Source organism: Triticum urartu, chromosome 6A, assembly GCF_056163025.1.
Source record: "Triticum urartu cultivar PI428250 chromosome 6A, HENAU_Tu73, whole genome shotgun sequence".
NCBI classification, from domain to species: Eukaryota; Viridiplantae; Streptophyta; class Magnoliopsida; order Poales; family Poaceae; genus Triticum; species Triticum urartu.
Window position 1 is genome coordinate 416,538,912 of NC_141878.1, and position 71,707 is coordinate 416,610,618.

The window sequence follows — 71,707 nt, forward strand, 5'->3', positions numbered from 1 at the left end:
CGTTACCGGCAAGTCTCTTTACTCGTTCCGTAATACATCATCTCACAACTAACATATTAGTTGTAATGCTTGCAAGGCTTATGTGATGTGCATTACCGAGAGGGCCCAGAGATACCTCTCCGACAATCAGAGTGACAAATCCTAATCTCGAAATACGCCAACCCAACATGTACCTTTGGAGACACCTGTAATGCTCCTTTATAATCACCTAGTTACGTTGCGACGTTTGGTAGCACACAAAGTGTTCCTCTGGCAAACGGGAGTTGCATAATCTCATAGTCATAGGAACATGTATAAGTCATGAAGAAAGCAATAGCAACATACTAAACGATCGGGTGCTAAGCTAATGGAATGGGTCATGTCAATCAGATCATTCAACTAATAATGTGATCCCATTAATCAAATAACAACTCCTTTGTCTATGGTTAGGAAACATAACCATCTTTGACTAACGAGCTAGTCAAGTAGAGGCATACTAGTGACACTTTTTTTGTCTATGTATTCACACATGTATTATGTTTCCGGTTAATACAATTCTAGCATGAATAATAAACATTTATCATGAAATAAGGAAATAAATAATAACTTTATTATTGCCTCTAGGGCATATTTCCTTCATCAATCTCCTCTTGAAGCTTGTCCTTGCCTTTTTGCTTGTGGTCTTATGGTGGAAGATCATCTTGAGCTTGTGTTCCTTTGAAATAAGTAGGATCATACTTCTCTTGTTGAGGAACAAACTTCGTCTTGGGTATTGATCTTCTTCCCACTCAACTCCATTGGCATTGAACTTTCATTCAAAACCAACACCTTGATTCTTCCGGTGTCTTCCTTGCTTGTGTACAATTTCCTCAAATTGCTTACTTCCGGCAAGGCTCTTGTAAACACCTTTCTCTATAATTCCCTTCAATAAGCTATTTTCTTGCTCAAGTGTAACTTGGCTAAGAGAATCATTAGTGGAATCAAGAGAGATACTAGAAGCAACAACATTGGATTTAGCATGATTGTTGTTACTACTAGATGAAGAATCTTTCTTGTTCTTGTTCCTAGATTTAACTTGTGGCATGTAAGTAGACAAGAGTAAATGCTTGGCAATGTAAGAAGAACTTTTCTTGCGAAGATCATCATTGATTGCCTTTAAAAACTCATGTTCTTGCTCAAGGTTGAGCTTTTCAAAGCATAGTTTATCATGAGTCTTTAAAAGTTCTCGATGATCTTCCAAGGTAGTTTCATGAGCTAACTTAAGAGTGTTTAGTTCTTTAGTTAGACACTCAATCTCCTTCTTTAATAACTAGAGTTGTCAACAAGTAAATCATCATCTCCTAGCAAATCATCTTCATCACTATTGAAATCAACATACTCGGGGTGTGTTGCCTTTGGACCTTTAGCCATGAAGCATCTCCCAATTCCTTCATTTGGTGAGTCAAATATGTCGTAGGAGTTGGTTGTCACAAGTGCTAGTCTGGCAACACCTTCATCTTGAGTATATTCAGAGTTGGAGTGATAACTTCTTTCAGAGTGATTGTCGAAGTCGGAACCGGATACCCATTCACCAACATGAGCTTGATGTCTTCTTTTTGTGTAGCTCCTTGGTGACTTGTCCTTTCTTTCTGAGACCTTGCTTCTCTGAGAGGGTCTTCGTTCATAACGATCATCTCTACTCCTTCTCTCTCTTGATGGTGATTCTTCTCTTCTACTCCTTCTTTTGGGAGAATCTTCTCTTCTTTTGTAGGGGGGTGTGCATTCATTGGAGTAGTGTCCGGGTCTTGCACAATTGTACCAATTACACCCACGACTAGAAGATCTTTTGTCACTGTAGGACCTTGACTTGGAACTTCTTTCCTTGCTTCTACTCTTGTAGAACTTGTTGAAGTTCTTCACCATTAGACTCAATTCTTCATTGAAGGTTTGCTTCTCACTTGATGATGTGGGAGCATCACACGAGGCTTTGTAAGCACCACTTGACTTGTTGTGAAGCTCTTCCTTATCCTTGAGTGACATCTCATGAGCAACAATTCTTCCAATAACTTCCGTTGGCTTGAGATCTTTGTAATTGGGCATCATTTGGATCAATGTGCACACAGTATCATATTTTCCATCCAAGGCTCTTAGGATCTTCTTGATGATGAATCTATCGGTCATCTCTTCACTTCCTAAGCCAGCAATCTCATTTGTGATGAGAGCAAGCCTAGAGTACATTTCAGCGACGCCTTCACCATCCTTCATTTTGAACTTTTCAAGCTGACTTTGAAGCACATCCAATTTGGATTCCTTGACAGATTCGGTACCTTCGTGCATATCAATCAAAGTATCCCAAATTTCCTTTGCATTCTCAAGACGGCTGATTTTGTTGAATTCTTCGGGGCATAATCCGTTGAAGAGAATATCACAAGCTTGAGCATTGTATTGTAGCATCTTCAACTCTTCCGTGGTAGCTTCACGGTTTGGTTCTCTCCCATCGAAGAATTCACCTTGTAAGCCAATGCACACAATAGCCCAAACGGCGGGGTTATGTCCAAGAATATGCATTTTCATCTTATGCTTCCAACTAGCAAAATTTGTACCATCAAAGTAAGGACCTCTACGGTGGTAATTTCTCTCGCTAGACGCCATACTCTCCTAGGTTGTGAAACCAAAGCTATGACCACCAAAAGCTATGGAAATCAAAGCAAATGGAGACCAAAGCTCTGATACCACTTGTAGGATCGAAAGTATGTCTAGAGGGGGGTGATTAGACTACTTGACCAAATAAAAATCTAGCATTTTCCCAATTTTAGTTCTAGGAAGATTTTAGCAACTTTGCACAAGTCAAGCAATCAACCTACACATGCAATTCTAAGAGTATAGCAACGAAAAGTAAAACAATTGCATATGAAGGTAAAGGGAGGAGTTTGGAGTGTGCAAACGCAATTGGAGACATGGAGATTTTTGGCGTGGTTCAGATAGGTGGTGCTATCGTACATCCACGTTGATGGAGACTTGAACCCATGAAGGGTAACGGTTGCGCGAGTCCACGGAGGGCTCCACCCACGAAGGGTCCACGAAGAAGCAACCTTGTCTATCCCACCATGGACGTCGCCCACGAAGGACTTGCCTCACTCGGGTAGATCTTCATGAAGTAGGCGATCTCCTTGCCCTTACAAACTCCTTGGTTCAACTCCACAATCTTGACGGAGGCTCCCAAGTGACACCTAGCCAATCTAGGAGACACCACTCTCCAAGAGGTAACAAATGGTGTGTTGATGATGAACTCCTTGCTCTTGTGCTTCAAATGATAGTCTCCCCAACACTCAACTCTCTCTCACAGGATTTGGATTTGGTGGAAAGATGATTTGAGTGGAAAGCAACTTGGGGAAGGCTAGAGATCAAGATTTATGTGGTTGGAGTGGAATATCTTGACCTCAACACAAGTGTAGGTGGTTCTCTCTCAGAAAATGTATGTTGGAAGTATAGACATGTTCTGATGGCTCTCTCCACGAATGAAGAGTGGGTGGAGGGGTATAAATAGCCTCCACACAAAATCTAATTGTTACACACAAATCACCAAACTCGGTGGGACCGAATCATGAAACTCGGTCGGACCGATTTAGTTCAAAATGTGAACGTTAGGATTTTCGGTGGGACTGACATGTCAACTCGGTGGGACCGATTTTGTTAGGGTTAGGGCATAACGTAATCACGGTGAGACCGATTTTGGTAATGGACTAACAGAGAGTTGGTCAGGCAAACTCGGTGGGACCGATTCGCTCATCTCGGTTGGACCAAAACGTTACAAAAGGGAAACAGAGAGTTTGCATTGCAATCTCGGTGGGACCGATCGCTCATCTCGGTTTGACCGAAACGTTACGAAGGAAAATAGAGAGATTACAGTCCCATCTCGGTGAGACCGAGATCCCTATCGGTGAGACCGAAAAGACTAGGGTTTCTGGCAGTGGCTATGTCAACTGAACTCTGTAGCGCCGGATAGAAAGTTTCGTTGGGGCCGAGTTTGACTTTTGGTTTGGGACATATGTGGATGTGAGAAAGTAGTTGAGGACTTTAGAGCATATCACTAAGCACTTTGAGCAAGAAAGCCATTAGGCAACACCTCGTCCCCTCTTAATAGTATTGGCTTTTCCTATGGACTCAATGTGATCTTGGACCACTTAAAATGAAAAGATGTAGAGTCCTGAGCTTTGAGCTTGAGCCAATTCTTTGTCCTTAGAATTTTGAGGGATCCACTTTTCTCATCCATGCCATGCCAATCATTGAGCTTTCCTGAAATGTTTATCTTTAAGTAGCATTAGCTCAATGAGTTATATGTTGTTAGGAATTACCAAAACCACCCAGGGATAGTTGCACTTTCACCCTACTATGTCACTGGGTGAGGACACCACAAGATTGAACCCAAAACTAAGCACCTCTCTCATTGCAAGAAAAACCAATCTAGTTGGCCAAACTAAACCGATAGTTCGAAGAGAAATATAAAGATATCTTAATCATGCATAAAAGAGTTCAAAGAAGACTCAAATAATATTCATAGATAATCTGATCATACACAATTCATCGGATCTCAACAAAAACACCACAAACGAGTATTACATTGGATAGAACTCTAAGAACATCAAGGAGAACATTGTATTGAAGATCAAAGAGAGAGAGAGAAGAAGCCATCTAGCTACTAGCTATGGACCCGTAGGTCTGTGGTAAACTACTCACGCTTCATCGGAAGGGCAACAAGGTTGATGTAGCAGTCCTCCGTGATGGAATCCCCCTCCGGCAGGGTGCCGGAAAAGGCCCCAAGATGGGATCTCACGGGAACAGAGGCTTGCGGCGGCGAAAAGTAATTTGGTGGACGCTTCTGATGTTTGGGGAATATTTGAGAATATATAGAAGTGGTTTTAGGGTTGGAGGACTCCCGAGGGGCCCACAAGCCCTCAGGGCTCCCCCCTAGGGCGCGCCACTGATGCTTGTGGCCTCCTCGGGACTCTTCTGGCCCTCTCTCCAAGTTACGTGGATGTCTTCTGGTCCAGGAAAAATCATCGTAAATTTTTATTCCGTTTGGACTCCGTTTGATATTCCTTTTCTGTAGAAGTCAAAAACAAGGAAAAACATAAACTAACACCAGGATCTAGGTTAATAGGTTAGTCCCAAAAATAATATAAAATAGCATATTAATGCATATAAAACATCCAAAATAGAATATATATATATATATAATAGCATGGAACAATAAAAAATTATAGATACGTTGGAGACGTATCAGGAGCAAGTGTGCAGCGGGCTGCTCCATGAGAGGCATCGCGGAATTGGGGGTGCAGGGGGGTGACACCAGTGGCGTCCTTGCTGACGTCAGCGTCGGAGAGGATGAGGTAGGGGAGGAAGGGAGGTGGTGGGTGGAGGGTTTGGTATATCTGAGAAGGGGGCAAAAGAGGTGTCACAGACTTGGGGACGAACTGCGTCGGCATCCTGCCGGGGGAGATGAGGTACGGGGTAAGATCCATGTTCAAGAATTCATCCGATTAACCAGTTAACTTGACGATTAATCCCTACTCATAGGGTCACCGAGTAGCCGATAAACCGAAAAATCGTCCGATTAATTGATTAGATGGCCGATTAACTTGCCGATTAGCCGATTAATCCCCTACTCGCTAGCCAACCGAGCAGCTACCAGTTAATGATTTCCTCAACAATGGGTAAGATACAATGGGGAGGAGAGGGATGGAGAGTTGGAGGTGGAGGTGGGGCTCCTACGACAGAGAGGAGTCAGGAGAGGAGAGATGTTGGGAGCGGCAGGCATCGACATGGCCTGAGTGACAGTGGCCACCTGCTGGTCTTCGGTTCCATTGTTTTCTCCCCTTTTCGAGAAGGATTGAATGCCTTGGTTGTTTCGGTTGGATGAGGTGGGGAACTAGGGATGGATGGACCGGGACTCCCATGTGTCGGATAAAGATCTGATGGTCAAAAACGATGGATGGCAAGCACACCATCATCACCAACTCGATTTTTTATAGGAGTAGAGATCTTGCTTTGTCTACATTATGTCATCATCTCCAAGCATTACTCTGTTTGTTTTGAACTTAATACCTTAAGATACATGCTAGATAGCAGTTGAGGGGTGGAGTAATAGTAGTAGGAGTCAATTGGTTTGACGGTCTACTTATCACGGACATAATTCATATGTATTGATCATGCCATGAAGAATCATCGTAACTATGTGCTATTCTATCAATTTTCCAATAGTAATTTGTTTACCCACCATTGTTATGCTCATGAGAGAGATGCCTCTAGTGGACCTATGGCCCTTGGGTCCATTTTCCATATTTACTAAAACCCTAAATTTGCTCGTTGTTTTGACTTTGTTTATATTCTATTTTATTTTATATATCTACCTCTATCAGATTTAATCCTTCCAATTGGAGAGAACAAGGGGATTGACAACCCTCTTGCCTGTGTTGGGTGCAAGCATTTGCTTTGCGTGTGTGCATGTATCGTTTATCCTATTTGTGTGGTGTCTCCTATTGATTCGATAAACCTTGGTTCTTAACTAAGGAAAAATATTTTTTGCTACTACACTACTTCACCCTTTCTCTTCAGGGAATCCCAACGCCTAACACAAGTAGCACACGACTACCAACATTGTCATAATAAAACTCTAAGTCCAAATCCCTCTCATCCTCGATGATCATGTTTGTGTAAAATTACACAAGCAGCCATGACGTTTGTGAGGGATTTCTTATCCCATAATCGAGTGAAATATCAAACAATGGCAAACTGAGATTGCAACACACCAAATGCCCTCTCAATATCCTTTCGGCAAGCTTCTTGTGCTTCGGAAAATCTTTTGTGTTTCTTGGGTTTGGGGTCATTGATGATCTCCACAAATGTTGACATTGAAGGATAAGTATCGTCGGCCAGTACCCAATTAAAAAACAGTATAACAGAGCCACCTACGAGCCCTCTCAAGGATTTGAGCTCCTCGGCCGTCGAATCACATGTACGGACGTATGTGATCATTTGGGCGTTACTTCCTGCCTCAAATCCCGCTGCATGACTGGACAGCCGTATCTGGGCTGCTGCTCCGTGGGTTGACCTGGGTTTCCTTACATTTACTGGGCCGACTATTCGACAAACGCGTTAAGTGGGCTGTGTATGCGATGTCCGCCTCGTGCCTTTTCTTCTCTCTACGTCTGCTGGGAAAGGCAGAGAGCTGCCGTTATATTGTGCGAGCTTTTCGTTTCCTTTTCTTGCCGGTAGTGGTGATGGTGGACTAATGTTTCATGCGTGCCCTTCTCCTTTTCGTGTTGAGGCTGCCTCAGCCGGCTGTCTTCTGTATCCCCCTCCCGCCGCCCCTATTTTTTCTCACCGTCCCTGGAGTCTGGACCATGCGGCTCTAGGAGGTGAACCTACAGAATGATCGGGGCCGCATCGCTCTCCATCCGCGCGCTCTCCCCGGCAACAAGAAAACCGATCTCCTATCATGTAAGTGTTTCAGTTCTGTCATTTTTTTCGTTGCCTCGCATTGTCGTTCGTGCCATTAGGTCAATCTCAGTTGGCTACAGTCGATCAATTAGTTCCTTTGCTATCGGTCTATTGTATTCAAAATTCAGTAGCTTCTGAGAGCTGTGTGCTCATGTGCAAATGTGCAATTAGTTTGGGAATGCTACTCATCCAGGGGAAAAGTATCTAGTGCTCCCAGTTTTGGGGTACTCCCGGTGCTTCAAATGTCCGAAAAATATTTTAAAAATGTTCAAAAAATTCTGAAAAAAATGCAGCACATCGACGAAACATCGATGTCTCTTGTCACAAAATTTCAAATCAAAAATTGAAACATTGCTCGAGATACGGAAATGACAAAATTTTGTACATAATATAAGTTGGGCTTTAGTTTTGGCCCATTATCACATTGATGTCATATTTGTCATTTTTGTATCTCGAGCAATGTTTCGGTTTTTTATTTGAAATTTCGTGACAAGAGACATCGATGTTCCGTCGATGTGCTACATTTTTTCAGAATTTTTTGAACATTTTAAAAATGTTTTTCGTATCGGAGCACAGGAAGCACCCTAGGTCTGGGAACACTAGATACTTTCCCACTCATCCAGTGAGCTGTATCAACGTACGTCCTTAGTGTTCCTCTGATTTGTGATAAAACTACCAAACATAGATTGTTTTGCTAGGTACCTCCTTGCTTGAAGAGATTTTGTTTTTCCCTTGCTCGGTCTACTCCACTGCATACTACTGATCGTTCCTTTTTCTGTTGATTGTCCGAGGAAACTTCAGGAAAGTTGCTGCATGATATATTTGCTTTATGATTTTGGGGGTGTGCCACTTCAAGATTAAGAGATATTCAAGCCGGGTTGGTATTGTGTCCCTATTCACCTCGGTTGTTCATAGAGCCTTTCTTTTTGGTTTTTTCCATTATGTTGTTTTTAGTATGCGGTGTGCTATGCATCCATTATGTGTGTGTGTGTGACAGGTTTTGCAATTGACAAATCAAATGCGTAAGCATGCATGCCGAATGGGAAGGAATCTCTTTCGCAAAAGAAGCTATTCAAATAAGGTGTGAACAACTTTCTTTTGTTGTATCCCTGCTTGTCTACGCTTAAATACAAAGTACTTTCACAGGTCGAAATGTTGGAAACCTGTTGATGGCCGTTCCTTGTGAAATACGTATGACTTTTAGGAGTACTTTATTTTCTAGAAAAGAGAGCTATGTTTTTCAAGTACTCTCGCCGGTCCAAAAATAAATAGAGGATTAATTTACCAGTGTATGAATAAAGTTGTGGCCAAATAGGCTTATATTATATTGTGTCCTCTATATATTTACACGGACTCCAAACATTCTATAGTCAAAATGTTGAACGGGCGCGGCAACGCGCGCTATTATGATCTAGTTGTATAGTCATGACCATTGATGGTATAGTTACAAGTCGGAGCTTCGCCACTAGCTAGCTGAGAAAATAGATGAGATCTGCCGCAGGACATTGATATCATTAAGGGACCCTGACAAACCAAAGAAACAATGCCAAATCCATAAATCACGTGAAGCCACGACTTCAAGCACAATGGTGTTTACGTTTGTGGCCGATGTATTGCCCAAGCCATCAGGCAGTTCTTCCACCTTCAATGCATGCAATCAATACTACCTAGCATGCTCGGTCATTCCCTTTCTTTGTTCATCGCCATGAGCTTCTTTATGTCTTCCTCGTTTGGAGCTCATAAGCCAAAAAAACCGGGTCATTGTCTTCGAAAAGACCTGAATGCATTTGATGGGGGTATCTTCTCCAATGCGAAGATATTCATCTGCGTAGTCGGCGGAAACACCATATGTAATCACCCTCATCACCGTCGATATTTTTTGATATGCACTAAACCCAACCAAAATGGCGTCGTTCCTACGCCGAGTGAAAAAATGGCAATTTTGCTCACAAGCTTCAACGATGCGTACGAAAAGGGAGCTACGCATCCGATATAGCCTACGGAATAGGTGAGCCGGATATGTCGACACCTTCGTGAAGTAGTCCTTCATGGGCATCTTGTCACCGAGAACTCGATCATGGGGAATGCATGGTCGGTCAACCATGGATCCGCAGCGCTTTCTCTTCGGTCCCTTCTCAAATTTGTCCACGAGATGCAACAACAGTAGGTTGTCGACATCGTCGTCCAGGATCATCTCTGTATGTCCGAATCATCATCCGATGACGACGATGAACTCTGATCCATCTAAAAAAATACCCGGCCATGAATTTCTCCCGGTCAAAATTATTCAAAATAGTCAGCGAGCATTGAACATATCTTCCCCCGAAGCAAAGCCGACCGCCCCTTTCTTCTTTCCCCTTCGGCTGAAGCAAAGCCGCTCGAAACCCCTTCCTCTGGCATGCGCGACTGTCCCTCCAGCGACTTCGGGGCTCACCGGTGCCGGAAACAACCAGATCCACTGGCTACAGGGCCGCACGCAAAGCTCCGGGGCGGATCCGTGGCGTCGGCGATGGCCACTCGCTCGCAGACACAAATGGGCACCCCCGACCTCCAAATTTGGTGGAATAGATGCGGCGCGGGGCAGCAGAGCTAATGGACGATGCAAGGCAGCCAGGGGCACCAAGAACCGGCGGGAAGTGGAGCCGAAACGAAAACGAGCGAAAATGACCTTCACACAAGGAAAAGGTGGATCCGGCAAAAAAATGTGACAAATCCCGTATATATGGCGGAAACGACCCAGAGTTTGCAGGATCCTGTAAATTTTTTTAAAGATGTCCCATTATACAGAATTTATTAGGGTGGCAAAGTCATCCATATCTGGTAAACCGACGATTATTATGCGGGCAGTGCTACGCGTCGATCGACGGATAATGAAAAAATATCCGCCGCCTCGCTGACCATTGGATGGACACCCTAATAGCCGTATGATGTGTCCATGTGAGCAACCATCACTTTGCAACAAGAGTGATGTTGCGGTATTTCTGCAACCGAGTTCTTGTTGCAAGAAATTCCCGCAACAGAGGTCTTGTTGCAGAAAAATCCTGCAACAAAGCTCTTGTTGCAGAAATTTATCGCAACAAAGACCTTGTTGCAGAAAAATAATTTAAGTTTTTTATGAAACAGTGCTCTTCAATATGTCCTTTGCTGCAAAAACAAAACCGCCTCCAAAGCCTCGTCGCCTTCGAACACTCCGCCATAGGAGCTTGCACACCATGGCGATTGACTTCGCGGGCGTTACTGCAGCCCACAAGAGCTTGGGCGGCCAGGCGTTGCTGCAGGAATTTGGGCGGCTAGATCCGGCGAGGAGATCGGCGGCGGCCGACATTCATGGTGGAGGCAGCCGACCGCGGCGGCGCTCGTGCTAGACCATACTGTAACGGCATCGATTCCCATGTCGACAACATAGATTCTCATGGCTGGCTGCCTCCTTATCCGTTCGTGGGAGAGAGATCCAAAAGGAAAGGAAGAAAATCAATCGTTGTAGAGATAGTGTTAAATGGGCCTGACGCAGGACACGCGTCGCACGTATGAGATGATGGATGCTCGCGAGTGATCCGCCGGCTGAAGGTTAGAGTTTCCCTTATTATGCTGGATGGAACTATATATAGTCAGAAAAAAAGCAGAACCTTCGAGAGCTTTCGCTTGAAAAAAGCGACGCTTCGAGAGCGTTCCTGATCGTTCCCCCCTCGGCTTCACCTTCTTCCGGTTCCACAAGGCAATCCCCCCGAGTGCCGTTTCAATCACCGCAACCGCGCACGATCAGAATTCTCGCGCCTGAGGCGGACACCGTGATCCAGCCTTCCAGCCCTTTCGTGTCCGGCGGCCTCTCCACTCCAGTCCCCAGATTATGTGGACGCAGTCCATCTCGCCCGCCTCCGTGTCCGCGCAGTTCCCCTACCCTGCTACCGCCGCGGCGGCGGCCCCGTCGTACTTCCCCGTGCCCTTCCACCTCCAGACTTCGCAGTACCCCACCTGGCCGACGGTGGCCCCCGCGCAGCCGGCGCCGGCGTACAACGCCGTCTACCCCATGCCCCAAGTCCAGCAGGTAATAACTCCCCATTCGCGTGATTTGTTCCAGAGCTCCTCCTTGTAATTTGCTCCATGGACGGATTCTCCCTGTAATTTGTTGGCATAGTGAGCTAAGGTGGTCGGAGATCCGGTGGTGGGAGAGGATCTGGACGCCGCTGTGCGGCTTCTGAGGCTTGGGTCGCCTTTTAGGTTCGAAAACGCATCCAAAGCTGAACTAGTATTTCTTACTTCATTGCTAGCCAAGAAAAGAAATAGGGCGCTGTACAAAATAGCGCCGCCCCTGAAAATATGCTATTAGCGTGCTATAAGTTTTTCTTTGACACTATGTTAGTGTCAAAAAACGTCTTATATTAAGTCATGGAGGGAGTATGGTTTAAGCTATGCAAAGACAAGGATGCGAAGTGATGAGTTATTTCCAACCGAGCATTAGGAGGTTATATGTTATTAACATTAGAGGGTTCTTTCGTAGATAGGTTAGTGAAAATGATCTTTATGTTATTGAACTGGTAGTAAGTACCAAGTCTCCTATTGAGTACTAATAAGTAGCCAATTATGATATTATTATACAGGCACAACAACTGTTCCAGAGAGACTCGCAGATAATCAGCCCTGAGGCTCTCGCCACTGTGAAGGCTGCTATTGCAGATAATGACAAAGACAAGAAAGTTGAAGCAAACAAAAAGGCAGTCCCTCGAAAGGCAGCTGGGCAATGCTGGGAGGATCCGACGTTAGCTGACTGGCCTGAAAGTAAGCTCTCAGTCGTATTTTATAGGGCATTTTACCAAATGTTGCACTTCTATGATCTATATTAGAATGTAAAACATGGTAATGCAATATTTTTGTCACTTGTCTCTCTTAGCAATGAAGCTAACAAACAGCCAAAGCACCTTCCCTCTCCCGGACAAGATTAATGTTCTATGTGCTGTTCTTCTTCTAAGATAAATTGTTGTTTCATTTTTTTGTTAAAGGCAGGTTAAAGAGTTGATGCTTTCACATTGGATCTAGGTGGGCTTGCTGATGATATAGTAAACATTTTGCAATTATCTCTATCCTTACATAAATTGTTCTATTGTGCGTTAAAGGCTAAATTGATCTCTTGTGGATACATTTGCAATTTGCTATTTACATGGACAATTGTGGAAAATGTGATATAAATATTTTGAATTAACCTTTATACATATTTTGAACAATTCTCTGTGATTATTTGTTATGGTTATTTGAGAAGGCTAAAAAAACAAAGAGCCAGCTTCCTTGCTCTTATTGCACCCATCTGTTTGTAATCTGTATAAGCTAACATAGTTAAAATATTTAAATATATCTCAGCTCTGGCAGATTGACCGGCATTTGTTTATGATTTTTCAATGAGCATAAAATCAAGCATGATAATTCACTTTAATCATGGTTGGTATTTGGCAAGACAAAAAATTTCTGTTCGGATGAAATTATATCAAATTATCAGTTTCTTAGAGCGTCTTCATCCCTAACACCCACAATCTAGCCACTATGGTAGATAGATCACCTTTTTATCTCAGTTAACGCCTCTAAGCCTCGCTGACCATATCTCTTAGGATCACCTCTAGTGTCAAGGGCTATAAATTTTAATACTGTATTTGATTTGAAGTTGACATACTTTAAACAAATTAAAGTTAATTACCTTATTATTGGTGGTTGTGATGTTTTCAAATGCAACTTAGGATTTGTATTTGCTGTGTCAGTGCAGGTGTCTCGTCTTCTGCTTGTACTGATTATTAGTAGTTGTGTCATTTGATTGCTTTCCATTGTATGAGTATTTCTGTGCCTTTCATATTTGCAATTCTCACTTCCCTCCCGTGGACAGATGACTTCCGTTTGTTTTGTGGTGATCTTGGAAATGAAGTGAATGATGATGTTCTGACCAAGACTTTTTCAAAATATCCATCCTTCAACATGGCTAAGGTGAGTCTTGCCTCTTCTACCTATGACATCTATTCTATCTCTTTATTTGTAGTGATCTGATTATGAACACATGATGCATCAGGTTATACGGGATAAGTCTACCGGTAAAACTAAAGGCTACGGGTTCGTTAGTTTTGCCAATGCATCGGATCTTGCAGCAGCACTGAAAGACATGAACGGTAAATATGTTGTATTAGGTAGCCTTTTATTTACTAAATTTGTCCTTGTACTGCAGTCAAACTTATGTACTGCTAACCAGGTAAATATGTTGGAAATCGACCAATCAAGCTACGGAAGAGCACATGGAAGAGTAGAATAGACTACGAAGCTTTGCTGAAGCCGAAGGTTAGTTCCCATGACTGTCTTTGTGAGGCCTACTCTACTACTCATATGCTGGTGCTCATTTAACTGATCTGTGCCAAATGCCTGCAGACTCGGCCACAGAAGAAGCTCAAAGTGCAACCAAGAAGTGTTTTACACAAGTGAAGCAAATAATTCTCCTTGTTCGTCATCACAGTATCCACAATGATGTGCAATGCGCATATTCAACAGTTGATGTAAGCCTTTAGCTTTGCACGTGTCAGTGCATTCCAGTTTATGATTGTAATGTAGGTGTAAATATCCAAATGACTAGTGTCTTTGTGGACATCAACTATGTATTTTGATGAATGATTGATTGCAAATGCTATGGATTGTTCTTCTCGCTAGAGAATAATTTGTTTGGGAAACCATTTTTTGCCACAGCTGCTAACAAATGACCTCCAAAAGCGAGGCGGTGTAGATTTTCTTTTTGGAAAACTTTTGATCTATTCATTTTGAATCATGATAGTATAACAAGTACTAAAAATAATGAAAATTACATTTAGATCCAAAGATCACCGACGACTATAAGCAGTGAACCCCGTCATCTTCTGACGAGTGTTGTAGTAGATAGACACCCGGATAGTTATCATGCTAAGCCAGTAGAGGACCAATGTACCAGAACAACAACTGCCGATAACGACAACAACTGCCGATAACGAGAACAACGACGAAAACACATAGATGGGGAGGATCCAGCCTCAAGACATGAACTAGGCAAAACCCTTGGAGGACCACCGCACACGAACGCCGATCGTATCCGAGTAGATCCATCAAAGATATCAACCGAGCTAATTCTGCAAGATCCATCGAAGACAGTTCCACACACCCTCTGATGATTTTAGACCACCATTGAAACAGGTTAGGCGAGGAAAACCTTATTTTATCTTCACACGCCCTCCGACGATGCACCATTGGAATGGGGGCTAGGCAGAGAGAACCTTATTTCACAAACCCTAACAAAAGCAAAGGAAACATCTAAAAACATACCCCTCCCGCAGCAAGGGTCTACCACGCCCCCATGGCCCGACACAAGGTGGACCGCCGGCATCTTTTTTGAAGGAGGCGGCGGCACAAGGTCCATAATTAATTCGGTTGCCCTAATGTGCTCAAAACAGGCTAGGGCCCTCTTTGATTCGCAGGATTTTCAAATCGTAGGAATAGGAAAAGTATAGGGTTGGAGTGGCATGCACACATGAATCCTACATAATTAGCATGGAGTGTTTGATGGCACAGGAAAAGTAAAGGAATTATAAAAAGAGGTTGTCAGCCAAGTTCTTAAGGATTTCCTATGAAATGTAGTACAAAAGATTCCATAGGAAAAATTCCTATGGGATCCAATCCTATGAATCAAAGGACCAACATAGGAAAAGTTCTTAAGGATTTCAATCCTCCAAAAATCCTATAGAATTCCTTTGAATCAAAGGAGCCCTAGAATTTTCATGTTTACTAATTCACACTGCTTTAAAAGTTGCATAAAAAACATACTCTTAATTTGTATCTTAGTCTCACCACTTGTACAACAGTTTATAAGCGTAATGACAAGACCACCACATATCTGCATCCTCTGCATTCTCCTCAGTTACATCAACAGGTAAAATGGTTGACTTGGCTGACAACCAAGTGACTTCACAAGTTAATTTTGATACCATGCATCCATTCATTTCATTCTGTATGTAAGTAGCTATGGGTCATGAACACCCACACATTTTGACAGACTTATTATTCGTCTATAATTTTCTGAAGATCAGTATGCCACAATAAAATTTGAGAAAATAGCAAGACTTGATATTCTGTGATGATTATCGATGTGTATTGCATCAAGAAGCCTTCATGTCATCGAGTCCAACACTGGCCTGCAAGAAGTGTAGACGTGGTGGAAGATTGTCATTAAAGGCAAACAATATAGATAATAATACCGTCTTCAGATGAATGAAGGCCATACCAGGAAGTCATGATTCTCCTTAAGAAAGGGATAAAAGGTGGTGCAGAATTTCTCAATGTCTGCTTTGATGTCACCCGTTCCACTAATTACCTCCATAAATTTATCTTTGTTAGGAGCAAGCTTCATAGCCACCTGCAATGTCCTCATACGAGTGATTCATCAAAGAAAAAACACAAAGGGAAGGCAAGGTAACCAATATGTATAGACATGATAATAAATAACAGCCATGTTGCCCCAGTTTCGTCAGGAAATCTAACAATAGGATAGCAGAAGTACCATTTCAACAGACTAGTCAATAGGCAAACTAGTCAAGTATTCATGTCGCATTTTTCTAACACAAAAAACTTCTGAGAAAACTCCAACAAAGCAAAGCTCTTCTTAAGTTAATAATGGAAGTGATGTATTGTTCTCTATGATCACTAAGCCAGCTAAATACCTGTGTGCTTTGTGATACAAATAAAAATGTATGACCGATCATGTTAAGCCAAAGCTATCAGCTGACTACGTCTGTTTGCTAATCCGAGTTCCGCCTACGCTTACCCTGAACTATCGTGACAGACCTACATAACCACCATCAGTACCATTTCAATAGACTAGTCAATTGGCTTCACAATTCGCCTAGTCATGCTTCTTTGTGACATGCCATGCATTAGAGATTTTTAGGAGGTAGTTAAGTTGGTTTGATAAGGGGCTTCATTGTGTTTCAGTTTTTAAATGGAATCTGTAATAATGTTGGAAACAGATGTTGGAGGCCTCAATGAACAGACACCGATTCCCATATAATAGTATTAAAGGAGATAAAGAGAACTTCATCAGTGACTAAATTTTGTTCACTCAATGGACAAAAAAGGGTTGGCAACTTAGTAAACAGAAAATACCCCCTGTTTATTCATCTATGGCGCCTTCCATTAAAATATGGCCATCAGCTTAATGTAGAAAGAGTCAAAGAATAGCCAATGTTTTATGCATCCACAGTGCCTTCAGTTGAAACATGGCCAGTAACTTAAATACAAAGAGTAGCCAAGGTTTATTCATCTATGGTGCCTTCAATTGGATAACACTAGTCGTCCCTTTACTTTATGCATCTATGATGATGAAATATTTATTCGGACACTAAATGCAGAGTTATATAATCCATCCTCTGATAAGAAGTGCTTCAGCAATAGCTATTGAATAGCACTATAATTGCTTAGTTCATGATGACACCATGTATGTGCTGATTATGTGACTCAAAATGTGGAATATTATACCGTAAAACTGGAGCTGGCGAGCCAGCCATGCCATTTCTTCAGAGTTTTTGTGTATGAATCAGTACATGCTTGACTCATAGTCCAGTCTGGATGGTCAAGCAGATTACGGAACAGTTCAACAAGGAAGTCCATAGCCCTGAAAGCAAAAAATATGAGTAAACACAAGTACACCAATGGGAATCTCGATTAAGCTGCAGTAGAAGAGGCAAATTACGCAAGAGAAATTGAAGAACCTTGTGAGCCATAGAAGTCCATTTGTGCAGCTTGATGAACCTTTTGCGGTCTTCTTTTCAACTTCTTCTTGGACCATGGTGTACAAGTGCTCATATTTTGTCGGGTCTGAAGAGTACTTGTTCTCCAACCTCTGACAGGAGAGAATGAGGTCAGTCGTCAGGAAAAGAAACATGAAATGTAAATTCTCATTCACATGTTTTGAAGATAGGATCCTTACCGTGATATTACCTCCAATATCACTCTTCACAATTGCCATAGCAGCACCAAATTTATCTGGTGTTTAAAAGCAGAGAACAACAAATGGAAAATAAGTAACACTCTGAAGGAATTTCTTGTTTAAGAAATACCACTAAGACTGCACCAAAACAAAAAGTTAGCCACACTTGTTAGAATAGAAGATATTTGATGTAGGCCTGTGCAGTTTGGGCCAACACAAAAGTTTTCATTTAGGGACTTGCTTTGACTTACAAAAGCACAGCACAGACTGGTACTATACGACTTTAAGATTTACCAGCATACAATGAAAACTTTGAGAATAAGACAGCTTTACTGGACCACGACAAACCTAGCATGTTCTCTCATAGGTCACAAATCAATTCTGCTCAAGTGACAGGTGTACCAAATCAGTTATTTGGAGGACTAATGTACATTAAACAATTTAGAGCAGCCCAGCACACACAAAACACAACTTTCGCAAAAAGGTTGATGATAGTTTGAAAGCTCTTTCCAGCAATAAAAAAAGAAGTTTGAAAGCTCAATGATGCAGCAACTAATAAGTCACAGCAGTACTAAGCTCCCAGTGAAATCAATAAGGGCAAAAGCATAAACCAAGAAAGTCATCTCCCTATGCCAAAGGCCCTGATATAACTATTTGTTACTCCCTCCGTTCACAAATATAAGATGTTTTGGATATTTCAATATGGACTACATAGAACTGAAATGAGTGAGCAAACACACTAAAACGTGTCTACAGACATTCGATTCAGAAAAAGGCTTACATTTACGAACAAAGGAAGTACTTATTTAGAACTACAAATCTCAAGAGCGGTATAAACAATTGTCCACTGACGATGCTAGTCTCAAACTGGGGAACAACTTGTTTCGGCAATGTTATGTGCATTAATTTTACTCAGGTTGTTCACTGCTGCAGCCTACTACTGAACTAAACACGGTAGGTAATCAGAAATTCATCAGTAAAGCAACTCGGCTACTGATCCCAGCCTCGTGCTGTTTAGCACTCCAACGCATGACAAAGAGGTGGGAAATATGAGCAACTCGGCTACTGATCCCAGCCTCGTGCTGTTTAGCACTCCAACGCATGACAAAGAGGTGGGAAATATGAGCAGAGGGAGTTACCCAGGACAGGCAAGATTTGCTTGCAGACATCAAGGAAGGGCTTGGCGAGCATGACCCCGCTGTCCGACCTGACGTGCTTCATCCCTTCCAAACACGGAGCGAACACCGTCTCGGCCATCTCTCTCTACCTGCAGGAACCAACAAACGCGTCAACCCACCACGCTGAGAACCGGTGATCCGGCAATAATCTTACAGCCACTATGCCAAAGCACTCGGTATTCTGTAATCAGCGAGCTCGGTGTGAGAGTCCGATCCGTAAGCATCGCTGTAACATAACCCGAGATACCATGGATGAGATCAAACCTCCACGAACCGCATAGGCTGCCGTCCCAAGTCAACAAATGCGAAGAGAAGAAAGAACCCGTCGCTGATCTAACCTTAGGGGAGAGAAACAGATCCGAAACTCACAGCGCAGCTACTGAACACAAACTGAAGAAAGATGGCCACTCACCGCTCCACGATCTCGCAAACAGCGATGTTTTTCGCCTTCTCTGGTGCAACCTTGGGCGAGGGAACTGCAGGAGAGAAGCCTTGCCGGTCGGTGGAGGGAGGAATCTAGCAGGGGAGGAAGTGCGATGTGGGGGAGGAAGAAGATGCCGAGTGGAGGCCACGACCCCGGACTGATCTGTTTTACTACTGCGGAATCTCTGTCCTGACTGCCTTTTTTTTAAATTGTGTCCTGCCTATCTTTTTTCTCATAAATGCCAACACATATAGACGCATCTTTACTCCTAATGAACGAGTTGGTGAATCGTCTCCGCGGTTTATTTTCGGTGAGTTTTTTCGTCTCTCCTCCCACCACCCTTCCCACCTTGGTTCGCGATTTATTTTCGCTGGTTTTTTTCGTCTTTTCTCCCACCACCCCCTCCCATCTTGGTCCATCAGTTTATTTTTTTCTCCGCTCTTTATTACAATCAGAACTTTCCTAACGTATAACAAATTACGGATCTGACTTTTTAAATTATGCAAATCAATCTATTTCTTTTATTGGTTCAATTTGTCTTAAGAAACAAACAACAGATTTTTAGTAAATAAATAATACATTTTAATCTAACTTTCTTAAATTATGCAAATCAATCGATTCCTTTTGTAGGTTCAATTTGTTTTAGGAAACAAATAACAGATTTTCACAAAACAAATAATACATTTTAATTTAACTTTCCTAACTTATCTAAATCAATCGATTTATCTTATTAGTGAAATTTATTTTAAAAAAACAAATAACAGACACGTCACAACTTTCCTCCCAATAAATAGTTTCTTAACATTTGCAAACTTTCCTAATCAGACACGTCACAAATGGGCAGGTACTGATATCACGTTACCAAACAATAAAACCCTATTTACATAGAAATCAGTTCAAAAATCCTAACTTTCCTAAACTTTTACCTCTCCTTGATAACAACCAATATTTCGTATGTTTTTCACCTATTGAAGGAAATCACCCCTCCATCGATATTAGCATTTTTTTTGAACTGAGATCTCCGGGTTATGATTTTGTTTGCGATTCTTTCCAATTGTGACATCTCCTTCCACTCCGGCACCTTCTCGCATAAACACCTCCACCACAGCCAGGTGACATCGCCCCAGACCTCCTGCCTCTTCACACCTTCTTCGTCACCTCCTTCTCGTACTCTATTAACAATCCCTCTGCCACATTTGTCCACGGTGGTGTCGAGGGTATGGCGCAGCAGCGTACCAGCGGTAGAGCAGCACATAGCAACAGGAAGCAACACGCAGCAGGCGAGGCGAGCGGTCGACGGTGGAGGGTAGAGATGCGGCTGGCGTGGCTGAGGGGCGGCTCATGATGTCTACTACACAACATTTCTTCTTGTAGACGTTGTTGGGCCTCCAAGTGCAGAGGTTTGTAGCACAGTAGAAAATTTCCCTCAAGTGGATGACCTAAGGTTTATCAATCCGTAGGAGGTGTAGGATGAAGATGGTCTCTCTCAAGCAACCCTGCAACCAAATAACAAAGAGTCTCTTGTGTCACCAACACACCCAATACAATGGTAAATTGTATAGGTGCACTAATTCGTCGAAGAGATGGTAATACAAGTGCAATATGGATAGTAGATAATAGTTTTTGTAATCTGGAAATATAAAAGCAGCAAGGTAATTAATGATAAAAGTGAGCGTAAACGGTATTGCAATGCGTGGAAATAAGGCCTAGGGTTCATACTTTCACTAGTGTAAGTCCTCTCAACAATAATAACATAATTGGATCACATAACTATCCCTCAACATGCAATAAAGAGTCACTCCAAAGTCACTAATAGCGGAGAACAAACGAAGAGATTATGGTAGGGTACGAAACCACCTCAAAGTTATTCTTTCCAATCAAATCCGTTGGGCTATTTCTATAAGTGTCACAAACAGCCCTAGAGTCCGTACTAAAATAACACCTTAAGATGCAAACAGGGCCGTTGAGAGGCCTGTGCGAGCTGTGCGCTCGCACAGGGCCTCCAAAATCCAGGGCCCCCAATTAGGGTCTACATATGTGTACGTATTAGTCTGAAAAAAATCAGGTTTGGGCCAATGTTGCCTCTGTCGCTCCCGTTTGGGCTTGGTCCACTCAAGCCATACGCAGTAACTTGGATTATCGACCAAAACAAAATCTCATCGCTCGGATCCATCCGATTGATAGACGAAACGGCAGCCGCAACGATGTATGTTCCGTGACTTCTGCCGTTTCATTCCCTAATCCCTTCGCTTCCCATCCTTTTCGCTTCGACTGATGAATCGGCGACTCGGCGGTGACCTCCTTGCAGCCACGGGACAGCCCGATGCGGAACTACACGGTAGCTGCGAGCGCCGGCCGCCGCCAAGCCCGCCAACACTGCCGTAGTGCCGCCAAACAGAAGGCCAACTGGTGCCGCCCTTTTCTCTAACTAATTCCGATAAACTGAGCTGCAAATTTGTATAACAGTTTACTAGTTACTATAGTAATATGTTTTGGAACAATTTTTGTCGGTCACAGATTCAAGATTTTCAATAGCTCCTCTTCCAAGTCCTAAATCAAGGTTCTATGTTTTTCCATTCCAACTATCTATCCAAGTTACAAGCCTATAAGTCATGGAGCTCATCAGTTCAAATTCGTTGATATGATTTTTGTTTGATTCATAAACAGAAACAATTATGCATCCTAGGTCTAGAAGAAAGTATTTGGTTAACAATTCCTGTAATTGTTGCATCCGCGGAAAGGAGCTTTTCTAAAATCAAGTTCTTGAAGTCCTACTTACATTCTACTATGACACGAGAAATACTTAATGGTTTGGAGAAACTAGCACTTGGAAATGATGTGTTGGAGAAGATTGATTATGAAGATATAATTGAAGATTACATATCAATGAACGCGAGACGGATGACACTCTTAAATAGAGCATGAGGTCAGTTTCTTGGTTTTGGTATTTTGCGTTGATACTTGAGAATTTCCTAAACATTGTACGAAATAACATAAATTTGAATTATATAATCATGTGATTATGCTTGAGTTATATTATATGTTTTTTAATGTTAGGGGCCTCATTTTGCTTTTCGCACCGGGGCCCCGAATTCCTGGAGACGGCCCTGGATACAAATCAACCAAAACCCTAATGTCACCTAGATACTCCAATGTCACCTCAAGTATCTGTGGGCATGATTATACGATATGCATCACACAATCTCAGATTCATCTATTCAACCAACACAAAGGACCTCAAAGAGTGCCCCAAAGTTCCTACCAGAGAATCACGACGAAAACGTGTGCCAACCCCTATGCATAGGTTCATGGACGAAACCCGCAAGTTGATCACCAAAACATACATCAAGTGAATCACGTGGTATCCCATTGTCACCACAGATACGCACGGCAAGACATACATCAAGTGTTCTCAAATCTTTAAAGACTCGATCCGATAAGATAACTTCAAAGGGGAAACTCAATTCATTACAAGAGAGTAGAGGGGGAAGAAACATCATAGGATCCAAATATAATAGCAAAGCTCGCGATACATCAAGATCGTATCACCTCAAGAACACGAGAGAGAGAGAGAGAGAGAGAGATCAAACACATAGCTACTGGTACATACCCTCAGCCTCGAGGGAGAACTACTCCCTCCTCGTCATGGAGAGCACCGAGATAATGAAGATGGCCACCGGAGAAGGATTGCCCCCTCCGGCAGGGTGCCGGAACGGGTCTAGATTGGTTTTCGGTGGCTACGGAGGCTTCTGGCGGCGGAACTCCCGATCTAATCTCCGTTCTGGAAGTTTTACGATACGTAGGTATATATGGGTGCAAGGGGTACGTCGGTGGAGCTTAGGGGGCGCGCCCTAGGGGGGTGGGCGCGCCCCCCACCCTCGTGGCCAGCTCCCGTGTCTTCTGACGTAGAGTCCAAGTCTATCTGGTGGCTTTCCTTCCAAAAATAACTTCTCCAGTTGATTTCGTTCCGTTTCGACTCCGTTTGATATTCCTTTTCTTCGAAACACTGAAATAGGCAAAAAACAGCAAATCTGGGCTGGGCCTCCGGTTAATAGGTTAGTCCTGAAAGTAATATAAAAGTGGATAATAAAGCCCAATATTGCCCAAAACAGTAGATAATATAGCATGGAGCAATCAAAAATTATAGATACGTTGGAGACGTATCAAGCATCCCCAAGCTTAATTCCTGCTCGTCCTCGAGTAGGTAAATGATAAAAAAGATAATTTTTTATGTGGAATGCTAGTTGGCATAATTTCAATGTAATTCTTCTTACTTGTTATATGAATATTCAGATCCGAAAGATTCAAGACAAAAGTTCATATTGGCATAAAAATAATAATAATTTAAGCATACTAACTAAGCAATTATGTCTTCTCAAAATAACATGGCCAAAGAAAGTCCATCCCTACAAAATCATATAGTTTAGTCATGCTTCATTTTCGTCACACAAGAATGCTCTCGTCATGCACAACCCCGATGACGAGCCAAGCAATTGTTACATACTTTAGTAATCTCAAACCTATAAACTTTCACGCAATACATGAGCGCGAGCCATGGATATAGCATCATGGGTGGAATAGAATAATGAGGGGGTTATGTGGAGAAGACAAAAAAGAAGAAAGTCTCACATCAACGAGGCTAATCAATGGGCTATGGAGATGCCCACCGATTGATGTTAATGCAAGGAGTAGGGATTGCCATGCAACGGATGCACTAGAGCTATAAATGTATGAAAGCTCAACAAAGGAAACTAGTGGGTGTGCATCCAACTTGCTTGCTTACGAAGACCTAGGGCACTTGAGGAGGCCCATTGTTGGAATATACAAGCCAAGTTCTATAATGAAAATTCCCACTAGTATATGAAAGTGATAACTCAAGAGACTCTCTATATGAAGAACATGGTGCTACTTTGAAGCACAATATATGAGACTCGCTATATCATGGTGCTACTTTGAAGCACAAGTGTGGAAAAAAGGATAGTAGCATTGCCCCCTTTTTAATTTTTTAATTTTTTTAATTTTTTTGGGCCTTCTTTTTTTTCTTTTGGCCTTTCTCTTTTTTTGGGACAATGCTCTATTGAATGATGATCATCACACTTCTATTTATTTACAACTCAATGATTACAACTCGATACTAGAACAAGGTATGACTCTATATGAATGCCTCCGGCGGTGTACCGGGATATGCAATGAATCAAGAGTGACATGTATGAAAGAATTATGAACGGTGGCTTTGCCACAAATACTATGTCAACTACATGATCATGCTAAGCAATATGACAATGATGGATGTGTCATGAAGAACGGTATGGTGGAAAGTTGCATGGCAATATATCTCGGAATGGCTATGGAAATGCCATAATAGGTAGGTATGGTGGCTGTTTTGAGGAAGATATAAGGAGGTTTGTGTGTGACAGAGCGTATCATATCACGGGATTTGGATGCACCGGCGAAGTTTGCACCAACTCTCAAGGTGAGAAAGGGCAATGCACGGTACCGAAGAGGTTAGCAATGATGGAAGGGTGAGAGTGCGTATAATCCATGGACTCAACATTAGTCATAAAGAACTCATATAATTATTGCAAAAATCTACAAGTCATCAAAAACCTCGGCACTACGCGCATGCTCCTAGGGGAATAGATTGGTAGGAAAAGACCATCGCTCATCCCCGACCGCCACTCATAAGGAGGACAATCAAATAACACCTCATGTTTCAAATTTGTTACACAACATTTACCATACGTGCATGCTACAGGACTTGCAAACTTCAACACAAGCATTTCTCAATTTCACAACTACTCAACTAGCACGACTTTGATATTATTACCTCCATATCTCAAAACTATCATCAAGCATCAAACTTCTCTTAGTATTCAACACACTCATAAGAGAATTTTATTATTCTTGAATACCTAGCATATTAGGATTTTAAGGAAATTACCATGCTATTTAAGACTCTCAAAATAATCTAAGTGAAGCATGAGAGTTCATCTATTTCTTCAAAATAAAACTACCACCATGCTCTAAAAGGTATAAGTGAAGATCAATGAGTAGTCGAATAATTATGTAACTATGTGAAGACTCTCTAACATTTAATAATTTCAGATCTTGGTATTCTATTCAAACAGCAAGCAAAGCAAAATAAAATTACATTCTAAGAATAGCAAACATCATGTGAAGAAGGAAAAACTTAGGATCAACCGAAACTAACCGATAGTTGTTGAAGAAGAAAGGTGGGATGCCAACCGGGGCATCCCCAAGCTTAGACGCTTGAGACTTTTTGAAATATTATCTCGGGATGCCTTGGGCATCCCCAAGCTTGAGCTTTTGTTTCTCCTTAATTCCTCTCATATCACGGTCTCCCTAAATCTCAAAAGCTTCATCCACACAAAACTCAACAAGGACTCGTGAGATAAGTTGGTATAAACCATTGCAAAAACCTTATCATACTCTACTGTAGCAAATCACTAAAATTATTATTGAACATTGCATACTAAATGCCCCTACATATTTAATAGTCCTATCCTCAAATAGAATCATTAAATAAGCAAACATATGCAAACAATGCAAACATAACATCAATCTTCCTAAACAGGACAGTCTGTAAAGAATGCAGCAACATCCATACTTCCTTAGCTCCAAAAATTAGAAAAGAAAATTCCCACTATAGTAAATTTATCAGAGCTTAGTATGCAAAAGGTTTCAATATTTTTATCACATTCTGACTTTTCTAGGGACTTATTGCAACAGCAGTAAACTTTCTGTTTTCAAACAGCAACATGTATACTTGTAACATAGGCATAGTAAAGGCTATCAATGCCACTTTTATTGAAATAAAAGATGAAAAACATTATTCTAAATAACAGAAAGCAAATCCTAACAAAATAAATTGACGCTCCAAGCAAAACACATCTCATGTGGCGAATAAAAATATAGCTCCAAGTAAAGTTATCGATGAACGAAGACGAAAGAGGGGATGCCTTTCGGGGCATCCCCAAGCTTAGGCTCTTGGCTATCCTTGAATATTACCTTGGGGTGCCTTGGGCATCCCAAGCTTAGTCTCTTGCCACTCCTTATTCCATAGTCCATCGAATCCTTACCCAAAACTTGAAAACTTCACAACACAAAACTTAACAGAAAACTCGTAAGCTCCGTTAGTACAAGAAAGTAAATCACCACTTCAAGGTACCGTAATGAACTCATTCTTTATTTATATTGGTATTAAACCTACTGTATTCCAACTTATCTATGATTTATAAACTCTTTACTAGTCATAGATTCATCAAAATAAGTAAACAACACATAGAAAACAAAATCTGTCAAAAACAGAACAGTCTGTAGTAATCTGGATCAAACGTATACTTCTGGAACTCATAAAATTCTGAAATAAATTGCTGGACCTAAGGAATTTATCTATTAATCATCTTCAAAAAGAATTAACTAAATAACACTCTCCAAATAAAAATGGCAGCAATTCTTGTGAGCTAAAGTTTCTGTTTTTGACAGCATGATCAACAAGACTTTCCCCAAGTCTTTCCAAAGGTTCTACTTGGCACAAACACTAATTAAAAGCATAAAACCACATCTAAACAGAGGCTAAATGAATTATTTATTACTAAACATGAACAAAAAGCAAGGAACAAAAATAAAGTTGGGTTGCCTCCCAACAAGCGCTATCGTTTAATGCCCCTAGCTAGGCATGATGATTTCAATGATGCTCACATAAAGGATAAGAATTGAAACATAAAGAGAGCATCATGAAGAATATGACTAGCACATTTAAGTCTAACCCACTTCCTATGCATAGAGAATTTGTGAGCAAACAACTTACGGAAACAATAATAAACTAGCATGGGAGGGCAAAACAAGCATAACTTTAAAACTTTAAGCACATAGAGAGGAAACTTGATATTATTGCAATTCCTACAAGCATATGTCCCTCCCTCATAATAATTTTCAGTAGTATCATGAATTAATTCAACAATATAACTATCACATAAAGCACTATTTTCATGATGCACAAGCATAGAATTTTTATTACTCGCCACATAAGCAAATTTCTTCTCATGAATAGTAGTGGGAGCAAACTCAACAAAATAACTATCATGTGAGGCATAATCCAATTGAAAACTAAAATCATGATGACAAGTTTCATGGATATCATTATTCTTTATAGCATACAAGTCATCACAATAATCATCATAGATAGCAACTTTATTCTCATAATCAATTGAAACCTCTTCCGGAATAGTGGATTCATCACAAAATAAAGTCATGACCTCTCCAAAACCACTTTCATCAACATAATCATCATAAATAGGAAGCATGCTATCATCATAATAAATTTGCTCATCAAAACTTGGGGGACAAAAAATATCATCTTCATCAAACGTAGCTTTCCCAAGCTTGTGGCTTTGCATATCATTAGCATCATACATATTCAAGGAATTTATACTAACAATATTGCAATCATGCTCATCATTCAAATATTTAGTGCCAAACATTTTATAGATTTCTTCTTCTAGCACTTGAGCACAATTATCCTTTCCATCATACTCACGAAAGATATTAAAAAGATGAAGCGTATGAGACAAACTTAATTCCATTTTTTTGAATTTTTTTTATAAACTAAACTAGTGATAAAACAAGAAACTAAAAGACTCGATTGCAAGATCTAAAGATATACCTTCAAGCACTCACCTCCCCGACAACGGCGCCAGAAAAGAGCTTGATGTCTACTACACAACCTTTCTTCTTGTAGACGTTGTTGGGCCTCCAAGTGCAAAGGTTTGTAGGACAGAGCAAATTTCCCTCAAGTGGATGACCTAAGGTTTATCAATCCGTAGGAGGCATAGGATGAAGATGGTCTCTCTCAAGCAACCCTGCAACCAAATAACAAAGAGTCTCTTGTGTCCCCAACACACCCAATACAATGGTAAATTGTATAGGTGCACTAGTTCGCGCGAAGAGATGGTGACACAAGTGCAATATGGATAGTAGATAATAGTTTTTGTAATCTAAAAATATAAAAATAGCAAGGTAACTAATGATAAAAGTGAGCGTAAATGGTATTGCAATGCGTGGAAATAAGGCCTAGGGTTCATACTTTCACTAGTGTAAGTCCTCTCAACAATAATAACATAATTGGATCACATAACTATCCCTCAACATGCAACAAAGAGTCACTTCAAAGTCACTAATAGCGGAGAACAAACGAAGAGATCATGGTAGGGTACGAAACCACCTCAAAGTTATTCTTTCCAATCAATCCGTTGGGCTATTCCTATAAGTGTCACAAACAGCCCTAGAGTTCGTACTAGAATAACACCTTAAGATACAAATCAACTAAAACCCTAATGTCACCTAGATACTCCAATGTCACCTCAAGTATCCGTGGGCATGATTATACGATATGCATCACACAATCTCAGATTCATCTATTCAACCAACACAAAGGACCTCAAAGAGTGCCCCAAAGTTCCTACCAGAGAATCACGATGAAGACGTGTGCCAACCCCTATGCATAGGTTCATGGGAAGAACCCGCAAGTTGATCGCCAAAACATACATCAAGTGAATCACGTGGTATCCCATTGTCACCACAGATACGCACGGCAAGACATACATCAAGTGTTCTCAAATCTTTAAAGACTCAATCCGATAAGATAACTTCAAAGGGGAAACTCAATTCATTACAAGAGAGTAGAGGGGGGAAGAAACATCATAGGATCCAAATATAATAGCAAAGCTCGCGATACATCAAGATCGTATCACCTCAAGAACACGAGAGAGAGAGAGAGATCAAACACATAGCTACTGGTACATACCCTGAGCCCCGAGGGAGAACTACTCCCTCCTCGTCATGGAGAGCACCGGGATGATGAAGATGGCCACCAGAGAAGGATTGCCCCCTCCGGCAGGGTGCCGGGACGGGTCTAGATTGGTTTTCGGTGGCTACGGAGACTTCTGGCAGCGGAACTCCCGATCTAATCTCCATTCTGGAAGTTTTACGATACGTAGGTATATATGGGTGCAAGGGGTACGTCGGTGGAGCTTCGGGGGCCCCACGAGGCAGGGGGCACGCCCCCCACCCTCGTGGCTAGCTCCCGTATCTTCTGACGTAGAGTCCAAGTCTATCTGGTGGCTTTCCTTCCAAAAAATAACTTCTCCAGTTGATTTCGTTCCGTTTCGACTCCGTTTGATATTCCTTTTCTTCGAAACACTGAAATAGGCAAAAAGCAACAAATCTGGGCTGGGCCTCCGGTTAATAGGTTAGTTCTGAAAGTAATATAAAAGTGGATAATAAAGCCCAATATTTCCCAAAACAGTAGATTATATAGCATGGAGCAATCAAAAATTATAGATACGTTGGAGACGTATCAAGCTGGCAGAAGATGGCCACGACTGGAGGCGACACGAGGCAGGGGCGCGACAGCGGGGCGAGCGAAGGGATAGGTGGCAGCAGATGGGGCGGGCGTAGCCAGCGAGAGTGTGGCGCGCGGCCAGGGTGTGTGTCACGCGGGGCACAGTGGTGCGGTGGCTGCGGCAAGCGCGACAGCAGCGGCGGGCGCGACCGACGCGGTGTAGCACGGGCGTGGGTATGGAGAGGGAGTGGCCCCGCGGGCGCGGAAGAAGAGCGGCAGGCTCGGGCATGGGCGTGCATAGGAGTGGGCATGTGCCACGGGGTCAATCCAAGGAGCTCGGTGGCTACCCTACAATGGCCATGGCGGATGGTGGTTCTCGGCCACGACGAAATACCTAACGAGAGCAAACGAGAGGGGAAACAGGGGAAAGGCAAGAGGAGATCATGGCGGTGTCAAATGGCGCCCTAGGGGAAGACATGGGAGCTCGGGACGGCACGGATCGAACGGCAATGTCGCGGTGGCCCAAGGTTGAGGAAGACGGCAACGACATCGATGCGGGGGTGCTGGACTTTATCTCGTTGGCGCAGACAAAGTAGCGAAGGCGTTCGGAGCTCCTCGACAAGCTCCTAGCCCGCAGGGAGGGCAGTGGCCATGTGGACGGGGTCGGTCATGGTGGCAGTGGCGTCTGACTTCGTCCAGATCGACGGGATCGAGCGAGCGAGGAGGAGAAGTGGATTTGGGAGGGGGCGTCGAGGAGGAGTGAGGCCATGGGGGCAGGGAAGGAAAGGCGTCACCCTTATCCATTCCCCTTCGATGCCAGCGAGGTGGTCAGGCGGGAGCCCGGCTCTGTAGCGACGCGGCTCGGGTAGCAGGAGAAGACGGCCGCGTGGGGATTGGACCGCTGAGCCGGTTCGATGACAAGGCCCCGGGGGCAGGGCGAATCCCCTTTTACATCGTCCTTTTGATTTTTCAATGTATTCTAATATGTTTCTCTTTTTTAACACCGTTTTCTATTTATTCTTATCAATTAAATGATCTCTACTCATAATGTCTCAGTTGGTAGTCTTCGTTCCGGATTTATTTTCGTCCCACCTCCCGAGTGAGGGAGAGGGGGAGAGAGAGTGAGGAAGAGGATATGTGTGTGAGAATTTGATGGTAAAAAAGATCGTCAATGTCACTTAATATGTATGAAAATATTAAATGTAATATTAACATAATTGATAATTGATATTGAACTTTTAAAGTTAATGTGGCCCCGTTGCAACGCACGGGCATTCTTCTAGTATATTTAAAAGAATCAGTCCACATGTCTACGTATGGGCAAAACTAGTAATGTCAACATGTCTTTTGCCTCGCGGTCCCTCCCACATGTCTACGTGTGGGTAAAATAGATAACGCCCACACGACCGGCTTCCTACCTCACAGTCCCGCCTATCTCATGTGATAATCACCACACGTCCCTGCAGTTGCCATGGTCCGAACCCTTTTTCATGTTCGTTTAACTGCAATTGCCATGTTACTGAACTACAGTTGTCATGTCTGACAACTGCAGTTACCATGGTTGCTCAACTGCAGTTGCCATCTCAGGTCAAGTGTCAGATGTCATTTTTGGACAACTACAATTGTTGCCATGTATGGTCTGATCTAGTATAGTTGCCATGATTTAAAACCTTAGGAGTTGCCACCTACTATATAGCACTACAAAAAGACATGGCAAAATAACCTGTTCGGATAAAGACAGAGTTATCATATGCTTACAAGCACACTAGGGCAGTTACCATGTACCCTACAAAACACACGGCAACTGACAGCTTTGTGTGTGGAAGTGAAGACGGGCGTGTGGGCGAACTGATAAACGCCCACACACCAACCCCTCTGCGTGCGTGGAAATTGGTATTTGGACGAACTCCTAAACGCCCACACACCAGCCCCTCCGCATGGTAAAGCGAACGTGAACACGACCGGATGAACGCCATCACACCAGTCTAGTCCTACATGGCATAAAAAGATCTGACAAAACATGTCAAGATTTGTGCAAAAACAAATGGGCGAGGTACAAACGCCCACACATGTGGGCATTATCTTTTTCGGTTTTTTTTAAGCGATTGAGGATTTGGTCCTGCCTGCCTGGACTGCTACTTCATGGGCCAGGCCTAATTTGGATTGTTTGCACATTGGCCCAATAGAGAGAGTGAACGACGACTCTACCAGGCCCATTATTCATTCCAAAGCCCAGAAACCCCCCCAGAAACTCTCTGACCTGCATCGGACGGCTAGGAGAGCTCGCGTCACGATCCACGGGCTCACCGGGACTTGCACGCTGCCTTTATAATCCGCTCTCGCCGCCGAACCCTAGCTCCTCTTGCCTTTCTGCCCGCCCACCCGTCTCCTCGCCTCGCCGTCTCGCCCCACGCCACCGCCGCAGCCGCTGCAAAGATGGTACGTGGATCGGCCGCTTTGGTTCTGTGCTGCTCAGGAAAGGTTTTTCAGCGACGCGTGTTTTGACGAGGTTCGTTGTTTGTGCGTTGCGTGCAGCCGTTCAAGAGGTTCGTCGAGATCGGGCGGGTGGCCCTGGTGAACTACGGCAAGGACTACGGCCGCCTCGTCGTCATCGTTGACGTTGTCGACCAGAACCGGGTGAGTGCCGAGTCTTGCTGGTTGGAATTCCGAAGCACTCATGTGGGGTAGTAGATCTAGAGTTCTATAGCCATGTTCTGTTTGTTGGTAAGAAACCTTGTGCTTTCGGTTGTTCACCGGAAGAAATGTATAAATCTGTTTAATTTTATTAGCTAGCTTCGGTTTTGAAATGTTGTTATTAGCTAGCTTCTGATGAAACACCAAATAGAATTCTATGAGTGGCATGTCCTAGAAGTTGTTCAGTTGGTTTACATAGGATTAGCTGTAGCTTCTGCGCTCAGTGTACTTACTGGGGTGATGTATAGAACAATACCTGGGGTTATCTGACAGTTCTGTCTACCGAGATAATGGTTGTAAAATGCACTGCTTGCAAGATCAATGTGTTTATTTATGTTTGCCTCTAAAAAAGTTCTCTACATATGTTTGTTACTGGTTATCATGTGCTCTTGCAAGCAGAGTTTAGCAGTCTGCTCTAGTTCTGGTTAGTTATGTTGTGGCTCTTTTAGTATTGAATTTGACATTACTCTGGTGCATTCAGGCACTTGTGGATGCTCCCGATATGGTCAGGTGCCAGATGAACTTCAAGCGTCTTTCGCTGACCGACATCAAGATTGACATCAAGCGTATCCCTAAGAAGGCCACTTTGATCAAGGCCATGGAGGAAGCTGGTAATGGTCAATCTTGTGGTGCCCACACCTGCAACATTTGGAATTTGTTCTGTTGATGCTTATTTGAGTTTGTGGTGCCATTTTGTAGATGTGAAAACCAAATGGGAGAACAGCTCATGGGGTAAGAAGCTTGTTGTCCAGAAGAGAAGAGCATCGCTGAATGACTTTGACAGGTTCAAGGTCATGTTGGCTAAGATTAAGGTGAGGCATTTCACTCACTACCATCTGGTTTATTGGTTTAGGGCATTGCTTTTTTCACCTGCTTACCCTGTCATTTTTCATATGAACAGAGGGGTGGTGCTATCAGGCAAGAGCTTGCCAAGCTCAAGAAGGAGGTTGCTGCTTAGAATATCTTAGTGGATGACATGTTGAGTTTTTTGTTCCAAGTTGGATCTGCTCTATGTTCCAGTGTTCTTGAAGCCAGAATTAGTACAACTGTTTTCAGCGAACTATTTCATATTTTGTCATGGTTGTTATTGAATACCCAAGCTAGTTTGCTACAGATGTGCCTCTTGCCCTCGTTCATATGTGATATGTTGCCCGGTTCTCTGCTTTTACTTTTGACTTGTGCTCTTGTGGTTATTTTTTAAGATTTCAGTAGGGTAAGCATGTCTTTTGAATCTAAGTGGGAAATGTTAATTAAATAAGATCAAAATAAAGTGCAGTGGTACCTTTATTCTTTTCCCGATCGACATCATTGTTGGTCAGTTGCTCTGTCTCGTGCCGATTGGTTTGATGCCCTAGACGGCTAAAATATCAAAACAGCACAATAAACAGTTTTGTACATAGAATATTTGAACTTGTATTTTGTTTTAGAGAAAAGGCGCAACCTGAGCCTGATTCTGACTGCTGCCGCTCACGGTTGCTGACCTCTTTGCCTTGCCAACCCTTTGCCCACTATTTAAACCCTTCATGAGCTCCAAAGATTTGTCACCACACATGCCATGGCCTTGATGTGCTCCAAAGATTTGGGGGACAACCTCTTTTGAACAGAAGGGAAGACCGCCGCCATTGTTGCCGGCTCACAGGAGGCCGGTGCTGTGGAGGCTCCAATGGCAGAGGCGGCTGACGACTGAGCCGGTGCCTTCACCGGCTTATGCCGGCATCACCATGTGTAAGGCCCATGCTCACTACACCAACATGGTGTTGGAGGAGCGGGAGGCCATGTTCCAGCAGGCGCATGCCCCTATAGGCCTATAATCTTATGCCGGCATCACCATGGGTAAGGCCCATGCTCACTACACCAACATGGTGTTGGAGGAGCGGGAGGCCGTGTTCCAGCAGGCGCATGCCCATACAGGCCTATAATCTTATGCCGGCATCACCATGGGTAAGGCCCATGCTCACTACACCAACATGGTGTTGGAGGAGCGGGAGGCCGTGTTTCAGCAGGCGCATGCCCGTACAGGCCTATAATCTCCGCCTTGACGAGCACCGGTGCGCGGAGGAGCTACTCGTTGTCGGCGCGGCCATCACGTCGGATGTGGACGTTGGCGAGCAAGAGGCTCTGCTGGACTCCTACCGCTTCGCTTGTGACATCCATCGCGACTGCTGGCTTTAGCGCCAGTATCATGCGGATTTAGAGGCCGCCTACAAGAAGATCGATGAGGCGGCGGATGAAGTTTACGGGCCCGATGACGGTAGTGAAGAGGCTGGTGGCTTCGCGGCCACGACATGACACAACGACGTCAACGTGTTCGTCGGCGCCGCTGGCAGCGAGGCAGAGTAGAGCATGGGAAGGAGCCGACGCTTGTGTCAAGGCCATCACTCTTGCTCTCTTGCTGAAGCTAAGCCTTGTGGCCTCATCTTTGTCGGTTGATTAGCCACTTGTAGGTTGCGGAGGCGGAGCTGGAGCTTCACTTCCCGAGGCTCATAACCGGATGGTCATGGGGAATGGGTGTCGGTGGTAATTTAGACCAGGTTAGAGTACGATTTAGTTTTAAGAAGTCTAGAATGTAATGAATTTCATTTGATTTGTATGGAAATCATCTATTTTCCATGAATTTCATCTTGTTTGTTTAGCCGATTTGAAATGTATGCGGATACCATTGGATGGTCGGCTCTCACATCCATGTTAGAGGACTAGTCCCCCCTGTCCGCAGATGGATGTGGTAATAGTTTAAAGAAACATGCACACTGAGGCCTCGCCATAGACTATGACATACACAAGTAAAGCTAAGAGCATTTCCAGCCGTTGAGCCTCCCCAGGAGGCATTTTTTTCGCCGCTTGGGGGGCTGCCGGCGAAAAATTTGGCATGGGGTGAAATTTGTTCCACTCGTTGCGCCCCCCATGTAGCTGGGGCCGAGGTCGGTGAGCACGACGAACGCTGAAGGGACGACGCGCTCGGCCACTCCGTCTGCTACGCCTCCGCCGCTGCCTACTCCTCCTCCTTCCGCCATGGCATCTCCGGCGCCGGCCCGTCCGCCACGCCGGCCAGCGGGAGCGCGAGCAGGCGGAGGTGGGCGCTGGGCTTCCTCGGCAGCGTCGAAGGCGCTCGCGGGGACGGTGCTTCTGCTCCTGCTTGGGGACGCCGGCCAGTGGTGAGCGCGCACGCGGCTCGGTGGCCAGCCACGACGCGGTCAATGCGATGAGCGCAGCGACGAGGGAAGCACGCGGACGCACATGGGGCGAGCGGCCAGAGCGGGCGGGATACGCCGACGCGAGGCAACTGCAGGCCATGGCCAGAGAGCGAGTTGCGGGCCACGGCATGTGCGGGCCGCATCGCGTGCGGTGCAGAGGAGTGGCGCGGGGGCAGGCGTGACGGCCGGAGACGAGGCCATGGTGCGGGGAGGCGGCGGACGCCAACGAAGGCAGCATGACGCCCTTTCCAACCTTGGCGAGCAGGACGTGTTGGCGCGCGCGAGCTCTGCCCCGGCCACGCACAGGAGGGCGCGGGCGAGCTCCGCCTCGGCCAACGCAGAAAAGCGCTGGCGAGCTCCTCCCCGACCACGCGCAGCTCCGCCCCGGACAGGAGGGTGCGGGCGAGCTCCGGCCACGGCGCCTCCTCGTGCAACTCAGAGTGCATGCGGCTCGGTGTGTGTGCGTGGGGGCAGAAGGAAAGAGAAAAGAGAGGAGAGAGAGGGGGATGGGTGGCTGACGTGGGCCAATCGCGTCGCTTAAACAAAGCGCCGGTGCCCCCAGCTGCCCCCCGATAGCCTGGGTGTGGGATGGGCTCGCCGGCTTTGTTTTTTGTGAAAACCGGTGAAAAGTGAGGTCGTGGGGGCGTGGCTGGGACGATTTTTGTCTGCCGGCGCTGAAAAAAATGCTCCTGGGGGGCTTCTTGGGGGGCCGGCTGGAGATGCTCTAAGGCGTTGAAGGACCTGAAACCAAATGTCTTCACGTGACCTCCAAGTTTGGGCCAAATTCCGATGAAGCACCAACGCCGCCATTGGCTCAGCGACAAGATAGAACCAAAGAGGGGACGATGATCCCCTCTTGCCCAGAATCGAGGGTGGCAACCCACCAGCGGCACCGACAGGGACTCTCCACTCTTGCAGCCATGAGACTTGTCAGAACTGAATCCGAGCCGCCATTCGCCACCACCAAAAACATCACCCTCCGCAACTGTTATCTCGGACGATGCCTCTAAGGAGTAACACGACTCCACAACATCGTCGCCACCCAAATAGGGGACCAAGTTTTCACCACTAAGCAGCGGCATGTTGAGGGGGTGGGGGGTGGGGGGGTGGGGAACCTCATTGAAGCCTCCAAGGAGTGGATTAGTGTCAAAGCCCGTGACGCCCCCGTTTATAACCGTGCACTAATCATACACACATCATGCACGATCACGAACGGTGACTCACGTCAATATCACAACACAATCTCTGCGACACAGAAGATAAACATAAAACAACATATTACAAGCCCGGGTCACGAGGACCCATAATACATAAATCATCAAAGAAAATATTGTATGAGTACATAAATAGTTAGAGAAGTTTTGCCTTACGAAGGCTGGGCAAAACAATGACACTATGATCGAAAGGCGAGGCCTTCTGCTTGGGACCTCCGGACTACTCTTGGTCGTCGGTCTCCACATAGTACGCTCCGCCGGGGTAACCTGCATCCACATTTCTACCAACTGTTGCAGCAACCGGGTCAAATGAAAAGGGTAGCAAAGCAACCGTGGGTACTCATCCGAAGTACTCGCAAGACTTACATCAGATCTACACTAGATATGCATTGGTATCAAAGGAATGGGGTAGTATCTATGGACTAAACTGCAAAAATATCAACATAAGGGGGAGAAGCTCATCCTATCGAAGACTACATCTTCTTGCAACCATCATCTTGCAGCAATAGAAGAGAGGAGCATTATATGATATCATCTTGTACATACGTAGCAATAAACCTGCCCAGAGATCCTCTCCTCGTCTCCCTGGGGAAAGCGATCTCCGGGGGTATCTGTCTCTTATCTGGCTATGTTTTAAAAAGTATCCGGTTTTAGTTGTAAAAGGTTGGGATACAACTCCAAGTCATCCTTTACCGTGGACACGGCTATTCGAATAGATTAGTTCCCTATAGGGGTGCACCACATTACCCGATACACTTCATTACCTCTAACCAGACACACTTTTCTAGGTAATGCCCAGGCTTGGATAATCAACACGTTGTAGACCAACCTAGGCTCCCCAGAGAGGTCAACACGTCAATCTAAATCCTAAGTGCAAAGAGGTCATGGGCCCATCACCCTAAGCACTCCTGCATGTTGCGTGACTAGCCGAGGCCCAGGGGCGCCTTTGTGTACACAAGCAGGCCTAACCAGCCCACCCCAACAACCAGCCCGCATCTCTGAACTATAACATCTGGAAAGCTTTTAGAAGGAATGTACGATGCCGAGGTCCCCATATACCATTATCCCGCGCGGCGGTTAGTGCGTATATGCCAATGGCAGTCTCAGATCAAATATCCAACCTCGTTAAGCATGTTATTATGAAATATCCGCGAACACCAACCTGGGACCAAGCCCACCTCTCGCCTAGGTGGTTTCTACCTACCCTGTTGTTCCACCAACAGTGAATCATTCGCGGGTACCCTTGGGGCCGACCCGTCTTTAACATTTGGGGTTGTCGGGACTCAGTTCCATAACATCAAGGTGAAAACCCGAGGAATCACCCTCGATAGATTCACACTTGATATACTGCATGACAGAGACATCGTCGAGAGTGGTATATGAGGAATCACCTTTCATAAGGTCACACTAGATGTGTTGCGCTGCAAAGTCATCATTGGGAGTGAACTACGAGGAATCACCCTTAGTAAGTTCACCCTTAGTGCGACTCTACAGAGTCAAATAATTGTAGGGCCTAAAGGGGTGTTCAGGTCTCTGTACAACAATCCATCATCTCGGATAACCCAGATAGTATAGCATGGTATCCCACACAAGGATGTAGGGCCACTAATGGGATAATAAAAAACATATGCTACTTCTTGAGCTTGCGTTGGTTTTTCCCTTGAAGAGGAAAGGGTGATGCAACAAAGTAGAGATAAGTATTTCCCTCAGTTAGAGAACCAAGCTATCAATCCAGTAGGAGACAACACACAGATCACCAATACCCGCGCAAACAATCAAACAACTTGCACCCAACGCGATAAAGGGGTTGCCAATCCCTTCACGATCACTTGCAAAAGTGAGATCTAATAGAGATAGATAAAACTAAACAAACGATAAAGTAAATATTTTTGGGTTTTTTGGTTTATAGATAGGAAAGCAAAAGATTGCAAAATAGTAGATCGGAAACTTATATGATGGAAAATAGACCCGGGGGACATAGGTTTCACTAGAGGCTTCTCTCAAGATAGCAAATAATATGGTGGGTGAACAAATTACTGTCGAGCAATTGATAGAAAAGCGCAAAGCTATGACGATATCTAAGGCAATGATTATGAAATATAGGCATCACATCCATATCAAGTAGACCGACTCCTGCCTGCATCTACTACTATTACTCCACACATCAACCGACTCCTGCCTGCATCTAGAGTATTAAGTTCATGAAAAACAGAGCAACGCATTAAGTAAGATGACATGATGTAGAGGAATAAACTCAAGCAATATGATGTAAACCCCATCTTTTTATCCTCGATGGAAACAATACAATACGTGCCTTCCTGCCCCTACTATCACTGGGAAAGGACACCGCAAGATTGAACCCAAAGCTAAGCACTTATCCCATTGCAAGAAAAACCAATCTAGTTGGCCAAACTAAACCAATAGTTCGAAGAGAATTACAAAGATATCAACTCATGCATAAAAGAATTTAAAGAAGATTCAAATAATATTCGTAGATAAGCTAATCATAAACCCACAATTCATCGGATCTCGACAAACACACCGCAAAAGAAGATTACATCGGATAGATCTCCAAGAACATCAAGGAGAACATGGTATTGAGAATACAGTTGATGTAGAAGCCCTCCGTGATCTGAGGTAAACTACTTGCGCTTCATCGGAAGGGCAATACAGTTGATGTAGAAGCCCTCCGTGATCGAATCCCCCTCCGACAGGATGCCGGAAAAGGCCCCAAGATGGGATCTCACGGGAACAGAAGGTTGCGGTTGTGGAAAAGTGTTTTCATGGATGCTTCTGGAGGCTTGGGAATATATGTGAATATATAGGACGAAGAATTAGGTTAGGAGAGTCACGGGGGGGGGGGGGGGCACAAGGCAGGGGGCGTGCCCTACCCCCTTGTGCCCGCCTCGGGGATCTTCTGACTTAGTCTTCAAGTCTCTAGGGTGTCTTCTGGTCCAAGAAAAATCATCGCGAAGGTTTTATTCCGTTTGGTATTCCTTCTCCGCAAAGCTAAAAAATCATCGTGAAGAAAAATCTCCGCGAAACTGGCACTGGGCTCTAGGTTAATAAATTAGTCCCAAAAATAATATAAAATAGCATAATAATGCATATAAAACATCCAAAACAGATAATATAATAGTATGGGACAATAAAAAATTATAGATATGTTGGAGACGTATCAAGCATCCCCAAGCTTAATTCCTGCTCATCCTCGAGTAGGTAAATGATAAAAACAGAATTTTTGATGTGGAATGCTTCCTAACATATTTATCCATGTAATTTTTCTTTATTGTGGCATGAATATCCAGATCCATAAGATTCAAAAAAAAGTTTAATATTGACATAAAAACAATAATACTTAAAGAATACTAACAAGGCAATTATGTCTTCTCAAAATAACATGGCCAAAGAAAGCTTATCCCTACAAAATCATATAGTTTGGCTATGCTCCATCTTCATCACACAAAATATTCAAATCATGCACAACCCCGATGATAAGCCAAGCAATTGTTTCATACTTTTGATGTTCTCAAACTTTTTCAACTTTCATGCAATACATGAGCTTTCATACACTATAGGTGGAATAAAATATGGTGGTTGTGGAGAAAACAAAAAGAAGGAGATAGTCTCACATCAACTAGGCGTATAAACGGGCTATGGAGATGCTCGTCAATAGATATCAATGTGAGTGAGTAGGGATTGCCATGCAACGGATGCACTAGAGCTATAAGTTTATGAATGCTCAAAAGGAAACTAAGTGGGTGTGCATCCAACTCGCTTGCTCACGATGACCTAGGGCAATTTGAGGAAGCCCATCATTGGAATATACAAGCCAAGTTCTATAATGAAAAAAAATTCCACTAGTATATGAAAGTGACAACATAGGAGACTGTCTATCATGAAGATCATGGTGCTACTTTGAAGCACAAGTGTGGTAAAAGGATAATAACATTGCCGCTTCTCTCTTTTCTCTCATTTTTTGAATGGGCTTCTTTGGCCTCTTTTATTTTTTTGTAAAGCAAAGACTCATCCCGACTTTTGGGGTAATCATAGCTTCCATCATCCTTTCCTCACATGGGACAATGCTCTAATAATGAAAATCGTCACACTTTTATTTACTTACAACTCAAGAATTACAACTAGATACTTAGAACAAAATATGACTCTATATGAATGCCTCCGGTGGTGTACCAGGATGTGCAATGAATCAAGAGTGACATGTATAAAAATTATGAGCGGTGGCTTTGCCACAAATACCATGTCAACTACATGATCATGTAAAGCAATATGACAATGATGAAGCGTGTCATAATAAATGGAACGGTGGAAAGTTGTGTTGGAAATATGCCCTAGAGGCAATAATAAAATGGTTATTATTATATTTCCTTGTTCATGATAATTGTCTATTGTTCATGCTATAATTGTGTTATCCGGAAATCATAATACATGTGTGAATACATAGACCACAAATGTCCCTAGTGAGCCTCTAGTTGACTAGCTCGTTGATCAATAGATGGTTACGGTTTCCTGACCATGGACATTGGATGTCATTGATAACGGGATCACATCATTAGGAGAATGATGTGATGGACAAAACCCAATCCTAAGCATAGCACAAGATCGTGTAGTTCGTCTGCTAAAGCTTTTCTAATGTCGAGTATCTTTTCCTTAGACCATGAGATTGTGCAACTCCTGGATACCGTAGGAATGCTTTGGGTGTGCCAAACGTCACAAGTAACTGGGTGGCTATAAAGGTGCACTACGGGTATCTTTGAAAGTATCTATTGGGTTGGCACGAATCGAGACTGGGATTTGTCACTCCGTATGACGGAGAGGTATCTCTGGGCCCACTCGGTAAGACATCATCGTAATGAGCTCAATGTGACTAAGGGGTTGGTCACGGGATGATGTGTTATGGAACGAGTAAAGAGACTTGCCATAACGAGATTGAAAAAGGTATCGGTATACCGACGACCGTATCTCGGGCAAGTGCTATACCGGTAGACAAAGGGAATTGTATACGGGATTGATTGAATCCTCGACATCGTGGTTCATCCGATGAGATCATCGTGGAACATGTAGGAGCCAACATGGGTATCCAGATCCCGCTGTTGGTTATTGGCTAGAGAGATGCCTCGGTCATGTCTGCATGATTCCCGAACCCGTAGGGTCTACACACTTAAGGTTCGATGACGCTAGGGTTATAGCAAAAGTTTGTACGTGGTTATTGAATGTTGTTCGGAGTCCCGGATGAGATCCTGGACGTAACGAGGAGTTCCGAAATGGTCCGGAGACAAAGATTTATATATGGGAAGTCCTTATTCGGTCGCCGGAAGTGTTCACGGGTTTATCAGTATTGTACCGGGACCACCGAAAGGGTTCCGGGGGTCCACCTGCCCCGGAGGGCCCTATGGGCTGAATATGGAGGGGGAACCAGCCCCTAGGTGGGCTGGGCTCCAAACCCCCTAGGGCCCATGCGCCTAGTGTTTGGGGGAACCCTAAAGGGGGCGCCCCCCTTGGCTTGGGGGGCAAGCCTCCCCCCTTGGCCGCCGCCCCCCTCTAGATCCATCTGGAGGGGGCCGTCCCCCTTCTCCCTTGCCCCTATAAATATAGGGGAGGTGGGAGGGCAGCCACACCACATCCAAGGCGCAACCCCCCTCCCCAACACCTCCTCCTCCTCCCGCGACGCTTGGCGAAGCCCTGCCAGAGTACCATGCTGCTCCAACACCACCACAGCGTCGTGCTGCTGCTGGACGGAGTCTTCCCCAACCTCTCTATCGGTGTCAAAACCGGCGGATCTCGGGTAGGGGGTCCCGAACTGTGCGTCTAGGCCGGATGGTAACAGGAGGCAGGGGACACGAAGTTTTACCCAGGTTCGGGCCCTCTCGATGGAGGTAAAACCCTACGTCCTGCTTGATTAATATTGATGATATGGGTAATACAAGAGTTGATCTACCACGAGATCAGAGAGGCTAAACCCTAGAAGCTAGCCTATGGTATGATTGTAGATGTGTATGTCGTCCTAGGGACTAGAACCCTTCGGTTTATATAGACACCGGATAGGGTTAGGGTTACATAGAGTCGGTTACAATGGTAGGAGATCTGAACATCCGTATCGCCAACACGCCAAGGAAAATCCCTTCCAGACACGGGATGGAGTCTTCAATATTGTATCTTCATAGTCCAGGAGTCCGGCTGAAGGTATAATTCGGCTATCCAAACACCCCCTAATCCAGGACTCCCTCAGTAGCCCCTGAACCAGGCTTCAATGACGACGAGTCCGGCGCGCAAATTGTCTTCGGAATTGCAAGGCGGGTTCCTCCTCCAAGCACTCCATAGAAGATTTTGAACACAAAGATAGTGTCCTTCTCTGCAAAATAAGTTTCCACATATTGCCATAGAGAGAATAATAATATTAACACAAATCTAATATGCTGATGTATTCCATGGTGCGACATGCCACGGCCAAGCCTTTATCCAAATCGTTTCATTATCCCACCTCAGTGCGTTATGCGAGGCGGTTTCCTTGGCACGTCTTGTCAAAGCAGAGATCGTGTCCCTTTATTCCGGGATTCTCATCATACGGGCGTGGGTAACCCAACCGCGCCTTTGATTACGGCGCTTAAAGATAAGAAAGTTTTACCAGGCTGGTGGGGGCATGTAGTCGCATCCACCCATATAAGGGGATAAGGATCCACCTTTTCACCCACGCCTTCTTCCTCCTCTGCCTATCCATTCTTGCGCACTCGAGCTCCAGCGCCCAAGTCCGCACTACCACCTCGACCTTCTCCAGTCATGTCCGGAGTGGGAGGCAAGTGGATGGTCTCCTCCGTCACGGAGGGACACATCAAAAAGCTGAGGAAGGCCGGATATCTGGCTAGCAACATCGCACACCGGCTTCCCGAAACGGGGCAGCTCATCCCCATTCCCAGGCCCCATGAGAGGGTGGTATTCCTCCCTCATTTCCTCCGCGGACTGGGCTTCCCTCTGCACCCATTTGTCCGGGGGCTCATGTTCTACTACGGCCTAGATTTCCACGATCTGGCCCCAAACTTTGTCCTCAACATCTCGGCGTTTATCGTCGTGTGCGAGGCTTTCCTCCGCATCTGTCCCCATTTCGGCCTATGGCTCAAGACTTTCAACGTCAAGCCGAAGGTGGTGCGCGGCAGCCAGGCAGAGTGCGTTGGTGCCATGGTTGGCAAGATGGCCAACATCCTGTGGCTCGAGGGCTCCTTTGTGGAGACCCTGAAGGGGTGGCAATCAGGGTGGTTTTACATCACCAAGCCGTGCGATCCCAAATGGGTCGCAGCCCCCGAGTTTCGGTCCGGACCCCCTACGCGGCTCACCTCCTGGAAGGAGACCGACCTGTCGTGGGGTCAAAAGGGGAGCTGACCGGACTCCAAACATGCATCCAAACCCTGGTGGACAAGAAGCTCAAGCTTGTCAACGTAGTCCAGGTTATGCTCATCCGCCCGATCCTCCCGTGTCAACGACGGGCCTTCAACCTATGGGAGTTTGACCCGGCGCAACATCAAACTCTAAACAGGCTCTTTGACACGACGTACGAAGATGCCTGGAGGGTGCTTTTCAAGGGCGCCGAGGCTCCCGCATCCGCTGCCGAGGATCGCGGATTCAGTACTCAGCATCACGCTCATGTGGTAAGCCGTTTTTGTCCTTTTACAGGGTACCAGTTTTTCATAGTTTGACTCTATGCGGGATTTGAATTCCCTTATCTTTGATAGGATTGGGTGGCGACGTCCAGACAGATCAACTGTCCGGTTCCTCCGCCCGAAGGCCCAGCAGACGCTCGCTTGGCGAAGCTGCTGGTTCCGGCACCCTATGTGGTGCCGGAGAAGAAGGCCACGAAAAGGGCCACGGGGACTCGAAAGAGTGCCCAGCGCCAGGAGGTGTCGGATTCGTCATCCGACGGCCCCGAAGCGCCTTCCTCTCGTGAAGACGAGGAGGAAGAAGAAGAGACCTCTTCCCCCTCCAGTGGGAGGAGAGAAGAAAAGGAAGGCCGCCCTCTCCGAGGAGGCCGGAGGGTCCAAGAAGGGGAAAACCCTTCCTCCGGACTGCTCCACCGACGCCGCCGACGACGAAGAGGAGTGGCAGCCCAGGGCCAAGCCCCTGGCGAAATTGTAAGTGTCCAGATACCGGGGTAATTCATAGTATTCATTTTTCGGACAGCTTTTCCTTATGTCGAATATGTTTATGCAGCCCACCCAAAGACCGGCTCAACGCATCGTCGAGCGGCTCACTGGACCCGTCGGAGGTGAACTCGCTTCCGACGGCTTCATCCCCCTGCCCTGCGGACGACACCGAAGTGTTGTCCCAATAGGTTCCAAGCCGGGAGGAGGTGGTCCTGGAGGCGCCGCAAGGCGACCTCCCGGACTCCAGGAGTAAAGGGGATGAAACCCCCCAGGGCTCCAAGTCCGTCTTAAGGCCGGACACAGCTCCGGAATCTTCAAGGGTTCCAGAGTCCGGCGGGCGACCTCCTTCCAAGAGGAGTAAGCCTACCGTGCCGGTGGCCTCCGTCCAACCGGAGGCGCCGGACAATATGTTGGAGGCGCTCCAAGGTGCCTCCATCGACGAGGGGCACCACACTATTATGAGTGCAGTGATCCAGAAGGTTCAGTCCGGCAAAAGCGGACTGACTGAAGCTTGTACAAGCCTTTTAACAGGCTTTGAGGTAAGTAAAGAATGTTCAAATAATGTTACCGCATAGATAGTAGCCCCTGATGCTCTGTTGGGCGTTCGGGAAGAAAAGCCGAATAGAGGATCAAAGAATTCGCAGGAGTCTAACAAAAGGAGTCAATATGCGTATGCAGGCTTCTCTGCTAGCGTCCGCCGCACTGACTGCGGAAGTGGACGTGCTGAAGCAGAGTCTCGAGAAGTCCGAGCAAGAGCTCGGGCGTGCTAAGAAGCAGCTCGAGGAGAAGGAAGGTAAGAAATACCCTGTTTGAATATGTATATAAAAAAGGTGCAATTGCAAAAAATGACAGGATTGACATGTCTATTGCAGGGGCCACGTCTGAGGTGGCGACCCTTAAGCAAGCGCTGCTCGAGGCCGAGAAGAGTGCGGCCGTGGAGCGCACCGAGCGGGAGAGGTATGAGGCTGAGGTTGGCAAGGTGCGGCAAGAGCTCCAGGTTCTCATGAAGAAACATGAGAGTTTGGAGCTTGACTCGAAGACGCGGGCGTCCGAGCTCGCGGCAGCTATAGAAAATGCCAAGTCTGGTCTTAGTACGCTGAGGCCGGACACCCCGTGCCCCTGAGCGACCAGCTGAAGCAACTGGTCGAGCTCCACAAGGCGGCTGAACAGGCCGTGAAGGGCCTCCTAGTTCGGCTGTGGCTTGGAGAGGCTCTGCCTGGGAGCTATTTCGGACTGGTGCGGCGGCTGGTGGAGGCCTGTCTGAGGCTTGAAGACATCAAGCGCTCCGTCTGCATTGAAGGTGCCCGTAGGGCCCTTGCCCGTGCTAAGGTGCACTGGGGCAAGCTGGATGCGGAGAAGCTTGTGAAGGATGGGCCACCGCCGGGGAAAGAGCATCGCAAGCCCGAGAAGTATTATAAGGATGTTCTGAAGGGTGCCCGCCTTGTTGCGGATGAATGTACCAAGGATGTATTTTTTGAGTAAAACCCGCTCGTGTTATCCTGTGCGCTGAAAACTTGTTCATATGCGCTAAGCAATGCTGCTTGAATTTAAAATATTACCTTCTGTGTGTCTGTTTATCAATACTGAGAGATGGCGAGTCGTTGGCTTCTGCCCCCATGCCGCTAGTGCTGGGGTGTTCGGGGATAAACCTGGGCGCTCTTTTCCCCATATTTGGGTCCTTCGAGGGAGGCGCTCAGCCCAACGAACGAGGCAATCGGACTATAATGCGTGAACACTCTCACTTAGCCATAGAATTCTATAATTTTAAATTTCGGCGAAGCCCCTAGTATTCGGAATACCGATTTCGGGGCGCTATCCACGCCTTGGCTGGACAGAGCCGACTCCTCGCTCGAAGCGGCATAAGTCTTTAGGGACTCGAAAAAACCTCTCGAACAGCGACCAGCTCTCGCTTCATCATGACAGTTAGTTTTAGCTTTCTCCACTGAGGTGCTCGACCCAGCTCAACTGGGGCACAATCGCAGTGGTTCTCCTAGTGCTACCTTAGCCGATATAGCGGAACGTAAGGCACCAAAACATAGGAGCCGGGCAAACCAAACTATTGACCCAAGACATGATTCGGAGCCGATGCATATAATGCTATAAGTTCGGGGTGCCGCACTTGTTAAAGTGTTTGGACTTCTCACACCATGTTGAGGGGTACTGAAGCCCCTGGCGTATTTTGGCCGTACCAAAGTGTATGGGTGCAACATGTCATTAAGGAACATATATATATATATATATAAAGGTAATGCAAAAAATGGACAAAAGCTATGCATTGTTCATGAAAATAGATGTGATCAAAGCAGAATGATACAAGTAATGTGATAAACCAAAAGCTGGACTATTTAACATGTCTGCTCCAGGGGCAAGCTGCGGAATAGTATGCGAAACAGGTATACTGCTCGTGATAGAGACCACCTGTGATTTCCGGAATGCGGCATGGCTTGTCTGCTTCCCTGGTTCTTGCATCGTTTGTGCGGCAATTAAACTGCCGAACAAGCCTTCCGAAGAGTAGAGTCCTGGAAGTAAGAGAAAAGTAAAAAAATTTGGCAGCCCCTGGTGCGGTTTAAGCCGTGTTTTGGGCATGCCGTGATGGTGCCCCTTCCCCTATGCCCATGGTATTTCCAGAGCATAGTTATGGACGCGAAGTACTGGCGTCGCCTTTTTGCGGGGGTTGGGGTTGGGGCCGCATTGCTACACCTGCTCGGAACGTGCCAGGCGGTCTTGTTGTAGGTTACTCCGGGCGCGCTTGACTGTGTCCGGACGTTTAATGGCCGGACCGGAGAACTGCCTGGAGAGGCTGCTTTGTACTTCTGCTGCAAGGGCCGCCGTGTGCTCCTCCGTTCGGAGGGAGCGTTCGGTGTTTCCGTTGACCGTAATTACTCCTCGAGGGCCTGGCATCTTGAGCTTAAGGTATGCATAGTGCGGGACCACATTGAACTTGGCGAATGCGGTTCGCCCGAGCAGTGCGTGATAGCCACTGCGGAACGGGACTATGTCGAAGATTAACTCCTCGCTTCGGAAATTATCCGGAGATCCGAAGACCACTTCAAGTGTGACCGAGCCTGTGCAGCTGGCCTCTACACCTGGTATTACGCCTTTAAAGGTCGTTTTGGTGGGCTTAATCCTCGAGGGATCTATGCCCATTTTCCGCACTGTATCCTGGTAAAGCAGGTTCAGGCTACTGCCGCCGTCCATAAGGACTCTAGTGAGATGAAATCCATCAATGATTGGGTCAAGAACCAATGCGGCGAATCCACCATGACGGATGCTAGTGGGATGGTCTCTTCGATCAAAGGTGATCGGGCAGGAGGACCATGGGTTGAACTTTGGGGCGACTGGCTCTACCGCATATACGTCCCTTAACGCGCGCTTCTGCTCCCTTTTGGGGACGTGGGTGGCGTATATCATGTTCACCGTCCGCACTTGTGGGGGAAAACCCTTCTGTCCATTGTTGTTCGGCAGCCGGGGCTCCTCCTCGTCATCGCTATGCAACCCCTTGTCTTCATTGTCGGTGCTTAATCTGCCTGCCTGCTTGAACACCCAACAGTCCCTGTTGGTGTGATTGGCCGGCTTTTCGGGGGTGCCATGTATTTGGCACAAGCGGTCGAGTATTCGGTCCAAGCTGGACGGGCCCCTGGGATTCCTTTTGAATGATTTTTTCCGCTGACCGGATTTAGAGCCTCTGGATCCGGCATTAACTGCCGTATCCTTAGCATTGTCGCCGTTGATGCGGCGCTTCTGTTGGTTGCGACGCGACCTGCCACTAATGTCCCTGGTGTCCGAACGACAAGGGTTCTTGGTCATATTGTTGCTACGAGCAAGCCAGCTGACTTCTCCCGTGCAAAAGCGGGTCATGAGTGCCGTGAGTGCTGCCATAGATTTCGGCTTCTCTTGTCCTAGGTGCCGGGCAAGCCACTCATCACGAATATTATGCTTGAAGGCTGCTAAGGCCTCTGCGTCCGGACAGTCGAGTATTGATTTTTCTTTGTTAGGAACCGTGTCCAGAATTGCCTGGCCGATTCGTCTGGCTGCTGAATCATGTGGCTTAGGTCGTCAGCGTCTGGGGGTCACACGTAAGTGCCCTGGAAATTGTCGAGGAATGCGGCTTCCAGGTCCTCCCAACAGCTGATTGACCCTGTTGGCAGGCTGTTAAGCCACTGCCGGGCTGGTCCTTTAAGCTTGAGTGGGAGGTATTTGATGGCGTGGAAATCATCACCGCGGGCCATTTGGATATGAAGGAGATAATCCTCGATCCATACCACGGGATCTGTTGAGCCATCATATGATTCGATGTTTACGGGTTTGAAACCCTCGGGGATTTGATGATCCATTATTTCGTCTGTGAAGCACAATGGTTGTGCGGCGCCTCTGTATTGGGCGATATCATGACGTAGCTCCGATGAGCTTTGTCTACTATGTTCGACCCTGCCGAATTTGTGGCCGGCGTGACGGTTGTCGTCTCGAGCCATGGGGTGCCTACGTGATCCATAGATCGATCTTGTTTGCCTTGTCTTGTCCTCCAACATGTCTCGTAAGTCCGGCGCATATTCCCGTGCCTTAGTACGGGGTGCAGCTTGGGTGGAGGGCCATGAGGCCTCTCTGTCGCGGCCACGAGGTGGCCTGTCGGTCGCGTCGAGTGCTTCCTCCTCTAATCGGGGTAGCAACCTGTGCTTCGGGTAGCACTTGGAGGGGCGTTCGGGTTTATGCTCTTCGACTGCAAGGACTTCAGTCCATCTATCGACTAGCCGATCTTGATCAGCTTTAAGCTGTTGCTATTTTTTCTTGAGGCTTCTTGCCGTGGCCATAAGCCTGCGTTGAAAACGCTCTTGATCGACGGGATCCTCTGGCACGGCGAACTTGTCGTCGTCGAGGCTTGCCTCGTCTTCGGAGGGAGGCATACAACTATTGTCCTCGACCTCTCTGTCGGCCGCTCCCTCATGAGGACTGGTTTCTCCATCCTCCTGTGCTAAATCTTGCTCGGGGGGGATGTTCTTCGGCGCTTTCCGGGATATTATTATCTCCCGTGCTGGAATCGCCGTTTTTGTGTTGGCGGGATTTTGAGCGGCCGCTGATGCCGGCGCTTTTGCTGTTTCTTGGAGGGGTCATCCTCCGCTGTTCCATCGCCCTCTCCCTCTTTTGGGGTGTCCACCATGTATATGTCATATGACGAGGTGGCTTTCCAGGGCCTAGTGGGCGCTGGTTCTTCATCATGTCCTTCATCGGTGTCCATACCGTCGATGTCTTCGGAGTCGAAGTCAAGCATGTCGGTTAAGTTGTCGACAGTGGCTACCATGTGGGTGGTGGGTGGGTTTTGAATTTCTTCATCGTTCGTACCCCAACCTTGCTGACCGCAGTCTGGCCAGGGCTCTCCTGACAAAGAGAGAGACTTCAGTGATTTCAGGATATCGCCGAAAGGCGAGTGCTGAAAGACGTCCGCGACCGTGAACTCCATGATCGGCACCCAATCGGATTTGCTCGGCAGGGGCGCGGAGGGTTCGGAGTCTGGAGAAGAATCCGGCTCCATGGAGTCACGAGTCTTGCAGAGTACGGGGCTGGTGTTCGGCTCAACCGCCGTTGGGATCGCAGCCCCCGAGGTGGCGTCCAACCGCCCATCCTCGATCGGCGCGGTCGGCTCCGAACTAGGGGTCGGAGCCGATGCGGGTGCGGCCTCCAGGGCTCTGTTCGGCGGTAGAGCTAGATCATGCTCATTGTGACAGTGCGGCGCGCTCGGCAGTGGTTCGAATCCGTCGAAGATCAAGTCCCCGCGGATGTCAGCCGTGTAGTTTAAACTTCTGAATCTGACCTGACGGCCAGGGGCGTAGCTTTCGATCTGCTCTAGATGGCCAAGTGAATTGGCCTGCAATGCGAAGCCGCCAAAGACGAAGATCTGTCCGGGGAGGAAGGTCTCACCCTGGACTGCATCGCCATTGATGATCGTAGGAGCCATCGGGCCTGACGGCGACGACATAGAGGAACTCTCAATGAAAGCACCAATGTCGGTGTCAAAACCGGCGGATCTCGGGTAGGGGGTCCCGAACTATGCGTCTAGGCCGGATGGTAACAGGAGGTAGGGGACATGAAGTTTTACCCAGGTTCAGGCCCTCTCGATGGAGGTAAAACCCTACGTCCTGCTTGATTAATATTGATGATATGGGTAATACAAGAGTTGATCTACCACGAGATCAGAGAGGCTAAACCCTAGAAGCTAGCCTATGGTATGATTGTAGATGTGTATGTCGTCCTACGGACTAGAACCCTCCGGTTTATATAGACACCGGATAGGGTTAGGGTTACATAGAGTCGGTTACAATGGTAGGAGATCTGAACATCCGTATCGCCAAGCTTGCCTTCCACGCCAAGGAAAATCCCTTCCAGACACGGGACGGAGTCTTCAATCTTGTATCTTCATAGTCCAGGAGTCCGGCTGAAGGTATAATTCGGCTATCCGAACACCCCCTAATCCAGGACTCCCTCACCCTCCCTCTCTCCTTGCTGGATCAAGGTGTGGGAGACGTCATCGGTCTGCACGTGTGTTGAATGCGGAGGCGCCGTTGTTCGGCGCTTGGATCGGAATCTACCACGATCTGAATCGCCACGAGTACGACTCCCTCATCCGCGTTCTTGTAACGCTTCCGTGTCACGATCTTCAAGGGTATGAAGATGCACTCCCCGCTCTCTCTCTCTCTCTCGTTTCTAGTTTCTCCATAGATTGATCTTGGTGATGCGTAGAAAATTTTAAATTTCTGCAACGATCCCCAACAACTTGCATGGCAATATATCTCGGAATGGCTATGGAAATGCCATTATAGGTAGGTATGGCGGCTGTTTTGAGGAAGGTATATGGTGGGTGTATGGTACAAGCGAAAGTTGCGCGGTACTAGAGAGGCTAGCAATGGTGGAAGGGTGAGAGTGCGTATAATCCATGGACTCAACATTAGTCATAAAGAACTCACATACTTATTGCAAAAATCTATTAGTTATCGAAACGAAGTACTACGCGCATGCTCCTAGGGAATAGATTGGTAGGAAAAGACCATCGCTCGTCCCCGACCGCCACTCATAAGTAAGACAATCAATAAATAAATCATGCTCCGACTTCATGACATAACGGTTCACCATACGTGCATGCTACGAGAATCACAAACTTTAACACAAGTATTTCTACAATCCACAATTACTCACTAGCATGAGTCTAATATCACCATCTTTATATCTCAAAACAATTATAAGGAATCAAACTTCTCATAGTATTCAATGCACTTTATATGAAAGTTTTTATTATACCCCTCTTGGATGTCTATCATATTAGGACTAAATTTATAACCAAAGCAAATTACCATGCTGTTTAGACTCTCAAAATAATATGTGTGAAGCATGAGAGTTCAATAATTTCTATAAAATAAAGCCACCACCGTGCTCTAAAAAGATATAAGTGAAGCACTAGAGGAAATTGCACTACAAAAAAAATACACTTCCGTGATGATACATGTTTGTCACAGTAGGTCGCTTTTTTTGTCATGCATGTACATCCATGATAAATTTATGACAGAATCAAGATAGTCATACTTGTGCTGTCGTAGAAGTGTTCCATGACATTACCAAAATTATCATCACGGAAGTGTCCACTTCCATGACGATAAATCACGCGTCACAGAAGTGCTTTCGTCAAGGGTGACCGACACGTGGCATCCACCGTAACGGAACACCGTTAAGCTATCGAGTCGGGTTTTGGATCCGATAAGCCATTAACATCCCCGACCAAATGGGATTTTCCACGTGTAAAATCATCATTGGCTGGAGGAAACACGTGTCGGCTCATCGTTGGGACAGATGTCAACCACTCATTGGACGGAAGGCGCCTATGATACGTCGACACGTGGCATGGCCCAACAGAGGCCCATTCCTGTGAAAAGGCCGGCCCGTTTGACTTGGTCAAAAGGTGGCAGGCCGGCCCATGGAAAGCCTGTTAACGGCCTATTTGCATATAGCCCATTTACAACCCGCTAACCCAAGGCCCGTTATGCCCTATCCGAATTAGGCCCAGTAGCGTCATCTGGGCCATCCAATATGATTCCAGCCCGTTTTCATTTCTAACCCATGTATGGCCCATGACGTCTTTCGGCCCATATGAGGCCCTATGTAACTCTTGGCCTATTAATGGCCCGTGGTGAAACTGGCCCGTAATGAACAGTGTATCACTTTACACCCATTAACGGCCCGTGGTGAAACTGGCCCGTAATGAATAGTGTATCACTTTATACCCATTAACGGCCCGTTATTCCATTGGGCCATTTCCAGCCCATGTTATCTTTCGGCCTTCTCAGAGCCCATTTATTCTTGGGCTCATTTCCAGCATTCGTTTACTTACGGCCCATTACTGTCATTTTCTGCTTATGGGCCAAATTCAGCCCGTGGTTACAGTCGGCCCATTTGTGGTCCGTTAATACGTTGGGCCGTTTTCATAGCGTCATAAAATACGGCCTATTAACGATGGCCCGTTACGGTCGGCCCATGAATGGACGATTCCAACTCTAGCCCGTTTACGGCCATAATGCGGCCTGTTATTGGCCCATGTTTGGCCAATCGATCATACGGCCCGTATAAGGCCCATTGATGATATGGCCCGTAGAAGGCCCATTGTTTCTACGGCCCGTAGAAGGCCTACTGTTTCTACGGCCCGTAGAAGGCCCACTGTTTCTATGGCTCGTAGGAGGCCCAGTGTCACTACAGTAAATATTAGCCCATGGTTATTGTGGCCTAGTTTTAAAAAATAGGTTATTGCAGCCACTAGTTAACCGCGGAAAAAGAACTGCAATGACTACAAGAAAACAAATAAACAAGACAACAAGGAAATAAATAAGCAAGCAACTAACGCTAGGCTATCACGGCTATTACACATATTACATCCACTGGGCATCAAAGTTCACCACCAGTGCAAATATAGGGAACAAAGCAGCATATCATATACACTAGCCGTCAAAATTGGCCACCGGTGCAAATAAACACGGCAGCAAAACAAGAGCATAACTGAAACAACTTCAGAAGAGCTCAAGAAACGTTATCCTGGGTATCCACCATGCTGGCAATAAGCTTAGCAAGCTGATTAGCTTTGTCCAGTTTGGTGCTAAAATCCTCCAATGCTTGATATTGCACCAGAAAGTATGCATTTGAATGCTCCAGGGACTTTCGCAGTCCTTCCGCTTCTTGTCGCAGCACAACTGATCGATGTCTTTCAGCTTGTAGTTGAGACTCAAGAAACCGAACTGATTCAGACAGTGAGTTTGAATAGCTTGTGCAAGCGGTAGTGGCCAGTAACTCCAACACTAAACCAAGACAGGATGTGTCACTATCCTGAACCTTATCTGCATTACTTCCTTTACCGTTGCTTAATAAGGCACTCTTCCCCAATATTCTATCAGCATTCTAAAAGAAGAAACAAGCAGACACATAACAAGTTTAGCATGTACTAGTATATGAAACTCATTTCGGTGAACCAGTTCATTAGTAAGGTGGACAGGATTAAACTACCAAGTCTTCTATTGCCAAGTACTAGTACATAATAAAAGCATCAAACAAACGTATATCTATGTCCTATGGTAGCAATGGAATCTTAAATTAGAACAGTTGTTCTTCAGGTTTAGGCACTTGTTCTACATGAACAGAGTACAGTAAGACGCAAGAATATAATACTTAAAAATAGAAAATGAGCTCATAGACCTTACCACATTCTTGGTTCGGGACCAGTACAGAACAAGGCGTTCCCATTCATCATCCAGTAAATGTGTCTCAGGAGAACGTAAGGGAATTTGATGAGTTTCTTTGCGAGTGAAGTACGTTTTCTTCAGGTAATTCCGATACTGCCACCAAGCATTCTGGAAGATAGCAGAGGTATTAGCACAGGTTACCTCATCCCGAGTTTCCAAATCGGTCCTTCTCTATAGAGAAAAATGGGAAAATTTGCTGTATTATAACCATCATGGAGGTAGGACGTATGGGACGAAGCAAAGTAATTGCCATGAATAACATTACTTACACATAACTCCTGGACAAACACCTGCAACTGGCATTTTCCTTCATCTTTAGTATAATATTTCCAAGATGGGAAGATACGCACATACGATTTAACAACATCAAATGCGATAGATGCTAAACTACGACTAGCTGGTTGTGCTTCCTCACAGGAATAGGCGTACTAACTGGTGGAGTTGGGGTTCGCCGTGATAGTACTGGCCCTTTGGGCACTGGAGCTGCCTTACTAACTGCTCTTGTTTGGGAGCTCTGTGGTGGAGATGGTGCTGTGTCAACATGAACTGGGTTACTATCGGCTGGGGTTGGGGTTAGATTGGGTGAAGCTGGTTCTCTGTCCATCGTAGTAGGGGTACAATCTGCGAGAGTTTGGGTTATTTGTGGTAGGGCTGGTTCTTGTGCATGTACAACCGGGGTGCTATCTCCACCAAGAGGTAGCACTATTTTATTTGAAGACCGTGTTTTTAGTCCGCTAGATACTGGCATCACCTGCTCCAATTCAAATGGCTGATAAACAGGAAACATAGTTGAATGTACAGACATTGTATGAGAGACAGATGCAATAGATAGTGTGGAAAAAAGAGGGCATGAAATAGTTGACATGTATATTGTTTAACTAAAACGGATAGCATGACATAATTTCACATATATGATGTCTATCTAAATTGGATAGCATAGCATAACATAATTCAAAGATATGATGAATAACTAAACAAGATCGCATGACATAATTCACCTACATGTTATCTAAGTAATCAGGATCGCATCATTTAATTCACATATGTGATTTATATGCTAAACAGAGGGCATTCAATATGATGTCTGAACTAAGAACATGGTGTTGAATATTGTGTATATGATGTCTAAACTATGCAATGCAAGACACCGTATGCATGATATGAGCAGTATAACCGTGCCAAGTTAGAGCATACACCTCAGTGGGGGAATAGGACTGGTCATCTGTCTCTGAATCCATCTCTGAGGAGCTATCGGGACCCAACAAGAGATCTGCTTCGACATGTAGCACTGTCTGCTCTGAAGGCCTTATTTTCACTCCAGATTTTTCCATCTCCCACCCAAATGGCTGATTCACAGGAAGAGTAGTTTAATGTACAAACATTGTCGACAAATGGAAATGTAATGAAGAAAATGATGGGCAAGATATCATTCAAATATATGATGCCTGGTTAAACAGGATGGCATTGCACATTTCACATATATTATGGCTGGCTAAAAGACATGAGACTGCATAATTCCCATATATGATATAGAAACTAAACAGGTGGCATTACAAAACATGTCTAAACTAAGCAGATGACATATATGATGTCAAAAGTAGGCACTGCAAGGCAACATATGCATGATATGACTAACATCATCATGCCAAGGTAGAGCAAACACCTTGGGGGGTAAATAGGAGTGGTCAGCGGTGTCCGAATCCGCCTCAGAACAGATATCTTCCTCTGGATTACAATCTGGAGAGGGGTGGGGAGGGTTTGCCATTGAACCCACCATGGAGCGATGTCTGCATGACATTGTATTGCCGCACAAAAATCTTCTCTTTTTCTCTACATGTTTAGCATGACTGTGTACAATATCTGACATGCATATGAAAAAATATGGTGAGATTATGTAAGGAGAGCATGCAGAAATTTAGAGTGATGGTAACAACTAGTGGATCGATGTTTTTCCGTTGAACCAAAATAGCCCTAATGGATCGACGTGAATGTATAGTAATAAGTGATGCAACAAGTGTACAACCTCTTTGCCGTAGCCGTGTTGACCTCAGCATCATTGGGTTGGTCGCTGAAGCAGTTGAGGCAGAGGTGGCTGTCGGAGGTGTGGAGGAAGATCTGAGGACGATGTAGACAACGTCTAGGGCACTGCTCTGTTGTGACGGATCGTTCTGTCGTTGGAGTAGCTCCGGTGAGCCGTAAGACGTCAAGGCTGAAGCAGCACAAGACATACATAGTCAATCTCAAGTGGGATTCTAATAGCATCTCCAATAGATGATGTAAAATGGATGTAAAATTAACATCACCAAAAACCACCTGACTACAACAGATGAGGTAAAAACTATTGACTCTGAACTTAACTGTCAAAACTGAAATTTACTGTGGAATCTGAATGCTACTGTCGAAACTGAACGCAATGGTAGCACAGAGGCACTTGACATGTAGTTTAGGGAGGGCCTGCAGTTCATCTTCAACCTGCACCCCCCTGAGCCGCCAGCCACCACCAGCCGAACCGCCGGCCCCAGCGCCGCCTCGCCGCCCCGAAACAACTCGCCACCGCTGCCCCGGCCAGCCCTCTAGGCCCCCGCCCCCCACCCTGAACCCTAAGATAGATAGTGGGGCACCTCTCCGGCGAGCCCCCGTCCCCGCTGCGGGTGGTTCTTCCTTAACTCCCGTGAGCCCCCCAACCCCTGAAAATCGACTGACCCAAAAGTCAATTCAGTCGACTAAAGTGTGGCTTAATCGGAGCAGAGCAGCAGCACGAGCGAGGGGGAGAGCAGCAACATCAGCTGGGCGAGCGAGCGATGGAGCGAGAGCCGAAGCAGCAGCAGATCCGGCTGGTATGGCCGCCGCCGCTGAAGGGGCCTCGCACTGGGGGAGAGCCGCCGTGGAGATGTCGCCCGTGGCGCCGGCTTCAAGGTAGCCGCTCCATGGGGGTGCGGGATGGAGCACCGTCGGCGCTGGGAGGTCGAGTTAAGGAGAAGGTGCGATGCGATGAGTGTACAACCTCTTTGGTGGCGCCAAGTAGGCCTCGGCTTCATCCGAGGAGTCAGTGAGGATGCTGCGGTTCCGGTGGAGCAGGTTAAGGCGGCGCTGTGGGGATGGAGCAGCCGCGATAGACGAGGCAATCGTCGGAGCAGCTCCTTGGAGGTGGAGGACGGGGCGGCTGAACCGGCGGGACGGCGAGATGGATGACGGATCCTCATCCGGGGAGGTGGACGAGGGACGTCGAGCTGTTGCGGTGGACGATGTCGTTGGGGAAGAGGCTCTGGCTGGGCAGCGGTGACGTGGCGGACGAAGGAGGGTGGGGTTTCGCGGCTGGAGCGGAGAGGTTATGGTGGCCTGGGATTTCGAATGGCGAAAAGGAGGCGATGGGAGGGGGTGAAGCATGACTTAGGAACGCGCTTGTCCAAAATGTAAGGCGTGTTACAAAAGTACCCCCACCGATTTGAACTAGCGGCCCTTTCGGTTTAGGGTTAGAAGGGGGTTTTCGCTTGTCGGGATTTGGCAGCTGGAGGGAGTTTTCGCGCGCGTTGTAATTTTGGGATAGCAAGGCGCGGGTTGTGAAGGCGCCAGTTTTGGGAGCACGATATCTGAATTTTCGAGATATAACAAGACGCGGGTTGAATTTTAGGGACAAGCTTAACGTGTAGTAATATTGTACTTGTATGTACCAAATCAATTCACACTTCCCTCAACCAAAAAGAAAACGAAAAAATAAAACTATTCACACCACACAAAGAGAGAGTCTTGCCCTGTTTTACTATACAAGTGCTATTCAAAGCTACTCCCTCCTTCCATCTATATAGGGCCTAATGCGTTTTTCGATGCTAACTTTGACCAAATATTAGAGCAATGATATATGACATGCAACTTACACAAAGCACACCGTTAAATTCGTTTGTGAAAGGTTCTTTCAATGATATAATTTTCACATTGTGCATGTCATGTACTATTAATCTTGTCAATAGTCAAAGGCGGTCTTAAAAATCTCATTACGCCCTATATAGATGGAAGGAGGGAGTATGAATCCATGTTATGTCCGATTAATTTTTTTCGCTTGCTGTATAATGCATGTAACCTACTCATACCAACATTTTAGTGCATTCCAAATGTCTATACTTACTACGGCTGCAATTCGAACTAAATTTGAATTCGTTTCTCTATTTCAATAAGAATCTACAATCATGATTGTTGCCAACTTCAACCATCATAGTTTCCTTGCTATCCGCCAGATATAAATCAGATGGCCTATAATGCAGGATGGCAGGCACACCATCATAAACAACTCCGTTTTTATAAGACTAGAGATAAAATATATTAAATGTAGTATACCATGTTCATAACCACACCATGTGTATCACCATTATATATATTCACACATCCGTCGGTTTGAAACACTATGATAAATTCTTCAAATATCCGAATTCGCTTTTTATAATGAAGTATATATGATCTCTATTCGTCTTTTACACCCACACAACCCTCTTATCTTTGTAGCTAGTGCTAACTTTCTCTTGTGCATGCACACGCCCGCATCCCTCTCACCCTCCCTCAGCATTCTCTAGCTCCATCGCACAAATTCATCTTTTCACTTTAGGTCGTTCACCCACGGTGTGTGTAGGCCCCCCAGCTCCTTATTTACGGTACACATCGATCGATATGCCTCTCTAGCCAGGTGTGCCTAGCACAAACACAAGCTTCCCCTCTTCTCTTGTCACCGTCCATGCCTCACTCCCACCACTCTTTTCATCATTCTCGTACTCGCACACTCCTCCCCCTCGATATAGTATGCCTCTCGTACCACCTCCTACATGCATCCCTCTCTCTCTATCCTTCTCCTCGTGCCTCATTTGCTTCTAACACACACATGCATGTATACCGATCGATCTCCCAACATATACCTAGATCGACTTTAACTACCCCCCATCGATCGACGTACCTCACAAGTTATGTCTCTCCTTTCTCTTACAAAGGGCGATTGATCTTCCTATGTAGTTACGTCTGCTTACCACAGCCACATCGTCCCCCCTCATCATTCATGCATGCCTCCTGACCCGTCTCTCACACGCACGTGCACAGACAACAAGCAGCCATCTCCTCTCTTATTGATATTGCGGGCGTGCCCTCCGTTTGTCTATCAAGCCTATCCCACCATTTGTTAAAAGCAACTCCACTACCACCCCCTCCAACACTCTAGCTCTGTCTCTCTCCCAACCTTATTCATCTCCTGCACATATTCATGGATGCCGATCGATCTCCCTTTAATACATGAGGCAGATTGATCTCCTTAATACATGAGGTAGGCCTCTCTCCTCCTCCACACATATACCAGCCATTGTACTTCTATAGTTAATTGGGCCTCCCTCTTCCCCCACCACACACCGATAGTCGAGCGCTGCAGGTAGGTATCCATGCCACAGAGACAAACTGCACATGTCCCATCTCACGTTCCAGTAGGCCAACCACTCTATATCTTTGACGTGGGCACACACAAATTCGATGGCACTCTTTATCGATCGCGTGCGCACACACACACACACATCATCCCTCTCTTCGATTCTATGGACACCTCAAGCCGATGATACCCCCACTCTCTTCTCGTGGATCGCCCCCTCTATATATATGTTATATCCAGGACTCTATTTCACACACATTGCATATGTTAAATTTTTTGATTGACCCCCCCCATAAAAAAACTCTCAAGAACCCACACGCTATATCTCTTTAGGTTTGTATCTCTCTCACACAACCCCACGCAGGTGTACATATACAAGAAGAGAATAGGTGCACCGTGCACGTACTGACGCTTCGTGCCCAACCACACCCGCGCGGGTACACGGTGGAGCTCATTTCTTTATGAAATGGCAGCCCACGTGCTAATTTGAACGCCTGTAGCGGTTGTTTACCTAGGGAGGTCGTGTACCACACGTGCACGAAACAAAGTTTGACTTGACGCATTGCCGCGTTATTTTTAAATAAAGTTATAGCGCTCAATGGCACGTACACAGAATATAAAACGATTTTTGTGGAGGAAAAGGTAGTCCGCTCTTCAGAGTATCTCACACAAGGCTCCGGTGGCCTCACTCTCTCTCACCGTTGGTCACTGATCCGGCCGCATCCCGTCCGCCGGGGGAAAGGGAGTGTGGTGGCCTCTCTCTTTCTCACCGTTGGTCACTGATCCGGCCGCATCCCGTCCGTCGGGGGAAAGGGAGTGCGGTGGCCTCTCTCTCTCTCTCACCGTTGGTCACTGATCCAGCCGCATCCCGTCCGCCGGGGGAAAGGGAGGAAGTGCATCGTTTCTCCATTCGATGGCGCCGAGGCAGCACGTCCCGATCTGCGGTACACGCCGTTCTCTCTGACCAAGCTCCGGCGCGGTAGGGCCTACACCACCTGCTCGCAGATTCCGCCCGCCGCCGCTCACCTAGTTACATCCCGACGACCTCTAGGTATCCCCTCCGGCCTTGCTCCACTGCCCGTTTTCCCATGTCGCTGCATGTGGATCTTCCATAGTTCTTTGCCCAAAACGTAGCTTGTCCGGCGTACTTTCCATATTGCATTCTCGTCCTCACACCGTTTTAGACAAACACAACCGTGTTGTTATCTTCCCTTATGACAAGGAATATGCTTCTTTTTTGTCATCGCATGTGTCATCAACTGTTATTGGCCAGTAATTGTTTCCTTTCTACCTCTTTTTTGCAAACAGGGCTATCCATTTCATGTCATTGCTATTGCGACCTTTTGGTGAACTGCACAAATCACTTTTTTCTTAAGAGTGTTTTGTGCAGTTGTACTAAAATGTCACACAGGCAACGTCTCTACATTTCAGTGCGACTGCACAAAGGGAGATTGGTTTTGCTCTATCCTCCTCATCCAACTCCGAGCCTAATCTTCTCCAACTAGTTAGTCTTAAGAGAGACTGCAAAGGTGACCGGCTTCTATTTGTGTGTTTATTGTTTCATCAGCAGTCCTCTATTATCGTAATCACACTTGATATCTTTGGAACAGGGACGCTCAGCTCTATTTTAGTGGAACTGCACAAAATGATCGGAATGTTGCATGCTCTAGACAGCTACTTTTTTCCCAACATGCCTTGTTGATTTAGACAGAGCTGGGGGGACGTTGCTGCCAATGAAAGCATGGATCAATTTTAATTTAACACCTTCTCACAACGTTGTCTTCAGTTGTGATGTAATTATTAGCTCTGATCTACTAATAATTGACATGCATTAGCAAGGAAGTTAGTTTTTATTGTTTCCGTAAGAACATCGATGGCAAGACACGCGAAACAAAAGCTGAAAGCTCACACCATTGTACAATTTCATGTCATTGGAAAATTATTTGTATAGTACGTCAATTATGTAAACAAATGATGGAAGCTTGATAGCATTGCCAGAAGCCTCTTCATCATCCGGGTCCATGTGCCATGCACAAAATTATACCCCTTCATTCCTAAATATTTCTCTTTTTACAAATTTCAAACGGGCATATTTTAGAGTGTAGATTCACTCATTTTGCTTCGAATGTGTACTCCCTCCGTTCCTAAATATTCTATTCGTCTTAACAGAGATTTCAACAAGTGACTACATACGGAGCAAAATGAGTGAATTTACACTCTAAAATATGTCTATTCACATCCGTATGTGCCAGTCCATTTGAAATATCTAAAAAGACAAATATTTGAGTAGTCACTCGTTAAAATCTCTAGAAAGACAAATACTCCGGAGTATATTTAAGATCCGAGGGGTAGTGCACAACTGCATGGGAGACTCGGCCCGGTCGTTGCGCCGCATTAATAGTGAGTAATGAGCAGTCAAATCATAAGCCCCACCTTTCCCACTGTAAGTTGCTCTGAAGAAGCAACCATTAATATGCTCTTCTTTGAATCCGCTCATACTACTCCATCCGTCACTGTTTATACAGCGCGCTTCAGAAAAAAGAAAAAAAAATTGGTGGGACCAAGGCGACTAGCGATCGGCCTGAAAAAGAGCATTGGTAGTTATAGCACGGCGTCTATTACTAGAGGGAATAATGCGTACACACATGCATGCAGTGCTTCCACCCCGGGTACACACATGCATGCACTCCGTAGTAGTACAGTACATGGAGAGAAAATTGTGGACTTGATTGCGGTTACCACGCACTAATTAATTGAGCATTATACCAAACGCGTCTAAAGTCTCTCTGGTGGTGGAAATGCATTGAGAGAAATGCATCATAATGAAGCGTGCCCTGTAAACTGTGACGGAGGGTGGAGTAGTATGAAGGTGCAAAACCAAGTACGCGTACTACTGCGCTTGGCTCTTCGCCCCTTCGTGAAGTCGAACAATGATGGTACTCCGCATGTTGGGTACTACAGTGTATGCCTCTGACAATCTGACACCGAATGGACTGATGCATGTCCACCGAGGGTAGGTTGCATTAGTCAAAAGGCATAAGCGAGCTTCACCTTGTCCTGCAAGCTTCTCCTTGTTCTGCGAGTTGACGGGACACACCAAAAAGTAGTGCTAGTCCATACTCCCTCCTTTCCGGTTAATATGGCTTAATCTTTTTTGCGGGTAAATGAGAGAGCTTTATTCATATATAAGCATTCTTAGGACGATCAGCCAAGACACTGGTCACTAGGAAGCGAGGTACCCCGCAAAAAAAGAAGTAGGAAGCGAGGTGTTTCATCAAGCCAGCTCTCGGCCACATTCAAAGTGCAGCAAGCACGGTTCGCACGAAGATGCGCCGCAAGGTTTGTTGACCTGTTTACATGCTGAATAACAAAAAAAGGAAATATTACTGAGTGCTACTATTTATAATAGGATATGAGCCAGAATTAAGCGAGAATTGTGGCGAGTGTTCCATGCAATCAACTTCCATTATCACATGCGAGAACCCTCGAAGAGAACCAAATGTGTTGAAGATTGCTTTATCACATTTTAAAATTATAATAAGAGTGCAGACGCTCCTCCATCGTGTGCTCGGACATGCATGCATTAGGGTGTCACGCGCGTTTTTGCGTCCATGTGTACGTGTGACTGTTGCATACACGTAGGGGGAGTACCTGTACGGGCCGCTAAGGAGCAGTCAAATCACACAGTAAGTTAGTCGGAAGAAGCAACCATCATTTCACTCTTGAATGACACGTATGCAATATAAAATGGTTGATATGGAGAGAAAAATAAAACCACTATATATACACTAGCAGGAGCCTAAGCTACAAGCCTGCTTGCTTAGGTTGCCCTCTTCACAAGCATAGAATGACGGGTGAGGGAGTCCTGGATTAGGGGGTCTCCGGACGGCCGGACTATATACTTTGGCCGGACTGTTAGACTATGAAGATACAAGATTGAAGACTTCGTCTCGTGTCCGGATGGGACTCTACTTGGCGTGGAAGGCAAGCTAGGCAATACGGATATGGAGATCTCCTCCTTTGTAACCGACCTTGTGTAACCCTAACCCTCTCCGGTGTCTATATAAACCGAAGGGTTTTAGTCCGTAGGACAACAACCATAACATACAATCATACCATAGGCTAGCTTCTAGGGTTTAGCCTCTCCGATCTCGTGGTAGATCTACTCTTGTACTACCCATATCATCAATATTAATCAAGCAGGACGTAGGGTTTTACCTCCATCAAGAGGGCCTGAACCTGGGTAAAACATCGTGTCCCCTGCCTCCTGTTACCATCCGGCCTAGACGCACAGTTCGGGACCCCCTGCCCGAGATCCGCCGGTTTTGACACTGACATTGGTGCTTTCATTGAGAGTTCCTCTGTGTCGTCGCTGTTAGGCTTGATGGATCCTACTATCATCGATAGCGATGCGGTCCAGGGTGAGACTTTTCTCCCCGGACAGATCTTCATATTCGGCGGCTTTGCACTGCGAGCTAATTCGCTTGGCCATCTGGAGCAGATTGAAAGCTACGCCCCTGGCCATCAGGTCAGATTTGGAAGTTTGAACTACACGGCCGACATCCGCGGAGACTTGATCTTCGACGGATTCGAGCCACAGCCGGGCGCGCCGCACTGTCACGATGGGTATGACCTAGCTCTGCCGCCGAACAGTACCCCAGAGGCCGCGCCCGCATCAGCTCTGACCCTTATCTCGGAGCCAACTGCGCCAATCGAGGACGGGTGGTTAGACACCGCCTCAGGGGCTGCAGTCTCAACGGTGATCGAACCGAACACCAGCCTAACCCTCTGCGCAACCCGTGACTCCAAGGTGCCGGACTCTTTTCCGGACTCCGAACCATCCGCGCCCCTGCCAATCGAATCCGATTGGGCGCCGATCATGGAATTCACCGCCGCGGACATCTTTCAGCACTCGCCCTTCGGTGACATTCTGAATTCAGTAAGGTCTCTCTATTTGTCAGGAGAGCCCTGGCCGGATTATGGCCAACAGGATTGGGATGCGGATGACGAAGAAATTTGACGCCCACCCACCACCCACTTCGTAGCCAGTGTCGATGATTTAACCGACATGCTCGACTTAGACTCCGAAGACATCGACGGTATGGACAATGATGTAGGAGACGAACATGAACCGGCACCTATAGGGCACTGGAAAGCCACCTCGTCATATGACATATACATGGTGGATACACCCAAAGAAGGCAATGGCGACGAGATAGCGGAGGATGACCCCTCCAAGAAGCAACCCAAACACCGACGTCAGCGGCGCCGCTCTAAGTCCCGCCAAAGCAAAAGTGGTGATACTGGCACAGGAGATAATAACACTCCGGATAGTGCCGAAGACAACAACAAACCCCTCCAGCAAGATTTAGAGCAGGAGGATGGAGGAGCCAGCTCTCCTGAGAGAGCGGCAGACAGAGAGGAGGAGGATGACAATCACATGCCCCCCTCCGAAGACGAGGCAAGCCTCGACGACGATGAATTCGCCGTACTAGAGGATCCCGTCGAACAAGAGCGCTTCAAGCGCCGGCTTACGACCACGGCAAATAGCCTGAAGAAAAAGCAGCAACAGCTTCAAGCTGATCAAGATCTGCTAGCTGACAGATGGACTAAAGTCCTTACGGCCGAGGAATATAAACTCGAGCGCCCCTCCAAGAGTTACCCAAAGTGCAGGTTACTACCCCGAATGGAGGAAGAAGCGTATGATACGGCTGATCGGCCACCTCGTGGCCGCGATAGAGAGGCATTCCAGCCAAATGCTCAGCCTCCACCCCGACGCCATTCAAATAAAAAGGCATGGGGAGATACGCCAGACCTGCGAGACATATTGGAGGACAAAGCAAAGCATGCAAGATCGATCTACGGATCACGAGGGCGCACTACTCTGCGAGACGATAAACATCACGCCGGATACAGTAAAAGCAAATCCGGCTGGGCCAAACACAGTGGGCAAGACCCATTCGAGCTGCGTCGCGACATAGCCCAATACAGAGGCGCCGCACACCCCTTATGCTTCACAGACGAAGTAATGGAACATCAATTCCCAGAAGGTTTCAAACCTGTGAATATTGAATCATATGATGGCACAACAGATCCCGTAGTATGGATTGAGGATTTCCTCCTCCACATCCACATGGCCCGCGGTGATGACTTACACGCCATCAAATACCTCTCACTAAAGCTCAAAGGACCAGCGCGGCATTGGCTTAACAGCTTGCCAGCGGACTCCATTAGCTGTTGGGAAGATCTGGAAGCCGCATTCCTCGACAACTTTCAGGGCACTTATGTGCGACCACCAGACACCGATGACTTGAGCCACATAATTCAGCAGCCAGAAGAGTCGGCCAGGCAATTCTGGACTCAGTTCCTTACAAAGAAAAATCAGATCATCGACTGTCCGGATGCAGAGGCCTTAGCGGATTTCAAACACAACATCCGAGACGAATGGCTAGCCCGGCACCTTGGTCAGGAAAAGCCGAAATCTATGGCAGCCCTCACGATGCTCATGACCCGCTTTTTTGCGGGAGAAGACAGCTGGCTGGCTCGCAGTAATAACATATCAAAGAACCATGGTACCTCAGATACCAAGGACGGCAATAGTAGGTCACGTCGCAACAAACATAAGCGCCGCATTAACAGCGAAAATACTAAGGATACGACAGTCAATGCCGGATTCAAAGGCTCTAAACCCGGTCAGCAGAAAAAGCCATTCAAACAAAGTACGCCGGGTCCGTCCAGCTTGGACCGTATACTCGATCGCTCGTGTAAAATACACGGCACCCTAGACAAGCCAGCTAATCACACCAACAGGGATTGTTGGGTGTTCAAGCAGGCTGGCAAGTTAATTGACGAAAACAAGGACAAGGGGCCGCATAGCGATGACGAGGAAGAGCCCCGGCAGCCGCACACTGGAGGACAGAAGAGGTTTCCCCCGCAAGTGCGGACGGTGAACATGATATATGCAACCCACATCCCCAAGAGGGAGCGGAAGCGTGCGCTCAGGGACGTATATGCGTTGGAGCCAGTCGCCCCAAAATTCAACGCTTGGTCCTCCTGTCCGATCACCTTTGATCGCAGGGACCACCCCACTAGTATCCGTCATGGCGGATTCGCCGCACTGGTCCTAGGCCCAATTATTGACGGATTTCACCTCAGTCGAGTCCTTATGGATGGCGGCAGCAGCCTAAACCTGCTTTATCAGGACACAATGCGCAAAATGGGTATAGACCCCTCAAGGATCAAACCCACAAAAACGACCTTTAAAGGCGTCATTCCAGGTGTGGAGGCCCATTGCACAGGCTCAATTACACTGGAAGTGGTCTTCGAATCCCCGGATAATTTCTGAGCGAAGAGTTAATCTTCGATATAGTCCCGTTCCGCAGTGGTTATCACGCGCTGCTCGGGCGAACTGCATTTGCTAGATTCAATGCGGTACCGCATTATGCATACCTCAAGCTCAAGATGCGAGGACCTCGCGGAGTTATTACAGTCAATGGAAACACAGAGCGCTCCCTCCGAACATAGGAGCACACCGCGACCCTCGCAGCAGAAGCGCAAAGCAGCCTCTCAAGGCAATCAACCAGTTCGGCGCTTCAAAGCCCGGACACCTTCAAGCGCGCTCGGAGCAATAGGCAAATAGAGCACCTGGCGCGATCTGAGCTCGCGTAGCAATGCGGCGGCCACCCCAATCCTAGCCCAGCGGCGAAACTCGTGCCACGCGTACATAATTACGCATTAAAAATACCATGGGCACAGATGGGGAGGAGGGCACAGCTGCGGCACGCCCCAAGACGCGGCTTAAACCGCACTAGGGGCTTCCCGTTTGGTTATTTTTCTCTTTTTTTTCAGGACCTTAATCTCTGGAAACACTGTCCGGCAGTGCTATTGCCGAACACATGATGCAGCAACCAAGGAGGCAGACAGTTATGTCATACCATGGAATTCCCAGGTGGATTACAGTAACGAGCGGAATATTCGATTTAATATCATTCCTCACCTTGCCCTTGGAAGGGACATAGTCCTACTCTTTGCTTATCGCACTATCTGTATCACTCTGCCTTAACGCAATTTTTTGAATAAACAATGCATGACATTACGACTATTATTGCATTCTTATCATATATATATCTATGTGTTTATTAATGACACCTTGCAACCGTACACTTTGGTACGGCCAATACACCAGGGGCTTTCGTACCCCACAATACGGTGTGAAAAGTCGAAACACTTTCACAAGTGCGGCACCCCGAACTTATAGCATTATATGCATCAGCTCCGAATCATGTCTTTGGTCAAATGTTGGGTTTGCCCAGCTCCTATGTTTTGGTACCTTACGTTCCGCTCTATCGGCTAAGGTAGCGCTAGGAGAACTACTGTGATTGTGCCCCAGTTCTGCTGGGTTCAGCACCTCAGTAGAGAAAGCTAAAACTGATTGTCATGATAAGGTGAGAGACTGGTCGCTGTTAAGCGAGGTTTTCGAGTCCCTAAAGACTTATGCCGCTTAGAGCGAGGGGCCGGCCCTGTCCGGCTTAAAGGCGTGTATCCCGCCCCGAATTCGGCCTTCCGAATACCAGGGGCTTTGCCGAAATTTAAAATTATAGAATTCTATGGCTAAGTGAGAGTGATAAAGCATTATTAGTCCGGTTGCCTTGTTCGCTGTGCTGAGCACCTCCCTCGAAGGACCCAAACATGGGAACAAGAGTGCTTAGGTTTATCTCGAACACCCCAGCACTCGTGGCATGGGGGCAGAAGCCGAGGACTAGCCATCTCTCAGATTGGATAAATAGCCAAACAGAAGGTAATATTTTAAATTCAAATAAGAGTTGCATAGCGCATATGAAACAAGTTTTCATAAATACAGGATAAAACGAGCAAGTCTCACTCAAATATTACATATTTTGAACACTCGTCCGCGATGAGACGGGCACCCGGCAGAACACCCTCGTAGTACATCTCGGGGTGGCGGTGCTCCTTGCCCTCCAGCGGCCCCTCCTTGATCAGCTTCACGGCGTCTAGCTTGACCCACTGCAATTTCACACGGGCGAAAGCCCGACGCGCACCTTCAATGCAGATAGATCGCTTGACGACCTCCAGCCGCGGGCATGCATCCACAAGCCGCCTCACCAGGCCGAAGAAGCTATTCGGAAGGGCGTCGCCAGGCCACAGCCGGACTATAAAGCCCTTCATGGCCTGATCGGCCGCCTTATGTAGCTCGACCATCTGCTTCATCTGGTCGCTCATTGGCACCGGATGTCTGGCCTTAGCATACTGAGACCAGAACAACTTCTCCGTCGAGCTTCCGTCCTCAACCTGGTAAAATTGTGCGGCATCGGACACACTACGGGGCAATTCTGCGAATGCTCCTGGAAAGCTCCGGATTCGGGTAAGTAATCGGTAATTTACTTTTACATGCTTGCTTTGCATATAGAAAGCCTTACCCACCGCTATCTTCTTCATCACGTCGATCTCTTGGAGGGCCTTTTGGGCTTCGGCCTTGGCACTTTTTGCACTCTAAAGGGCCGCGGCAAGCTCGGACTCCCGCATCTTTGAGTCAAGCTCCAACGCCTCGTGCTTCGCCATGAGAGCCTGGAGCTCTTGCTGCACCTCGCCCACCCAAGCCTCGTGCTTCTCTCGCTCGGTGCGCTCCTTGGCCGCTTTATCTTCGGCCTTGGTTAGCGCTTGCTTCAGGGTCGCCACCTCGGTCGTGGCCCCTGGCAAACATACGATGATCCTGTCATTTTGCAATCGCATCTTCTTTTATATACACATATCTATAGACAGGGTACTACTTACCCTTGTTCTCCTCGAGCTGCCTCTTGGCAAGGCCGAGCTCTTTCCTGGACCCCTCGAGGTCCTGCTTCAATACGGCGACCTCCGCAGTCAGTGCGGCGGACGCCAGCAACGAAGCCTGCATATGCATATTGACATACTTATATTAGACTCCTGCGATATTATTTGATCCTCTGTTCGGATTTTCTTTGTGAACACTGAACAAAGCATCAGGGGCTACTGTCTATGCGGTAATATTTCTACTACATTTTAAAACACTTACCTCAAAGCCTGTTAGAAGGCTGGCACAGGCTTCAGTCAATCCGCTCTTGGCGGACTAAACCTTCTGGATCACCGCACTCATGATGGTGCGGTGCTCCTCATTGATGGAAGCGCTGCGAAGCGCTTCCAGCAGATTGTCCGGCGCCTCTGGATGGACAGAGGTCACCGGCACAGGCGTCTTGCCCCTCTTAGAAGGAGGCCGCCTGCCTGAGCCTGGAACCGCTGGAGGTTCCGGCGCGGTGTTCGGCTGAGGGCCGAACTCGGATCTCCTAGGGGCCCCGTCCCCTCGGCTCCCGGAGTCCGGAAGGTCGCCTTGAGGTGCCTCCTGGACTGTCTCCCCTCGACCCAGTGCTTCTTGAGATAGCACCTCGGCATCATCAGCAGGATGGGGGGAGGTGGCGGTCGGGACTGGATTGCTATCCATGTCCGACGAGCCCAGGGAGCCGTCCGATGATACATCGATACTAGCTCGTGGCGGCCTGCATAATTATGTTCGGCGTTAGGAAAAACAGTGCGACAAAGGAATTCTATGAGTTACTCTGGTATCCGAAATACTTACGATCTCCCCGGGGGCTTGGCCCTGGGAAACCACTCATCTTCGCCCTCGTCGGCGGCGGTGGAACTGTCCAGAAGGAGAGTCCTCCCCTTCTTGGACCCTTCGGCCTCCCCAGTTGGGGCGGCCTTCCTTTTCTTGTCTCCCCCGCCTGGAGGGGGAGCATCTTATTCTTCCTCCTCGTCTTCGGGGGAGGAGTGTGCCGCAGAGTTATCAGACGATGACTCCGATAACACATGGCGCCGGGAACTCTTTCGGGCTCCCTTGGCCTTCTTGGTCTTCTCCGGCACCTTGTAAGGAGCCGGAGTCAGCATCTCCGTCAGGAGAGCGCCCGCAGTATCTTCGGGCAAAGGGGCCAGATAGTTAATCTGCCCCGACATCCCCACCCACTCCTGTCAAAGGCATGGAGATTAGACCCTGCACATAATTAATCTAGGGAAAATAAGTGTCCTACGGGACATATTGAACTCACCGAACGCGCTAGGCGCTTTGCGCTTAGTCCGCGGTCCTCGGCGAGAGAAGGGGTGACCTCGGCGCCCTTGAACAGCACCTTCCAGACGTCCTTGTGCGTCGTATCAAAGAGCTCGCTCAGAGTCTGGTGCTGGGCCGGGTCGAACTCCCATAAGGTAAAATCCCGTTGTTGACACGGGAGGATCCGACGGATGAGCATAACTTGGACTATGTTGACAAGCTTGAGCTTCTTGCTCGCGATACTCCGGATACATTTCTGGAGTCCATCCAGCTCCACCGATGAACCCCATGACAAGCCCTTCTCTTTCCAAGAAGTGAGCCGTGTAGGGAATCCGGATCGAAACTCGGGGGCTGCCGCCCATTTGGCATCGCGCGGCTCGGTGATGTAGAACCACGCCGACTGCCATCCCTTTATTGTCTCCACGAAGGAGCCTTCGAGCCATATGACGTTGGGCATCTTGCCCACCATGGCTTCGCCGCATTCTGCTTGTTGGCCTCGTACCACCTTCGGCATGATATTGAAGGTCTTTAACCACAGGCCGAAGTGGGGCCGGATGCGGAGGAAAGCCTCACACACGACGATGAACGCTGAAATATTGAGGATGAAGTTCGGGGATAGATCATGAAAGTCCAGCCCGTAGTAGAACATGAGACCATGGACGAATGGATGGAGGGGAAACCCTAGTCCTCGGAGGAAGTGGTGAAGGAAAACTACCCTCTCGTGAGGTTCCGGGGTAGGGACGATCTGCCCCGCAGCGGGCAGCCGATGCGCGATGTTCGCGGCTAAGTATCCGGCTCTCCTCAGTTTCTTGATGTCTCCCTCCGTGAC

The 71,707-nt window shown here is 46.5% G+C and overlaps 3 protein-coding genes across 4 annotated transcripts; 2 read left to right on the forward strand and 1 right to left on the reverse strand.

Annotated features, from left to right (window-relative positions):
- Positions 1-11,069: 11,069 nt before the first annotated feature.
- On the forward strand, positions 11,070-14,150 carry LOC125508953 (uncharacterized). Its single transcript, XM_048673772.2, has 6 exons — positions 11,070-11,503; positions 12,057-12,234; positions 13,325-13,422; positions 13,505-13,601; positions 13,682-13,767; positions 13,855-14,150. The coding sequence occupies exons 1-6, from the start codon at positions 11,306-11,308 to the stop codon at positions 13,906-13,908; spliced, it is 711 nt and encodes a 236-aa protein (XP_048529729.1). The 5' UTR covers positions 11,070-11,305; the 3' UTR covers positions 13,909-14,150.
- A 1,103-nt stretch (positions 14,151-15,253) lies between these two features.
- On the reverse strand, positions 15,254-19,235 carry GLTP1 (glycolipid transfer protein 1). Of its 2 annotated transcripts, none has more exons than XM_048679020.2 (7): positions 19,019-19,235; positions 18,568-18,695; positions 17,429-17,484; positions 17,211-17,341; positions 16,978-17,113; positions 15,728-15,859; positions 15,254-15,638 (listed from the first exon to the last, which is right to left on the reverse strand). In XM_048679020.2, exons 2-7 carry the CDS (start codon positions 18,683-18,685, stop codon positions 15,603-15,605), a joined length of 609 nt encoding a protein of 202 aa, XP_048534977.1. In that variant the 5' UTR covers positions 18,686-18,695; positions 19,019-19,235; the 3' UTR covers positions 15,254-15,602. The 2 variants fall into 2 exon arrangements, with proteins under 2 accessions (XP_048534977.1, XP_048534978.1); XM_048679021.2 differs by having other exon boundaries at positions 18,945-19,209.
- Positions 19,236-31,675: 12,440 nt separating this feature from the next.
- LOC125513809 (large ribosomal subunit protein eL14z-like) lies at positions 31,676-33,255 on the forward strand. Its single transcript, XM_048679016.2, has 5 exons — positions 31,676-31,832; positions 31,929-32,030; positions 32,569-32,698; positions 32,787-32,899; positions 32,989-33,255. The coding sequence occupies exons 1-5, from the start codon at positions 31,830-31,832 to the stop codon at positions 33,043-33,045; spliced, it is 405 nt and encodes a 134-aa protein (XP_048534973.1). The 5' UTR covers positions 31,676-31,829; the 3' UTR covers positions 33,046-33,255.
- Positions 33,256-71,707: the final 38,452 nt, after the last annotated feature.

What these genes read in the sequence shown, in the direction of transcription:
- LOC125513809 (XM_048679016.2), top strand. An exon ending in CAAGGCCATGGAGGAAGCTG is followed by an intron (nt 32,699 to 32,786) that starts GTAATGGTCAAT and finishes GCCATTTTGTAG; the next exon opens with ATGTGAAAACCAAATGGGAG. An exon ending in TCATGTTGGCTAAGATTAAG is followed by an intron (nt 32,900 to 32,988) that starts GTGAGGCATTTC and finishes TCATATGAACAG; the next exon opens with AGGGGTGGTGCTATCAGGCA.
- LOC125508953 (XM_048673772.2), top strand. Translation starts at nt 11,306, where the DNA reads ATGTGGACGCAGTCCATCTCGCCCGCCTCCGTGTCCGCGCAGTTCCCC. An exon ending in GTTAGCTGACTGGCCTGAAA is followed by an intron (nt 12,235 to 13,324) that starts GTAAGCTCTCAG and finishes TCCCGTGGACAG; the next exon opens with ATGACTTCCGTTTGTTTTGT. An exon ending in AGCACTGAAAGACATGAACG is followed by an intron (nt 13,602 to 13,681) that starts GTAAATATGTTG and finishes ACTGCTAACCAG; the next exon opens with GTAAATATGTTGGAAATCGA.
- GLTP1 (XM_048679020.2), bottom strand. Translation starts at nt 18,685, where the DNA reads ATGGCCGAGACGGTGTTCGCTCCGTGTTTGGAAGGGATGAAGCACGTC. An exon ending in GGACTTCTATGGCTCACAAG is followed by an intron (nt 17,114 to 17,210) that starts GTTCTTCAATTT and finishes TTTTGCTTTCAG; the next exon opens with GGCTATGGACTTCCTTGTTG. An exon ending in AGGAGAATCATGACTTCCTG is followed by an intron (nt 15,639 to 15,727) that starts GTATGGCCTTCA and finishes CACTTCTTGCAG; the next exon opens with GCCAGTGTTGGACTCGATGA.